The 60,948-nt window shown below is 42.8% G+C and overlaps 3 protein-coding genes across 3 annotated transcripts; all 3 read right to left on the reverse strand.

Annotated features, from left to right (window-relative positions):
- Positions 1 to 22,086: 22,086 nt before the first annotated feature.
- On the reverse strand, positions 22,087 to 36,363 carry zgc:112332 (retinol dehydrogenase 12). The gene is made up of 7 exons (XM_029696725.1): positions 35,689 to 36,363; positions 28,396 to 28,511; positions 26,040 to 26,195; positions 25,838 to 25,942; positions 23,431 to 23,640; positions 22,724 to 22,916; positions 22,087 to 22,608 (listed from the first exon to the last, which is right to left on the reverse strand). The coding sequence occupies exons 1-7, from the start codon at positions 35,700 to 35,702 to the stop codon at positions 22,506 to 22,508; spliced, it is 897 nt and encodes a 298-aa protein (XP_029552585.1). The 5' UTR covers positions 35,703 to 36,363; the 3' UTR covers positions 22,087 to 22,505.
- Positions 36,364 to 36,694: 331 nt separating this feature from the next.
- si:dkey-73n8.3 (retinol dehydrogenase 11) lies at positions 36,695 to 39,958 on the reverse strand. The gene is made up of 7 exons (XM_029696738.1): positions 39,828 to 39,958; positions 39,137 to 39,252; positions 38,196 to 38,351; positions 37,984 to 38,088; positions 37,627 to 37,836; positions 37,254 to 37,446; positions 36,695 to 37,151 (listed from the first exon to the last, which is right to left on the reverse strand). Exons 1-7 carry the CDS (start codon positions 39,839 to 39,841, stop codon positions 37,049 to 37,051), a joined length of 897 nt encoding a protein of 298 aa, XP_029552598.1. The 5' UTR covers positions 39,842 to 39,958; the 3' UTR covers positions 36,695 to 37,048.
- A 1,129-nt stretch (positions 39,959 to 41,087) lies between these two features.
- tnfrsf11a (tumor necrosis factor receptor superfamily, member 11a, NFKB activator) lies at positions 41,088 to 59,552 on the reverse strand. The gene is made up of 9 exons (XM_029696749.1): positions 59,191 to 59,552; positions 49,426 to 49,501; positions 48,978 to 49,103; positions 48,669 to 48,818; positions 48,440 to 48,524; positions 47,978 to 48,165; positions 47,431 to 47,480; positions 46,402 to 47,326; positions 41,088 to 43,125 (listed from the first exon to the last, which is right to left on the reverse strand). The coding sequence occupies exons 1-9, from the start codon at positions 59,263 to 59,265 to the stop codon at positions 42,818 to 42,820; spliced, it is 1,983 nt and encodes a 660-aa protein (XP_029552609.1). The 5' UTR covers positions 59,266 to 59,552; the 3' UTR covers positions 41,088 to 42,817.
- Between the last annotated feature and the right edge of the window lie 1,396 nt (positions 59,553 to 60,948).

Below are 60,948 nucleotides of genomic sequence, written 5' to 3' on the forward strand. Positions count from 1 at the left end.
CCATTGGAACACACGAGTGACGGTTGCTGATCATGGGTCTATGTACGCCTATGTAGATATCCCATTCAAAATCAGCCGTTTCCAGCTACAATAGTAATTTACAACATTAACAATGTCGACACTGTATTTCAGATCAATTGGGGTTTTTAATGGACCAAAAATGTGCTTTTCTTTCAAAAACAAGGACATTTCTAAGTGACCCCAAACCTTTGAACGGTAGCTTCTTTGCAAAATAATTGCCTAGTATTCATGGCATATTATAAATGTCTGACTGCTACTAGGATAGTATTCTGTAGAAGACACAATACCAAACATAAATAAAACATAAGACATATATTAGTTAAATAAAATATGGAACAGTAAATTAAAATTTTCAATATTTATTTTGGATCAACGTAGCTAATAGCTAGCTAGCTGGCAGCAAAGGTGTTAGCTAGAGATGACATGCAGGAGCTTGCAAGGATTTGTAGTAGTCCCATGTACAGTTGAAGTCGGAAGTTTACATACACCTTAGCCAAATGCATTTAAACTAATTTTTTTCACAATTCCTGACATTTAATCCTAGTAAAAATTCCCTGTCTTAGGTCAGTTAGGATCACCACTTTATTTTAAGAATGTGAAATGTCAGAATAATAGTAGAGAGAATGATTTATTTCAGCTTTTATTTCTTTCATCACATTCCCAGTGGGTCAGAAGTTTATACACTCAATTAGTATTTGGTAGCATTGCCTTTAAATTGTTTAACTTGGGTCAAACGTTTCAGATAGCCTCCCACAATAAGTTGGGTGCATCTTGGCCTGTTCCTCCTGACAGAGCTGGTGTAACTGAGTCGGGTATGTATGCCTCCTTGTTCGCACACGCTTTTTCACTACTGCCCACAGATTTTCTATAGGATTGAGGTCAGGGCTTTGTAATGGCCACTCCAATACCTTGACTTTGTTGTCCTTAAGGCATTTTGCCACAGCTTTGGAAGTATGCTTGGGGTCATTGTCCATTTGGAAGACCCATTTGTGACCAAGCTTTAACTTCCTGACTGATGTCTTGAGATGTTGCTTCAATAGATCCACATAATTTTCCTTCATGATTCCATCTATTTTGTGAAGTGCACTAGTCCCTCCTGCAGCAAAGCACCCCCACAACATGATGCTGCCACCCCTGTTTTTTTCCTCCAAACATAACGATTGTCATTATGGCCAAAGAGTTCTATTTTTGTTTCATCAGACCAGAGGACATTTCTTCAAAAAGTATGATCTTTGTCCCCATGTCCAGTTGCAAACCGTAGTCTGGCTTTTTTTATGGCAGTTTTGGAGCAGTGGCTTCTTCCTTGCTGAGCGGCCTTTCAGGTTATGTCGATATAGGGACTCATTTTACTGTGGATATAGATACTTTTGTACCTGTTTCCTCCAGCATCTTCACAAGGTCTTCACCAAAGTACATTCATCTCTTGAAGACAGAACGCGTCTTCTTCCTGAGCGGTATGACGGCTGCGTGGTCCCATGGTGTTTATACTTGCGTACTGTCGTTTGTACAGATGAACGTGGTACCTTCAGGCATGTGGAAATTGCTCCCAAGGAGGAACCAGGCTTGTGGAGCTCTACAATTGTTTTCTGAGGTCTTGGCTGATTTCTTTTGATTTTCCCATGATGTCAAGCAAAGAGGCACTGAGTTTGAAGGTAGGCCTTGAAATACATCCACAGGTACACCTCCAATTGACTCAAATTATGTCAATTAGCCTATCAGAAGTTTCTAAAGCCATAACATCATTTTCTGGAATTTTCCAAGCTGTTTAAAGGCACAGTCAACTTAGTGTACGTAAACTTCTGACCCACTGGAATTGTGATACAGTGAATTATAAGTGAAATAATCTGTCTGTAAACAATTGTTGGAAAAATTACTTGTGTCATGCACAACGTAGATGTCCTAACCGACTTGCCAAAACTATAGTTTGTTAACAAGAAATTTGTGGAGTGGTTGAAAAATCTTCTGACTTCAACTGTATCTCAGTTGGTGGAGCATGGTGCTTGCAATGCCAGGGTTGTGGGTTTGATTCCCATGGGAGACCAGTATGAGAGAAAAAAAGTATGAAAATGCATGCACTCACTACTGTGAGTCGCTCTGGATAACAGCATCTCCTAAAATGTACAAATGTAGTCTTACATGATGTCTATTTTGATGCTAATTAGCATTTTCGAAACTGAGAGTAAATGGAGCCGAATATATTAATAAAAGTCACCTTTTCCGAGAGAAATGTACACGGTTATCAAAACGTCACCCCAGGATAAGCCTACACGAAACACAACCCACATTTTGAAGTGTTTCTAAAATCCACAATGGATCAAATGAATATTGAAAAAACTATTGGAACCATTTCTGTGTTTGACCGCTAGGTTTTATGGGTATTATGATGCATCTACTGTGGAGCTCAGTAGACGACCACATAGAGAAGTCGGATTATTAGTTTTATGTATTATTTTTTATATTGTTAGCCCAGAAAATCTACGTTGTCGTCAGACGGAGCGGCCTCCTGGTCAGACTAAGAAGGCGAGCACACCATCCACCGCTTCAGAGCATATTACTCACCAATGTCCAGTCTCTAGACAACAAGGTGTACGAAATTAGGGCATGAGTTGCCTTCCAGAGAGATTGTAACATTCTCTGTTTCACAGAAACGTGGTTCACTTGGGATATGTTGTCAGAGTCGGAACAGCCACCGGGTTTCTTCATGCGTCAAGCCGACAGAAACAAACATCTTTCTGGTAAGAAGAAGGGTGGGGGTTTATGCCTCATGATTAATGACTCGTGGTGTAATCATAACAACATACAGGAACTCAAGTCCTTTTGTTCACCTGACCTACAATTCCTTACAATAAAATGCTGACCTCTTTATCTCCCAAGAGAATTCTCTTCAAGTAGCAGTGGTCCAGTGTTTTGTTCCGCGACGCATACAAGGCCCTCCCCCGTTCTCCTTCGGCAAATCTGACCATGACTCCATCTTGTTACTCCCCTGCTACAGGCAGAAACTAAAACAGGAAGCGTCCGTGCTTAGGTCTATCCAATGCTGGTCTGACCAATCGGATTCCACGCTTCAAGACTGATTCGATCACGTGGACTTGTAATGAACATGATGGGAGACAGAGAGCTGGTTTCAAGTGCAGCAGGTGTTTATTATTAAAGGACCAGAGGAGGAGGCAGGTAGCTGGGTCCAGGGCCAGGCAGAAGGTCATACACAAGGATCCCAAAAAGGCAACAGCACAGGCAGGGAAATGGCTAGTAACGTTATCTGGGAGATCAGGAAATGGGTTGAAAACAGGAAATCCGATAGGCTAAAGTACAGGAAGAGAATAGGTAAAAGGCGTCGTTAGTGAGGTAGGCAAAAACTATCATAAACAGGAGGATTAAATTACGGGAAAAACAGAGCTCCGAATAGAAGTGTGTCACAAAACAAACAATACCTCACAATGATGGGGTGCAAAGAACTGAACTAAATAGTGTGAAAATGACATACAGGTGACCAGAATTCAGGCGATTGGGATCTGGAGAGTGAGCTGCGTTCAGGGGATCTACTTGTTTGAGAGTGTGAGTTGGAAGCAGACGTTACAGGACTGGGATATGTTCCGGGTTGCCTCAGACAATAACATTGACGTATACGCTGACTCGGTGAGTGAGTTTATTAGGAAGTGCATTGGATATGTTGTACCCACTGTGACTTAAAACCTCCCCTAACCAGAAACCGTGGATTGATGGCAGCATTCCCGCAAAACTGAAAGCGCGAACCACCGCATTTAATCATGGCAAGGAGACTGGAAACATGACCGAATACAAACAGTGTAGTTATTCCCTCCAAGGCAATCAAACAAGCAAAGTGTCGGTATAGAGACAAAGTTGAGTCGCAATTCAACGACTCAGACATGAGACGTATGTGGCAGGGTCTACAGACAATCACGGATTACAAAGGGAAAACCAGCCATGTCGCAAACACCGACGTCTCGCTTCCAGACAAATTAAACAACTTCTTTGTGCGCTTTGAGGACAATACAGTGCCACCGACACTGCCCGCTACCAAAGACTGTGGGCTCTCCTTCTTCGTGGCCGATGTGAGTAAAACATTTAAATGTGTTCATCCTCGCAAGACTGCCGGCCCAGACGGCATCCCATCAGAGCATGCACAGACCAGCTGGCTGGTGTGTTTACGGACATATTCAATCAATCCCGATCCCAGTCTGCTGTCCCCACATGCTTCAAGATGGCCACTATTGTTCCTGTTCCCAAGAAAGCCAAGGTGACTGAACTAAATTTCTTTCGCCCCGTAGCACTTCTGTCATCATGAAGTGTTTTGAGAGACTAGTCAAGGATCATATCACCTCCATCCTACCTGATATCTTAGACCCACTCCAATTTTCTTACAGCCCCAATAGGTCTACAGACAATGCAAACGCCATCACACTGCACAATGCCCTATCCCATCTGGACAAGAGGAATACCTATGTAAGAATGCTGTTCATTGACTACAGCTCAGCATTCAACACCATAGTACCCTCCAAACTCATCATTAAGCTTGAGACCCTGGGTCTCGACCCTGCCCTGTGCAACTGGGTCCTGGACTTTCTGACGGGCCGTCCCGAGGTGGTGAAGGTAGGAAACATCTCCACCCCTCTGATCCTCAACAGGGTGCGTTCTCAGCCCTCTCCTGTACTCCCTGTTCACCCATGACTGCGTGGCCATGCACGCCTCCAACTCAATCGTCAAGTTTGCAGACAACACTACAGTGGTAGGCTTGATTACCAACAACGACGAGACAGTCTACAGGTAGGATGTGAGGGCCCTCAGAGTGTGGTGTCAGGAAAACAACCTCTCACTCAACGACAACAAAACAAAGGAGATGCTCATGGACTTCAAGAAACAGCAGAGGGAGCACCCCCCTATCTATATCGACGGGACAGTAGTGGAGAAGGTGGAAAGTTTTAAGTTCCTCGGCGTACACATCACGGACAAACTGAAATGGTCCACCCACACAGACAGCCTCAGGAGGCTGAAGAAATTTAGCTTGTCACCCAAAACCCTCACAAACTTTTACAGATGCACAATCGAGAGCATCCTGTCGGGCTGTATCACCGCCTGGTACGGCAACTGCACTGGACCTCAACCGCAAGGCTCTCCAGAGGGTAGTGCGGTCTGTACAACGCATCACCGGGGGCAAACTACCTTTCCTCCAGGACACCTACAGCACCCAATGTCACAGGAAGGCCAAAAGATAATCAAGGACTACCCGAGCCACTGCCTGTTCACTCCACTATCATCACGCTATCATGCGTGTGTGCATGCGTGCGTGTGAGAGAGTAAAAACTTTCTAAGTGAGAGAAAGTAAAGTCAGTTGTTTTGAACGAATACATAAAAGGCTGCAATCATCAATTCATCAGTCATCTGTGACAGTGAGTGCTCCTTTGCCTGTCATATAATTGTTAAATAGTTGTAGTAAAGACTCCATCAGATATCATGGCACCATATGTACTTGACTTTCTACCCATAAAACAACAGCTGACCCATAATATACCCATTACACAACAGAAATAACAGCTGACCCATAACATACCCATTACACAACAGAAATAACAGCTGACCCATAATATACCCATTACACAACAGAAATAACAGCTGACCCATAATATACCCATTACACAACAGAAATAACAGCTGACCCATAATATACCCATTACACAACAGAAATAACAGCTGACCCATAATATACCCATTACACAACAGAAATAACAGCTGACCCATAATATACCCATTACACAACAGAAATAACAGCTGACCCATAATATACCCATTACACAACAGAAATAACAGCTGACCCATAATATACCCATTACACAACAGAAATAACAGCTGACCCATAATATACCCATTACACATCAAAAATAACAGCTGACCCATAATATACCCATTACACAACAGAAATAACAGCTGACCCATAATATACCCATTACACAACAGAAATAACAGCTGACCCATAATATACCCATTACACAACAGAAATAACAGCTGACCCATAATATACCCATTACACAACAGAAATAACAGCTGACACATGGGCGTAGTAATGAGTTTTTGTGTGTGAGATGCATAATACAACAGAACTAACAGCTGGCATATTGGAGTAGTGGCTCACTAATGACTGGTTTATTCCTATTCAATGTGTGTCTTGGTTGAGTTCCAGTCACTTCAAAGGAAATGTTACACATTGTATTATAGGTAGATAAAGAGACACTGAATGGAAGGTTCAGTTCTGTCACAGCCTTTTACAGTGTCAGATTTTAAGGACCTGCTGTCTTGTTAGCTCACAGCAATGTTTCACTTGATCAGAATCCTTGACTCTATTTTCAGATTTGACATCAGACAACAGAGTAGACTACATTATTTGTGAGAACGTGACGTTTGAGAATGAGAGGTGCAGTAGCTCTGCTGGTGTTGCTGTTCTGTCTGTCTGGGGCATGGGCTCAGGGAGAGAGTGGAGGGGTCAGAACTGAGCTGAAAGTGCTGAGAGACACAGTGGTGTGACAGAGTGTCACTAAGCCTGAACTGCAGCAAAGGTGCAAGATGAATGAACTGAAGAAAGAGAATAAAGGTAATGTAATTATTATGGGTGACTTTGTCACCCAGAAATGATTTGATTTGGAATTCAAGACCGATGTAGAGCACCTTTTAAAGTTGACAGATTTTTATCTTGGACCACAGCCATGGAGGCCAAAGTGAGTGCCATTGAGGGGAAGACTGAGAAGCTGAATAACCTCACAAAAACCATTCATTGTATGATGATAGGCTTATTTCCTATTTTAATAGACATTTTAGTTTTTAATAGATCACAATACATAGTGAGATTACATAGGGCTCCTGAGGGGCGCAGCAGTCTAAGGCAATGCATCTCAGCGCTAGAGGCATCACTATAGACATCCTGGTTCGAATCCAGGCTGTATTACAACCAGCTGTGATTGGGAGTCCTATAGGGTGGCGCACAATTGGCCCAGCGTTGTCCGGGTTTGGCCGGTGAATTTGTTCTTAACTGATTTGCCTAGTTCAATTATTTAAAAAAATGCTAATAATAATTGATCGTCGTCAATACAGTTATGTATGCTAACAATAATAACTTGATATTGTCCTGAATAGATAGTACACTCTTAGCACTTTTCTTTCTATTCTTTGGCTATCCCCATAGGATTTGGTTCCAGGTAGGACCCTTTGGGGTTCCATGTAGAACCCTTTCCAAAGAGAGAGCAAGAGTTCTGTGCAATTATGTAAACAATGTTGTTGGAGTTTCGGTGTCTGTGTCTAATGGAGTGGTTCTAGAGCTGACGGATGTGGATCAGATCTACATGATTCTCCCCTCAAAGCATGAACTCTCTGATCATACTGATAATAAACTTAACATCTTCAGTGGCTTCATGCTCTTTTAAGATTACATATCATAATGTTCTGATTAACACTTTCTGATGTACACAGTTCTAGGGTTAACCCCCCCCCCCCCCAAATGTTCCTCTCTGATCAATAAATAAGCATTATAAAAAACAGACAGATTTTCTTTTGTGTTATTGATCTTTTGCCATGAGTGACGATAACATTATGAACTACAACCACTCAGAACAAGTAATAATGATTACTCCTTCTACAAGCGTATACATTTTTTTACCACATCTTTCAGTCATTAGGATGCTACAGTCGGCTTGTTACACCCACATGAGGAGGGGAACTATACATCATATTTGGTGCTCATGAGTTAGGCCTAGATTCAATCAGATAAAGCGTTAACCCGGCGATAGCCGACACCCCCAGCTCTGATGTTTCGGTGCTGTCAGAGCCATCAAATCTGTGAGCAGCTGCTTCATTGTCACGAAGCCACATCGTCCCACTCTCGTTAGAAGTTCAGAATGAGAAAATGTATGTTATATAGAAATAATGTTTTAAATTGACAATCCTTAAACAAAATAATTAGGATTTTTATCAGCCTAATCAAGATGTAGGTTACATCTCACATTCCAGTGTTCAAACTTTTTAAACAAGGCTGCATGGGATTTTAAATGCGACTCTATACAGCCAATGTCCGCTTCAGGTACAATTCTAAGAGCCACTTCAAATACAAAAAAAATATGTACTTTTTATTTGTCACATGCACAGAATACAACGTGTAACTCTGAAATGCTTACTTACAAGCCCTTTCCAACAATGCAAAGTTCAAAAGTAAGGCAATTTGAAAATGAAATATAAAAGAGTAACACAATAAATAACAATAACGGGACTATATACAAGGACTACCAGTACCGAGTCAATGTTCTGGGGTATGAGGTAGTTGACAGCTCTATGTGGCTGTTGGCTATAGCGGCTCTGATTCAATAGAGCCCTCACACTAACTTCATTCTTAAGAGTGTAAGCCGTTGGGTATTTGGTAAAATATTGAATTTGGCCTTACTACTATAGTCCGTAGAAACACATTGAATAACACGTTCATGAATGGCAAAAAAATGTATCATAAGGAAGAAAGTTTTGAAGTGTCTGTCCTATATCTAGGCATAAGAAAGTGACCAATATCCTCTTCAGAATTCATTCAAGAATTCATAACAAGGCTCTTAGTTTCTAGAACTGGAAGACCATTGTGTCTGTTAAAACGGCCAGCTTCAGTCAGCTGATTCTAGCCATCCCTTCTGGTTAGTTCTAGTCGGGCAGCTTAGTCTCTCATTCAGAGGACCCCCACTTTTGTTAGTGTCTTATTGGTCAAGGTCACGCCAAATACTTATCACCACATCTTGTTCCACCTTGATTCCCGGGACTTCAGTTTCAGTTGGTCTATGACACCAGCATGCTGTGTGGTCAGAAATGTGCTTTCCCCACCTGATGAGCACTTCCACAGTTTGCCCTCCTGCTGAACGTTCCCCTCCTGTGGACTGAATCCCTCTATGTCTGATGTTTAATTGTGCTTGCATTTAAACGTAAGTGCCTTGCGATCTGTGTCATTATGTGGAGCTGTTTAGTCTTTTGCCATGTGACTAGGCCTTATGCCTGCTGTAGTGTATAGCCCTTGCTCTTCTATACTTACCTGTGCTAGTTTATACAGCCTTGTCATTCATATAATAGCAGTGCTATAGCCTACGTTTTCTTTCTCCTCTTTCCTTTCAGAAGCACATAGTTAATGTCAGTTCTCACTGGACATGATTCTCAGTTATCTGAACCATGAGTGGTCAGATGTGTGTAAATGTGGGCATCCGCCTCATCCTTGTTTTGACCGGACATTCTGTAATGGTTGCTACCAGCCTTAAGCCAACACTTAAGTTTTCTTATTGTATTCATGGTCCTTCGATTCTCTACAACCCTACCTCTATTTTTCAGTGTCCATTGGAGGTCAAAAATGCTTTTTAGTGGATTGAATTTAAATGTATAATGCCGGGTCATGACGGACCCCCTGTCAGACAGGCCGACAGACAGGCAGACAGAAAGGAAGACAGACAGGCAGTTAGACAGACAGGCAGGCAGACACAGACAGACAGGGAGGTCAAAAATGCTTTTGGGTCGATTGACTTCAAATGTTATAGGCCGGGTCCCCCAGTCACAAATATCTCATATTTGGGAAGATTAAACCCTTCGAAACCGTCGCTACGACCCCCAATTAAGTCACTTCCTTTAATTGCAGGAAGCTTAATATCACTGTACGGCCTCCTGGGGACACTATTTAACGATGCCCTGAGTTTCAAGTCTTTATGTTAAGAATTGACCGTCCTACAGAGGATGGAAGACAGTTGCCACAGAAAGCTGAACCTCAGCACAGGGAATCCCTATAAATTCACGATTCGTTGTGTACATGGTTATGTGAGGGCTGTAGGTAATGCTTTTCTATGGAAGAAAACCCTAACTCTAGCTTCATGTCCACATCTCAGCCTAACCCTAAACCCAGCTTCTACCCTAACCCTAACTTCATGTCCACATCCCAGCCTAGCCCTAAACCCATCTTCATTTTAGTCATTTAGCAGACGCTCTTATCCAGAGCAACTTACAGTAGTGAATACACACATTTCATACATTTTTTTCTCCGTACTGGTCCCCTGTGGGAATCGAACCCACAACCCTGGCGTTGCAAACACCATGCTCTACCAACTGAGCCACACGGGACTACCCTAAACCTAGCTTCATGTCCACATCCCAGCCTAACACTAAACCCAGCTTCTACCCTAACCCTAGCTTCATCTCCACATCTTGGCTCAATCCTAACCCTAACCATAACCCTAATACTAACTTCATTTCCACATCCCTTTCTGCCTGTCTGCCTGTCTGAGTCTTTCACCAATTTACACATTGCAGTTCTACCACCAACTTCTTTGCCTTGAATGCGGTATATTGACTTATGTGCCAATACCCTTGAGGCGTATCTATGCATCAATATCCTGTCTGCGGAGGTGGGAAAATGGAGAGAGATGTGGAGGTGGGAGAGAGAGGAGAGAGAGAATTAATTAGGAGGGGGAAAGAAGGAGGGCGGAAAGAAAGAGGGAGGGAGAGGTGGGAAGAAGAGAGAAAGGGAGGGAGAGCGAGTGTCATGTCTGTGATGCCATTCTCTATGCGTCCATATTGTGATGTTAGTCTTCCCCCATTGAATGCAATGTATTCACTTAGGTATCAACCCTGTGACACTCATCTTTTCCCATTGACTGCAATATATTGACATAAGATTCAGTTGCTTATCTCTTCACATTGACTGCAATGTATTGAGATAAATGTCAACCCTGTGACACTTATCTTTTCCTATTGACTGTAATGTATTATTATTGTATTATTACTATTATTATTATTTTCCTAACCCTACCACCCCTCCCATAATTGGAGTAAACTAATGGACAACCACACTTAGGCTTCTACTTCCAGCTTATACATACTATATACATTTTACAGACACAATGTATTTTACAATAGTTATCTTTTGTTTGTTTTTAATCCCTTCCTTCAGCTACCATCAACCCCTCCCATCTACCTCTGAAGTTCTATTTGCCATATATTTTTAACTGTGCTGTTTCATAAAAGTTCTGAACCTACATACATTTTACATACACAGTATATTTTACATGAGTTATCTTGCTGTTTTTAGTCCCACCCTTCAGCTCCACTAAACCCCTCCCATCTATCAACACCATCCAGTTTTGATTTCTATTTGCCATATATTTTTTAACTGTGCTGTGATGTTACACAAAAGTTCTGAACCTTTTTATTCTCATAGTTTCTACAGATTGCCAATTAAAGATAAACATTTTTGCTAAAAGCGTTATTATATTATTGATCGATTGATTATGACTTTTCAAATCACCCTGCAGTGCTGGGTTTGCAGAGCTGGGTGCAGAGCTGCAGTGCTGGGTTTGCAGAGCTGGGTGCAGAGCTGCAGTGCTGGGTTTGCAGAGCTGGGTGCAGAGCTGGGTGCAGAGCTGCAGTGCTGGGTTTGCAGAGCTGGGTGCAGAGCTGCAGTGCTGGGTTTGCAGAGTTAGCTCCAGGTAAATGTTGCAATTCTTCAGCCTTTCCTGAACCTGCGACCAAAAACAAGCTATATATGGACAGTAACAAAACAAATGATCTTGAGATTGTCTCTTCACAGTAAAATCTGCAGCGACGTGATGGTTGTGCAATGTATTTACATAAACATCAACCCAGCGACACTGAGATAAACGTCAACCCTGTGACACTCATCTTTCCCATTGATTGCTATGTATTGAGAAAAAAAGTCAACTACTGTGACGTTTTACCGTTTGCTTTTTTTTTTACGTGCAAGTATGACGTTTTTTTAGGCTGATAATGGACTAAGGGTAAAAAAATATGTTTTGAGCAAAATAGTGGTTTTTAGACACAAGTGCAAACTTAATTGAGTAGGCCATTCAAAGATTTGGTCTGATGGTGCCCTCTGATGTCATCGGCCTCCCCCCTTGCTTGAGGAACAATGGAGGCGCAATAGAGAACAAGAGGAAAGGCCCACCCCACCCCCACTTTTGCCATGTCATGAGGATACCTGGACCACCTAATGAGATGTGCCTTTTGTTCAGTAAATCAGGTGATAAATTAGCTGAAAAGGAGACTGGAGTAGGATTTTAATCCGTCAAATATAACACAGCAAAAATGACAGCTGACATAATGTTCTACTTTAAAAAAACATGGCACAAATACACACACACACACACACACACACACACACACACACACACACACACACACACACACACACACACACACACACACACACACACACACACACACACACACACACGGAGGACACCCACGCATGAACACAGTGTGTGTCCTAATTAAGCCATTATACAAAGAAATACATATTGGAGTAGTGGCTCACTAATGACTGGTTTATTCCTATTCAATGTGTGTCTTGGTTGAGTTCCAGTCACTTCAAAGGAAACATGAAACATTATTTTATAGGTAGATAAATAGATTCTTCAACTGAATGGAAGGTTCAGTTCTGTCACAGCCTTTTACAGTGTCAGATTTAAATGACATGCTGTCTTGTTAGCTCACAGCAATGTTTCACTTGATCAGAATCCTTGACTTTATTCTTTACATAATTTTTGCAGCATTATTTGTGAAGACTTGTCATTTGAAAATGAGGGGTTTTGTAGGTCTGCTGGTGTTGCTGTTCTGTTTGTCTGGGCCATGGGCTCAGAGAGAGAGTGGAGGGGTCAGGACTGAGCTGAAGGTAGTGGAACAGAGAGTGGAGGGGTCAGGACTGAGCTGAAGGTAGTGGAACAGAGAGTGGAGGGGTCAGGACTGAGCTGAAGGTAGTGGAACAGAGAGTGGAGGGGTCAGGACTGAGCTGAAGGTAGTGGAACAGAGAGTGGCGCAGAGCATCACTAAGTCTAAACTCCAGCAGAGGATAAAGATGAAGAAAGAGAATGCAGGTATTTAATGAAGGTGGATTTTATTGTTAACTGACCGGTTTATTGGTGCGTATTATGGCTATAGACCAACTATTGTCCCAGTAGTACGCTGTGCGTTATGAAAATAAGAAATGCACAAATCATTATAGAAACGGAATTTTACTTCCATTGCATTGTTTATCGGACAATCAGGCATCCCAAAAATCTAACTTGTCTCAAATGTTTGTACAGTTTGGTCTAGAAACTAATATGTTCACTCTATGGACAGACTCTCACGAACACGGTGACGTTCTCTGATTTGCTCTACAAACCCCACAGGTGTCACTGGACTCGTCTGAAGGTAACTGGTACCTTTTAAACAATTAATGGAAACGTGTGCCTGCTAAAATAAAGGGATTAAATATATGTTTAAAAAATTATATATATATATATATATATATATATATATATATATATATATATATATATATATATATATATATATATACAGTTGAAGTCAGAAGTTTACAAACACTTATGTTGGATTCATTAAAACTCGTTTTTCAACCACTCCACAAATTTCTTGTTAACAAACTATTGTTTTGGCAAGTCGGTTAGGACATCTACTTTGTGCATGACACAAGTAATTTTTCCAACTATTTTTTACAGACAGATTATTTCACTTATAATTCACTGTATCACAATTCCAGTGGGTCAAAAGTTTACATACACTAAGTTGACTATGCCTTTAAACAGCTTGGAAAATTCCAGAAAATGATGTCATGGCTTTACAAGCTTCTGATAGGCTTGTTGACGTCATTTGAGTCAATTGGAGGTGTACCTGTGGATTTATTTCAAGGCCTATCATGGGAAAAATCAAAAGAAGTCAGCCAAGTATAAACACCATGAAATCACGCAGCCGTCATACCGCTCAGGAAGGAGACGCGTTCTGTCTCCTACAAATGAAAGTACTTTGGTTCGAAAAGTGCAAATCAATCCCAGAACAACAGCAAAGGACCATGTGAAGATGCTGGAGGAAACAGTTACAAAAGTATCTATATCCACAGTAAAACGAGTCCTATATCGACATAACCTGAAAGGCCGCTCAGCAAGGAAGAAGCCACTGCTCCAAAACCGCCTTAAAAAAAGCCAGACTACAGTTTGCAACTGCACATGGGGACAAAGATCGTACTTTTTGGAGAAATGTCCTATGGTATGATGAATCAAAAATGGAACTGTTTGACCATAATGACCATCGTTATGTTTGGAGGAAAAAGGGGGACGCTTGCAAGCCGAAGAACACCATCCCAACCGTGAAGCACAGGGGTGGCAGCATCATGTTCTGGGAGTGCTTTGCTGCAGGAGGGACTGGTACACTTCACAAAATAGATGGCATCATGAGGAGGAAAATTTTGTGGATATATTGAAGCAACATCTCAAGACATCAGTCAGGAAGTTAAAGCTTGGTCGCAATGGGTCTTCCAAATGGACAATGACCCCAAGCATACTTCCAAAGTTGTGGCAAAATGCCTTAAGGACAACAAAGTCAAGGTATTGGAGTGGCCATCACAAAGCCCTGACCTCAATCCCATAGAAAATTTGTGGGCAGAACTGAAAAAGTGTGTGCGAGCAAGGAGGCATATAAACCTGACTCAGTTACACCAGCTCTGTCAGGAGGAATGGGCCAAAATTCACCCAACTTATTGTGGGAAGCTTGTGGAAGGCTACCCAAAACGTTTGACCCAAGTTAAACAATTTAAAGGCAATGCTACCAATTACGAATTGAGTGTATGTAAACTTCTGACCCACTGGGAATGTGATGAAAGAAATTAAAGCAGAAATAAATAATTCTCTCTACTATTATTCTGACATTTCACATTCTTACAATAAAGTGGTGATCCTAACTGACCTAAGACAGGGAACTTTTACTAGGATTAAATGTGAGGAATTGTGAAAAACTGAGTTTAAATGTAATTGGCTAAGGTGTATGTAAACTTTCAACTTCAACTGTATATACAGTACCTTTGGAAAGTATTCAGACCGCTTGACTTTTTCCACATTTTGTTACGTTACAGCCTTTATTCTAACATTATTAACCCTAGGATCCATATGCTGGTCAAAACGACCTGGCCTAATGTTGTTTTTGCTGTACTGACACCCCCAATGTCATCATCTAATATCCCAGGAAATCATTAAACAATGTGTCTGTAATGTTCTAACATCCTATTTTTTTTTTGTAATTTCTTTTTTTTTAAGTAAAAAAAAAAAAAATTGCATCACTACCCCAAGTTTTCAAGTGTGAGTCAAATATGACCCTTATGTATTTCCTATGGAATTCACCACTTTGCACTCGTCAAACTGACCTTTCTTTTTGCTACAACAATAAAATCAAAGTAATTAATAAAATATTTACTAAATATCTTGTTTTAATGTTCATTAATCACCTTTTTCATTTCTCCTTTTTAACTCATTGAGTAAAAGGAGTTTCATAAGGAGGCTCATAAGAATGCTGCCAGATATACAAACAAAATGGTTTTACAGATGCTGGATAAGGAAGCCATTGGTGCCTCTGACTCAGAATCTGAGGTATCCAATTCAGATGACACAGACTGTGCCTCTAGGTCAAGTTGGAGTTGTGGATGCATTTGGTAGTCCAGCTGTCCAAGATGATTCTACAGATGAGAAGGACAACTCCTCTGAGGAGAGTTTAAACCAGTAAAAAGGGGTCTTATTGGAGTGCCCCTTTTGCGACAGTGTGGAGAGAGGTCAACAAAGAGGAACTAAAGGCCTTTATTGGCATGGTGAAAAGGTGGACTGTTTCCACACGGGAGCTATTTTTGGATCCACTGCAGAATCCAATGTATAAGGCCACCATGTCGGTCGGAAGATGTGAGGATATCCGTCGCTACCTGAGGCTTGATGAAAAGAGGACCAAAGTGTTCAGAGAGGCAACGGACCACCTGGCAGCCTTCCGGTATGTGTGGGACCTTTTCCTAGCGAACTGTAGAGGAAGGTTCATCCCCAGCTACTGCGTCACAGTGGATGAGCAGCTTTCCTCCAGACGGGACGCTTGGCATTCCGTCTAAAGAGTTTAATCTTGGGTTCATTAGACCACAGACTCTTGTTTCTCATGGTCTGAGAGTCCTTTAGGTGCCTTTTGGCAAACTCCAAGTGGGCTGTCATGTGCCTTTTACTGAGGAGTGGGTTCCGTCTGGCCACTCTAACATAAAGGCCTGATTGTTGGAGCGCTGCAGGGTTGTCCTTCTGGAAGGTTCTCCCATCTCCACAGAAGAACTGAGGCAATGGAAAGATGTGGGGTGATGAAAGAGAGCCATGTCACCAGCACTCAGAGCAACCAGGGCCAGAAGAGGAAGAGGTGCCAGCTCTTCCCAAGCGCAAAGGATAGAAAAGTCAGCTGCTGGTGTTCTCAGTGCAACACACCCGTCTGCAAAGAGCACAGTCACATGCTTGTGGTTTGTAACAAATGCATTGAGTAGCATAAGTCAGCATCACACACACGCACACTTTGTTCCTTTTAGTGTTCATGTTTTCTAAATTCACAAATGTTAGTGTTGTCGTTTATATTGATGACGAACTTTGTATTTTCAAATAAATATTTTGACATATTATAAAACATGCTTATTAAGGTGGTTTATTTTGTTTATTTTGTTCTTCACACTAAAAGGTTGAACGTGAAACCTTGATTGTAAGATTGATTGTAATAAAAATATGCTAATACTTTCAATAGCTGTTACGAATTTTCATAATATGTTATCATGGAAATGTGCTGGACTACTAAAAATCCTCAGCAATCAACACACAATACCCCATAACAACAAAGTGGAAAATGTTTTTTTAGACATTTTTGCAAATTTATAACAAAAAAAAACAGAAATACCTTATTTACATAAGTATTCAGAACATTTGCTATGAGACTTGAAATTGAGCTGAGGTGCATCCTGTTTCCATTGATCATCCTTGAGATGTTTCTACAACTTGATTAGAGTCCACCTGTGGTAAATTCAATTGATTGGACATGATCTGGAAAGGCACACACCTGTCTATATTAGGTCCCACAGTTGACAGTGCACATCAGAGCAAAAACCAAACCATGAAGTCAAAGGAATTATCCGTAGAGCTCCGAGACAGGATTGTGTCGAGGCACAGATCTGGGGAAGGGTACCAAAACATGTCTGAAGCATTGAAGGTCCCCAAGAACACAGTGGCCTCTATCATTCTTAAATGGAAGAAGTTTGGAACCACCAAGACTCTCCCTAGAGCTGGCCGCCCATCCAAACTGAGCAATCAGGGGAGAAGGGCCTTGGTCAGGGTGGTGACCAAGTACACGATGATCACTCTGACAGAGCTTTAGAGTTCCTATGTGGAGATGGGAGAACCTTCCAGTAGTACAACCATCTCTGCAGCACTCCACCAATCAGGCCTTTATAGTAGAGTGGCCAGATGGAAGCCATTCCTCAGTAAAAGGCCATGACAGCCCGTTTTGAGTTTGCCAAAAGGCATCTAAAGACTCTCAGATCATGAGAAACAAGATTCTCTGGTCTCATGAAACCAAGATTGAATTATTTGGCCTGAATGCCAAGCATCACGTCTGGAGGATCTTGGCACCATCCCTAAGCTGAAGCATGGTGGTGGCAGTATCATGCTGTAGGGATGTTTTTCAGCGGTAGGGACTGAGAGACAAGTGAGGATCGAGAGAAAGATGAACAGAGCAAAGTACAGAGAGATCCTGCTCCCGAGCGCTCAGGGCAAATAGCCACCCTTTGCCTTAATGACAGCTTTGCACACTCTTGGCAACCTCTCAACCAGCTTCACCTGGATTGCTTTTCCAACAGGAGTTCCCACATGCTGAGCACTTGTTGGCTGCTTTTCCTTCACTCTGCGGTCACGCTCAGTCAGGAATCACAGACAGTGTCAGCAGCAAAGCCCCCTGACACCACCTCCTCAATGCTTTACGGTGGGAAATACACATGCGGAGATAATCCATTTATCCACACTGCGTCTCACAAAGACACAGCGGTTGGAACCAACAAACTCCAATTTGGACTCCAGACCAAAGGACAAATTTCCACCGGTCTAATGTCCATTGCTTGTGTTGCTTGGCCCAAGCAAATCTCTTCTTCTTATTGGTCTCCTCTGAACAGTTGTTGTTGAGATGTGTTTTATTTGGGCTGCATTTATTTGGGCTGCAATTTCTGAGGCTGGTAACTCTAATGAACTTATCCTCTGCAGCAGAGGTAACTCTGGGTCTTCCTTTCCTGTGACAGCCAGTTTCATCATGGCTCTTGATGGTTTTTGCAAGTGCACTTGAAGAAACTTTCAAAGTTCTTACATTTTCCTCATTGACTGACATTCATGTCTTAAAGTAATGGTGGACTTTTGTTTCTCTTTACTTATTTGAGCTGTTCTTGCCGTAGTATGGATTTGGTCTTTTACCAAATAGGGATATTTTCTGTATGCCCCCCTTACCGTGTCACAACACAGCTGATTGGCTCAAACACATTAAGGAAAGAAATTCCACAAATATACTTTGAAGAAGGCACACCTGTTAATTGAAATGCATTCCAGGTGACTATCTCATGAAGCTGGTTGATAAAATGCCAAGAGTCTGCAAATCTGTCATTAAGGCAAAGGGTGGCTATTTGAAGAATCTTAAATATAAAATATATTTTGTTTTGTTTAACACTTTTTTGGTTACTACGTGATTCCATATGTGTTATTTCATAGTTTTGACGTCTTTGCTATTGTTCTATAATGTAGAAAATTGTAAATAATAAAGAAAAACCCTTGAATGAGTAGGTGTTCTAAAACTTTTGACCGGTAGTGTACGTACGTTTCAATATCAGTGTCTGTACAGTATGTCTGTGTGTATACGTTCTCACTACAGCATGAACCATCAGAATCATCCTGTTCGATTCCCTCTGACTGCTCTATCTTCATCTTAATGTTGTTCTGAGTGCAGCTCATCAGTTTGACCGGGACGTTGAGCTCTTGTTGTATTACGCCCATCAGCCTACTACTATAGTAAAGGCAGCACAGGCTTTTGCCAAGCCAGGTGAGAGGTGGGTGAACTCTGTTGTAGATTTCTGTAAGTGAGATCAATGAGTAGTCTAGTACCTTCAGGGGTGTTTCTAAGATTTGAGGACATTGGGGCCTTAGCCCAAAGCTAGAGGGGGACCCTAGTTGGGTGGGTCTGTAGGGATTCTCGCCGGAAGAACATTTTAATTTGAACAGCGAAATGCATCGATCTGGTGCACTTTGAGATGAACATTGAGAGATAAGATCAAATAAATATGTGTGTGTGTGTGTGTGAGCAGTCCACAAACTCACTCATTAATATCCCGGGCTAAGGTTAAACACTCAAGCCCGGGTGTACAAAGGCAAATTCCACCATACGTATAGCCAGGCCTAATCCTGCCTGATATGTGGTAGGCCTACAATTCAACTGTCACTCTCTATAAACAACTTTTTTTCTAAGTGGTTGAATATGGTTTGTCATTCCAGTTGCTTCGTAGAACAAATATTATCCTGTCACATGCCATTCATAGAAATAAGTGTGTACAACTTGGACAGTGTTCAGCATGCAGATCTCAAGCAAGAACACCACCCTCTGAAATAGGCTGCGTTCACACAGGCAGCCCAATTCGGATATCTTTTCCACTAATTGGTCTTTTGACCAGTCACATCAGATCTTTTTCCGAGCTGATTTGATTGGGCAAAAGACCAATTAGTTAAAAAAAATATCAGAATTGAACTGCCTGTCTAAAAGCAGCCATAGAAGATAGGAAAATAATTATTTCCAAAATGCAAGAGTGCATTCAGCTATTACAAAAATGTACATCACATTGTTACAAATAATTCTAACAGATTATTATACTTTTACTGTAATAATACAATGCCCTCTAATAAAATGCCATAGGCTACAACATATTTATACAATACCTTTAATAATATGTACTACAAAATTAAATCCAATACCATATAACATAGGCTGCATATACACAGGCAGGCCAATTCTGATCTTTTACTCACTAATTGGTCTTTTGACCAATCAGATCAGCTCTTTTGCCACTAACTGGGCAAAATAAAAGAATTGGGCTGCCTGTGTAAACACAGCCTAAGGGCTCAATTCAATCCGTAGCGCAGAAGATCTGCATTGTAGCGCAGTTGAAATTTAAAGGTAATTTCTGATTGAGCCGACATGCTTATGCAGCGTTTACTGTGAATGCGCTTTCTGTGAATGCGGAAAAATTGCCTTTAAAGGTGATTCGCGCTGTAACGCTGATCTTGAACCCTTAGGCTGCATTGACACAGACAGCTCAATTCTGATCATTTTTTTCCACTAAATGGTATTTTGTCAAATCAGATCAGCTCTTTTGCTAGTAATTGTAAATGCAGCCTTAATGTCTGAAAAGGGAGAAACAGAAAGGATGTATTTTCAGAGTTTTGAAACAGGACAAATCCGTCTACACCGGGCTCGGGCCAAAACGTGGAGTAACGCCCGTCGTTAGAAGGAGAAGTGGACCAAGGTGCAGCGTGGTAAGTGTTCATGATACTTTACTTAACAGAAAACAACCTCCCACAAACACAGGTGGAAAACAGGCTGCCTAAGTATGATTCCCAATCAGAGACCACAATAGACAGCTGCCTCTGATTGGGAACCACACTGGCCCCAAAACAGAAAACATAGACTTTCCCACCCGAGTCACACCCTGACCTAAACAAACATAGAGAATAATAAGGATCTCTATGGCGTGACACGTGGCCACTATATGGGAACAGAATTTGAGACATGAGTCACAACCATTGTCTTTATTCAGTCCTCAACAAATCAATTTTTTCCGTCTGTTTACTCATATACAACTACAGTAACACACACAGTCGGATGTTTACATACACCTTAGCCAAAAACATTTAAACTCCATTTTTCACAATTCCTGACATTTAATCCTAGTAAAAATTCCCTGTCTTAGGTCAGTTAGGATCACCACTTTATTTTAAGAATGTGACATGTCAGAATAATAGAAGATAATTATTTCTCTCAGCTTTTATTTCTTTCATCACATTCCCAGTGGGTCAGAAGTTTACATACACTCAATTAGTATTTGGTAGCATTGCCTTTAGATTGTTTAACTTGGGTCAAACATTTCAGATAGCCTTCCACAAGCTTCCCACAGTAAATTGGGTGAATTCTGGCCCATTCCTCTTGACAGAGCTGGTGTCACTCAGTCAGGTTTGTAGGCCTCCTTGCTCGCACACACTTTTTCAGTTCTGCCCACAAATTTTCTATAGGATCGAGGTCAGGGCTTTGTGATAGCCACTCCAATACCTTGACTGTTGTCCTTAAGGCATTTTGCCACAACTTTGGAAGAATGCTTGGGGTCATTGTCCATTTGGAAGACCCATTTGCGACCAAGCTTTAACTTCCTGACTGATGTCTTGAAATGTTGCTTCAATATATCCACATAATTTTTGCAGTCCCTCCTGCAGCAAAGCACCCCCACAACATGATGCTGCCACCACCACCATGCTTCATGGTTGGAATGGTGTTCTTCAGCTTGCAAGCCTCCCCCTTTTTCCTCCAAGCATAACGATGGTCATTATGGTCAAACAGTTCCATTTTTGTTTCATCAGACCAGAGGACATTTCTCCAAAATCTACGATCTTTGTCCCCTTGTGCAGTTGCAAACCGTAGTCTGGCTTTCTTATGACGGTTTTGGAGCAGTGGCTTCTTCCTTGCTGAGAGGCCTTTCAGGTTATGTCGATATAGGACTCGTTTTGCTGTGGATATAGATACTTTTGTACCCGTTTCCTCAAGCATCTTCACAAGGTCCTTTGCTGTTGTTCTGGGATTGATTTGCACCTTTCGCACCAAAGTACATTCATCTCTAGGAGATAGAATGCGTCTCCTTCCTGAGCGGTATGATGGTTGCGTGGTCCCATTGTGTTTATACTTGCGTAATATTGTTTGTACAGATGAATGTGGTACCTTCAGGCGTTTGGAAATTGCTCCCAAGGATGAACCAGACTTGTGGAGGTCTACACATTTTTTCTGAGGTCTTGGCTGACTTCTTTTGATTTTCCTATGATGTCAAGCAAAGAGGCACTGAGTTTGAAGGTAGGCCTTGAAATACATTCACAGGTACACCTCCAATTGACTCAAATGATGTCAATTAGCCTATCAGAAGCTTGTAAAGCCATGACACTTTCTGGAATTTTCCAAGCTGTTTAAAGGCACAGTCAACTTAGTGAATGTAAACTTCTGACCCACTGGAATTGTAAACAACTGCTGTAAACAACTGCTGGAAAAATTACTTGTGTCATGCACAAAGTAGATGTCCTAACCGACTTGCCAAAACTATAGTTTGTTAACAAGACATTTTTGGATTGGTTTAAAAATGAGTTTTAATGACTCCAACCTAAGTGTATGTAAACTTCTGACTTCAACTGTAGTAGTAATGCTCTTTACATATTGCAATCTACATAGTGAGAATATAATAACTGTAAAAAAAATCTGGCCAAAGCCACGTCGTGCACTATATCCACAATGTATTCAGTGCACTACATGAGGACTAGGGGGCCTTTGAAATGCAACCTAGTATCTTGTGTTCACTCCCAGGTGATGGCCAGCATCTTGCAGCTCAGTTCCCACAGTTTCTGGGCCAAGTCGTCATCAGAAGCTGTTCTGGAGCACCTTGCAGGCGCACAGTCGCTGTTCACACATAAACACAATGAGTGTCAATGAGCGGACATACAATAACTTACCTGATTAACGCTGTGTACCACTGTAAGTTACCCTTTCACAAAATCAAACAGTATGCGTGTACCTGTAGTATCCTCCACTCTCCTTCTCCAGTCCTGGCTCCACAGCACAGTATATGGAGGTCTGAGCTCCCTCGACAGAGGACTTAGTGAACGGCCGGAACACCTTGACCGCTACCTGGACACGACTGTTCAGGTGTCTCCATAGTTCTGACTGGACCACGCCCGGGTGGAGGGAGAACACACTCACACCGGTGCCTGCACACAACACACACGAGCTGGACGCTCAGTCATGTCATGATGACTAGTAGGAACAAGTTGCTTCTAGCCAGTTACAGGGTCAGATATTTCATCAATCTTAGGTTTGTAGGTAGACAGGATTATCCATAGATCATCTAATTCTGAATAGCTAACAGAAGGTTTGAGAGAGTCTTAAAAGTTGGAGAAACTAACATGCAGTGGCCCAAATGAACAAAGTCCTTTTCAGAGTTCCCGGAGGGTGCTTTGGAGCGGAAACATGACATGGTCTATTTGAGGATCTTATCAGGACGATGTATATGTTTGAGACAGTACAGTATCCTGTTATTAATACACACACACACACACACACACACACACACACACACACACACACACACACACAGAGGTGTCTACATAAAACATCTTGTGGAGATTGTGAAGAAGAGGAAATATTTTGAGTCAACTCCCATTCTCTGAAAGAAACATTCAGTTCTAGACCAGTTCGGCCATAGCTGTCGAGGGCAGCTCTTACCCTGCAGTCGTTTGGCCAGTGAACGTGTGCAGAGGACATTGGCCAGTTTGCTCTGTCCATAGGCCTTGACCTGGTCGTAGCTCTTCTCACTGTTGATGTCATCCAGTCTCATGCTGGTCCAGGTGTGAGCCACTGACGACACGTTAACGATGCGGGCTGGGGCCGAGCGCTTGATCAGGTCCACCAACAGGTAGGTCAACAGGAAGTGACCTACAGGAAGTCAGGGGTTAGGGACAGGTCAGGGAAGGGTCAATGAGCTGTGTGTGTGTGTTATTTCTGGCAAATGTGCCTGTTGTCAGAGTGTGTGTGTGTGTGTGTGTGTGTGTGTGTGTGTGTGCGCATTAGAATGTTTATGTTATCTGTAAAACTGGTAATGAACTGTCCTTAAATTATGTTCTCTTCAGTATGAATAGTTCAACAGTGTGTGTATCTTTACGGACCCAGGAAGTATGGCGAGAAATCTAACCGTTTTAAAAGAAACTATACTTCAGCAAAAGTCAGACTCACTTCTTTCTAAATCAGATTGAATTTCCGCCCTAATCCGTGACTGGCTAATAGCCTTACTGCCGGAGCTAAGGTTAAGACAGAGAGCAATTACTACATCCACGTAAGCCAGCCGCTAATTAGTTCTACATTTAGGAAGGAAATAGGGGCTAATATGCTGATTGACCATCTTAGCCTGCTTAAGAACATGCCTGCACTGATTTAATCTAGCTAATCTGATAACGCAGACGCACCGAGTTGGCCTAGTATACACAGTTGAAGTCGGAAGTTTAAATACACCTTAGCCAAATACATTTAAACTGTTTTTCACAATTCCAGACATTTAATCCTAGTAAAAGTTCCCTGTCTTAGGTCAGTTAGGATCACCACTTTATTTAAAGAGTGTGAAATGTCAGAATAATAGTAGAGAGAATTATTTATTTCTGCTTTAATTTCTTTCATCACATTCCCAGTGGGTCAGAAGTTTACATACACTCAATTAGTATTTGGTAGCATTGCCTTTAAATTGCTTAACTTGGGCAAATGTTTTGGGTAGCCTTCCACAAGCTTCCCACAATAAATTGGGTGAATTTTGGCCCATTCCTCCTGACAGAGCTGGTGTAACTGAGTCAGGTTTATATGCCTCCTTGCTCGCACACACTTTTTCAGTTCTGCCCACAAATGTTCTATAGGATTGAGGTCAGGGCTTTGTGATGGACACTCCAATACCTTGACTTTGTTGTCCTTAAGGCATTTTGCCACAACTTTGGAAGTATGCTTGGGGTCATTGTCCATTTGGAAGACCCATTTGCGACCAAGCTTTAACTTCCTGACTGATGTCTTGAAATGTTGTTTCAATATATCCACATAATTTTTGTTCCTCATGATGCCATATATTTTGTGAAGTGTACCAGTCCCTCCTGCAGCAAAGCACCCTCACAACTTGTCCCCATGTGCAGTTGCAAACCGTAGTCTGGCTTTTTTTATGGCGGTTTTGGAGCAGTGGCTTCTTCCTTGCTAAGCGGCCTTTCAGGTTATGTCGATATAGGACTCGTTTTACTGTGGATATAGATACATTTGTAACTGTTTCCTCCAGCATCTTCACAAGGTCCTTTGCTGTTGTTCTGGGTTTGATTTGCCCTTTTCGCACCAAAGTACGTTAATCTCTAGTTGACAGAACGCGTCTCCTTCCTGAGCGGTATGACGGCTGCGTGGTCCAATGGTGTTTATACTTGCATACTTTTGTTTGTACAGATGAACGTGGTACCTTCAGGCGTTTGGAAATTGCTCCCAAGGATGAACCAGACTTGTGGAGGTCTACAATTTTTTTTCTGTGGTCTTGGCTGATTTCTTTAGATTTTCGCATGATGTCAAGGCACTGAGTTTGAAGGTAGGCCTTGAAATACATTCACAGGTACACCTCCAATTGACTCAATTTATGTCAATTAGCCTATCAGAAGCTTGTAAAACCATGACATCATTTTCTGGAATTTTCTAAGTTGTTTAAAGGCACAGTCAACTTAGTGTATGTAAACTTCTGACACTCTCGAATTGTGATACAGTGAATTATAAGTGAAATAATCTGTCTGTAAACAATTGTTGGAAAAATTACTTGTGTCATGCACACAGTAGATGTCCTAACCGACTTGCCAAAACTATAGTTCTTTAACAAAAAATTGTGGAGTGGTTTAAAAATGAGTTTTAATGACTCCAACCTAAGTGTATGTAAACTTCCAACTTCAGCTGTATATATCTTAATAACAAGTGGAACCTTGAATCGTCTATGGCCCAGGGAATTGTCCCGTTCCACTATCGGCTTGACTTACTTTGGGGAAGGGTTTAAGCTTTGGTTACACCTCAGCATTTTATGGCAAATGCATTATGAAAGGGGCTACATGAATACAAGTTGATTTATTTATCTTACCCAGGTGGTTGACTCCGAACTGCATCTCGAAGCCGTCCTTGGTCTTAGAGTAGGGACACATCATGATGCCAGCGTTGTTGATCAGGATATTCACTTGCTTCTCCTCTGCAAACACCAGAAAAACTGTCACTGCAAAAGCTTTCCCTCCCTCCACCTATCGATCTATCCAGCCATCCATTCCTATACCCTGAAGGTTATCTACCCTTGTTAACCAGCTCAGCGAACTCTCTGATAGACTTGATGTCAGACAGATCCAGTTTGTGAACGACAATGTTTTCATTTCCACAATCTTCTGAGATCTCTTTCCTGGCACCCTCCGCCTTCTCCATGTCTCTACACGCCATGATGATGCGAGCACCTGAGAGGGGGTTCAAAGAGGTCAGAGGTTACACAGAGGTAGGTCATAAGGTTACTAGCACACGGGAGGACAAATGTGAAAGATGTTCATTTGTGTTTAAAATCCCTGAACATCATAGGATGGATCGTTCTCAACAGTTTAACTAAATATCATAGAAATCTCTAAAAACACAAGCTTAATATCTCAGTTTACAGAATATTCAACTGTTCATTTCACAGTGTTTGTCAGTAAAGAAACAGGCAACAGTATAAACTGTGTTTCTCATCTTCACTTGGCAAACAATGGACTGCTCATCCTATTTTAATGAGCCCGGCCCTGCTGAGAGGGCCTATGAGGGCCTATGAGGACACACACACACACACACACACACACACACACACACACACACACACACACACACACACACACACACAATAGCTGTGGTGGCCCAGTAATTATGGAATAGAAGACCGTCATTATTCCATGGGAGCGCTCCGTCTGGAAGCTATCAAAGTGCCTTTGTTCCCCTCTCTCCGCTCCGATGTGGGAATCAAAATTGTTTCCCAAATTTCCTGGCAGAGCAACCAATCATAATTAAAACACAAACGATAAACAAACAATTAAGAGGGAAGTTAGAGTTTGAGTTGAGCCAATCGCACACATAGTGATGATCCAGGGTGATTTCATGCTGACGGCGTTTATTTGACGCCGTTTATTTGTTCCACATGGATAAGTAGTGTGTGTGTGTGTGTGTGAGAGTGTGTTCTGCATTGGACATTGCAAACTTTTTTTTATTATCTAGCTGTTGTTTATAGTACATAATTAACACATTTAGTTATTCTATTTTATTTTACCATCACAGCAATTTTATTGAGTTAAATTAAAATATACATTTTAAACTACATGAAAGTGAGTTGACGGACAGAGGAAGGTAAGGATTCTAGTTTCAGATCTTTAAGTTAAAGACTGTTTTCCAGTAAGGCAAGAAATAGAATGTGATGCACGCAAGGCTTTGTCTTGGCCCAGCCTGTCTAGAAAAATAAAAACTAATTGTATTAGTAATATAATTATATTGATATTTCAATATAACCACTCTCTTTCATCTATTTCCTCTAGCCTACTTGACATCGTAAAGTATGATCAATATTTCCTCATATAACAAACTACTTTAGGAAATAAAATGACAGACAGTTATGAATCTTCCATTCCCAGCTCTAACCTCAGTTGTGAATGAGTGAAACGTCGTTCTGATAACGTCTTCTAACAAACCCCCGATGCTTGCAAAACACACACACATTCGCACTCACACACAAACACACTGTTGTGTTTTGTAAGAGGAAGTTGGTGCCACACAGAGCTTTTCAAGTGCAGCCAACGGAACAAATCAGACCACGTACGTAGAACCAGCTTTCATCTCACTCTGTGTGTGTGCATGCATGTGTGTGTGTGTGTGTGTGCATGCGTGTGTGTGTGTGTGTGTGTGTGCGTTCCATCGCATGCATAGGACGGATGTTTAGCGGTCTATTCTGACAATGCCCTCTCTGTCTCCACCTCTCCTGGAACTTTAATGACTGCTACTGAGAATATCATTAGACTAAAAGGCGCCTACACACTCGGTTTAGAAAAAAAAATGTTTTGTCCCTCGAGACAGCATAGTAACAACATAGCCTTCCTCAAAATAGTCAGAATTAATCTAAGATAAATCAAGAAATCTGTCATTAATTTGGAAGTTTTTGCCAAGGAGGTCTTAGTCGCACAATTTTACATATAACTAAACTGTTTGGTGCAGAATTTCTCAAGTGAAAGCATTTGAATGAAAACTAGTTGTCTCTCGTTGAAGGACAACAAATACTTAATTGAAGAATCCTGTCCATAGTTCCCACTCCTACTAGGAGTAGTACCAATCCCTGGCGAAGGGTGTAGACTTCGACTTGTGTGTGTTTTTGTTTAACTATCCTTGGGTACCAGAAGTCCTCACAAGGATAGTAAAACAAGGACAATTCGTGCAAGGCGGGACATTTTGCCGGTCCTCACAAAAACAAAAATGCTATTTTAGGCTATGGGTTAGGTTTAGGGTTAGGGTTACATATAGGGTTTGGGGTTAAGTTTAGGCTCAAGGTTAGGGTTAGGGATTAGGAAAAATAGGATTTTGGATGGGAATCAATTCTTTGGTTCCCACAAGGACAGCAACACAAACTGTGCGTGTGTATGTGTGCTCTACCTCTCTTGGCCAGGTCCCTGGCTGTCTCTTTGCCGATTCCAGTGTTAGCTCCTGTGATGATGACAGTCTGACCGTCCAGACGCACGTCACATGACCAGCGGCCACAGAAGAAGTTCCTGACAGAGTCAGAAACACACAGCAAGAGAGAGTCAAATACACAAACAACACAGTCATTCAACATAGTCAATCAACACAGTTGAACACAGTTGAACAAACACAGTTGAAATCGTTTTGAGGATGTGGTAAGACAGCTTATTACAGAGACAGGAAATGTAGTAATATTACAACATAACACAACAACATACAATACACATATTACACACACACCAGTGGAGGCTGTTGAGGGGAGGGCGGCTCATAATAATGTCCGGAACGGAACAAAAGGAAGACATGTGTTTGATACCATTCCACAGATTCCGCTCCAGTCCTTACCACAAGCCCGTCCTCCCCAATTAAGGTTCCACCAACCTCCTGTGACACACACACACACACACACACACACACACAGAGCAGATAATCAGAATGTCAACTTAACTTAGATGTCAGCAAGACAGTTAAATAACTAGCTACTAGTAAGAATACTAGCTAATGAGCTGAACCAAATTATGAAATGTTAATCATTTGGCTTATGATTAACTGTAGATAAGTGAAAAAGGTTATGATCTTCTATGGAGCATACGACTAGATTAAATATGAATTCAGTAAATTGGCTACCAAACCTGGATAAATAATAGATTGTTTTAGTAAAAACCAATAATAAAATGTGTTATGAAGTAGAAATATGTTTTTGTTTTAATTTACTTTACAGTTTTTCTCAATCGCTTTGGCTCAATTCTCGAATGAGAATTCTTTATTTCAAAACAATAAATTCAAATCTCTGAACAATTAGTTTCTTGTTCACACCAGATTTGAATTTCTTATTAATTTAAGCAAATTGCACGTGTTTTGGCACTTGTGTGCAAAAAAGTAAACATAATTGTCTACAATTTGCACAATAACTACGTGCACATGGCTGATCAAAACTGATGAGTTGATTCTCAGTGAAATTGTTCACTCTTCACAACATTCTTTCATCATGTGAGCCATTACATGCAAAATGATCCATTCAATGATCAAAATCAGTCAGACACATCTATATGCCATAAATATCTATGACATGGAATGTTTGTGATGTCTGCTAAATTGGCAAATGACCTGCCAGGTGACAATCTTACCAATCAACCAATCAAGTTTGGAAGCATATATATGGAGCTTGTCCACAGCACAATCACTACCATTTAAGAACATGGAGGAACATCACTACCCTGAACAGCAGCTACAAGCTGGTGGAAGAGAGATAAGAAGGTGTGTAAGAATGTGTGGTGGTGGTGTTAGGGGGAAGACATAATAGAGGAAGAGGTAGAAGGCAAAGAATAAGAGTCCCTGATCAAATCAGAGCCACAATTGTGGGCCATGTCATAAACCATGGTCTTACAATGGAAGAGGCTGGTCGGAGAGTACAGCCTAATGTAAACAGGTCCACAGTGTCATAAACCATGGTCTTACAATGGAAGAGGCTGGTTGGAGAGTACAGCCTAATGTAAACAGGTCCACAGTGTCATAAACCATGGTCTTACAATGGAAGAGGCTGGTCGGAGAGTACAGCCTAATGTAAACAGGTCCACAGTGTCATAAACCATGGTCTTACAATGGAAGAGGCTGGTCGGAGAGTACAGCCTAATGTAAACAGGTCCACAGTGTCATAAACCATGGTCTTACAATGGAAGAGGCTGGTCGGAGAGTACAGCCTAATGTAAACAGGTCCACAGTGTCATAAACCATGGTCTTACAATGGAAGAGGCTGGTCGGAGAGTACAGCCTAATGTAAACAGGTCCACAGTGTCATAAACCATGGTCTTACAATGGAAGAGGCTGGTTGGAGAGTACAGCCTAATGTAAACATGTCCACAGTGTCATCAATTGTGCAAACATTCCGTAGGGAAAACAGGTAAATATGTACTTGTTCTTTACTTTTGCTACAGCATTTAATTCACAACACAGCAACTATTGTAAAAGTAAATGCAAGTCTGAAAATCACAATGTACTGTAAGATATGAGGAATATACAGTAGTACAGCCCGAATTGGATACAATATACTATCTGTAACATGATCTATTTGTGAATTCTGCATGTCATATATTGGACTGCACAACAACCTCATGCTGGTGGCAGAGTAGCAGTATTCAGCCATCAGCAAGAACAAAAAATTTGCAAAATGGTCATAGCCAACAATTCCATCAGGCTAAGAGATCCAAAGTGCAATCATAAATGATGACTATCTTTGCAAATATCAATTGTCAGCATTTCCACTATAGACAGATTTTTTTTTAAAACAACAACAAATGACTATGAAACAACTGTACAAGGTGCCATTTGAGAGGAATAGTGCCAGAGTGAAGGAGCTGAGGTACCAGTATGTCCTGGTAGGAGCTGTGGTACCAGGTTGTCCAGGTAGGAGCTGTGGTACCAGTATGTCCAGGTAGCAGCTGTGGTACCAGTATGTCCAGGTAGGAGCTGTGGTACCAGGTTGTCCAGGTAGGAGCTGAGGTACCAGTATGTCCAGGTAGGAGCTGTGGTACCAGTATGTCCAGGTAGAAGCTGCGGTACCAGTATGTCCAGGTAGGAGCTGTGGTACCAGGTTGTCCAGGTAGGAGCTGTGGTACCAGTATGTCCAGGTAGGAGCTGAGGTACCAGTATGTCCTGGTAGGAGCTGTGGTACCAGGTTGTCCAGGTAGGAGCTGTGGTACCAGTATGTCCAGGTAGGAGCTGTGGTACAAGTATGTCCAGGTAGGAGCTGTGGTACCAGTATGTCCTGGTAGGAGCTGTGGTACCAGTATGTCCTGGTAGGAGCTGTGGTACCAGTATGTCCAGGTAGGAGCTGTGGTACCAGTATGTCCAGGTAGGAGCTGTGGTACCAGTATGTCCAGGTAGGAGCTGAGGTACCAGTATGTCCTGGTAGGAGCTGTGGTACCAGGTTGTCCAGGTAGGAGCTGTGGTACCAGTATGTCCAGGTAGGAGCTGTGGTACCAGTATGGCCAGGTAGGAGCTGTGGTACCAGTATGGCCAGGTAGGAGCTGTGGTACCAGTATGGCCAGGTAGGAGCTGTGGTACCAGTATGGCCAGGTAGGAGCTGTGGTACCAGTATGTCCAGGTAGGAGCTGTGGTACCAGTATGTCCAGGTAGGAGCTGTGGTACCAGTATGTCCAGGTAGGAGCTGAGGTACCAGTATGTCCAGGTAGGAGCTGAGGTACCAGGTTGTCCAGGTAGGAGCTGTGGTACCAGTATGTCCAGGTAGGAGCTGTGGTACCAGTATGTCCAGGTAGGAGCTGTGGTACCAGTATGTCCAGGTAGGAGCTGTGGTACCAGTATGTCCAGGTAGGAGCTGTGGTACCAGTATGTCCAGGTAGGAGCTGTGGTACCAGTATGTCCAGGTAGGAGCTGTGGTACCAGTATGTCCAGGTAGGAGCTGTGGTACCAGTATGTCCAGGTAGGAGCTGTGGTACCAGTATGTCCAGGTAGGAGCTGAGGTACCAGTATGTCCAGGTAGGAGCTGCGGTACCAGTATGTCCAGGTAGGAGCTGCGGTACCAGTATGTCCAGGTAGGAGCTGCGGTACCAGTATGTCCAGGTAGGAGCTGCGGTACCAGTATGTCCAGGTAGGATCTGCGGTACCAGTGTGTCCAGGTAGAAGCTGCGGTACCAGTGTGTCCAGGTAGGAGCTGCGGTACCAGTATGTCCAGGTAGGAGCTGCGGTACCAGTATGTCCAGGTAGGAGCTGCGGTACCAGTATGTCCAGGTAGGAGCTGCGGTACCAGTATGTCCAGGTAGGAGCTGTGGTACCAGTATGGCCAGGTAGGAGCTGTGGTACCAGTATGTCCAGGTAGGAACTGTGGTACCAGTATGTCCTGGTAGGAGCTGTGGTACCAGTGGTCCAGGTAGGAGCTGTGGTACCAGTATGTCCAGGTAGGAGTGGTGGTACCAGTATGTCCAGGTAGGAGCTGTGGTACCAGTATGTCCAGGTAGGAGCTGTGGTACCAGTATGTCCAGGTAGGAGCTGTGGTACCAGTATGTCCAGGTAGGAGCTGTGGTACCAGTATGTCCAGGTAGGAGCTGTGGTACCAGTATGTCCAGGTAGGAGCTGTGGTACCAGTATGTCCAGGTAGGAGCTGAGGTACCAGTATGTCCAGGTAGGAGCTGTGGTACCAGTATGTCCAGGTAGGAGCTGTGGTACCAGTATGTCCAGGTAGGAGCTGTGGTACCAGTATGTCCAGGTAGGAGCTGTGGTACCAGTATGTCCAGGTAGGAGCTGAGGTACCAGTATGTCCAGGTAGGAGCTGCGGTACCAGTATGTCCAGGTAGGAGCTGCGGTACCAGTATGTCCAGGTAGGAGCTGCGGTACCAGTATGTCCAGGTAGGAGCTGCGGTACCAGTATGTCCAGGTAGGAGCTGCGGTACCAGTATGTCCAGGTAGGATCTGCGGTACCAGTGTGTCCAGGTAGAAGCTGCGGTACCAGTATGTCCAGGTAGGAGCTGTGGTACCAGTATGTCCAGGTAGGAGCTGCGGTACCAGTATGTCCAGGTAGGAGCTGTGGTACCAGTATGTCCAGGTAGGAGCTGCGGTACCAGTATGTCCAGGTAGGAGCTGCGGTACCAGTATGTCCAGGTAGGAGCTGTGGTACCAGTATGGCCAGGTAGGAGCTGTGGTACCAGTATGTCCAGGTAGGAACTGTGGTACCAGTATGTCCTGGTAGGAGCTGTGGTACCAGTGGTCCAGGTAGGAGCTGTGGTACCAGTATGTCCAGGTAGGAGTGGTGGTACCAGTATGTCCAGGTAGGAGCTGTGGTACCAGTATGTCCAGGTAGGAGCTGTGGTACCAGTATGTCCAGGTAGGAGCTGTGGTACCAGTATGTCCAGGTAGGAGCTGTGGTACCAGTATGTCCAGGTAGGAGCTGTGGTACCAGTATGTCCAGGTAGGAGCTGTGGTACCAGTATGTCCAGGTAGGAGTGGTGATACCAGTATGTCCAGGTAGGAGCTGTGGTACCAGTATGTCCAGGTAGGAGCTGTGGTACCAGTATGTCCAGGTAAACCATTGGTGTGCACGTGGTACTTTGTACTTCAATGATGCCTGTACATACTTCTTGAAGTGGTAGATGCCCATAAGAAAACATTTCCACTTTACTAAACTGTCTGATTCTAGAGTAGGCTATGTAAAACGAACTTTATATTTTGTTTCTGTGTTACTATACAGAGAATAACGGAGCTGGAAGGACACGAAATGACCCACATTCTTGTTTTTATGGAGAGGCTGGGTTCAATCTGGCCAAAGGCAGGAGATGTGGCCACAATCTCATTGGATGCAGAGCCACATTTGGCACACCAGGCCAATGTGGGGGAAATATTCCAATGTGTGCTGCCATTTCTGAGAATGGTGTGAGCACACATATTCCACACATTGGGCCCTATAACACCCAACTTCTCCTGTCCTTCCTAAATACACTCTACAGAGACCTAATACCAGAACATCAAAGAGGTTTAGTTAGACCAGATTTGCCAAATGATGTAATTGTGTGGGATAATGTCAGCTTCCCCCGAACCAACAGTGTTAGGGAATGGTTTACTGCACATGAAAGGATATCAATGGCTTTTCTTCCACCATACTCCCCATTCCTGAATCCGATCGTTTTTTTCAGCATGAAGGTGGAAAGTATATGACTATCGGGTACAATATCAGATGTCTCTGTTAGATGCCATGAATGCTGCTTGTGAGGACATCACACGTGATCATTGCAGGGGATTGTTGCGCCACGCAAGACGATTCCCCCGGTGCATCGCAAGGAAAACCATCAGATGTGATGTTGAAGAAAATCTCTGGCCAGACCAACAAGAGCGACAGGATGTCCACCAAGAAGAGGGGGCCTTTTGTAGTGTTACGTACTGTGAGGATGTACTTTTTTTTTACAGAACTACCGCAAGTTTTCATTGTCGCGGGGGGTTTGGCATGGATGTCATTTTGTGGCAAATTCTGTTCAAATTCTGTTCACTATATATGTAAGAAATATGTTAAAATGGACATGCAAATGTCAATTTTCTGTTTACATGTAACATATTGCTACAAAAATAAATGTGCATATCCTTTCTGTGTACTACAGTATTGACATTTACCTACTGTTGAAATTGGACGGTAGCGCTCCATTAACAGGGTTGGAGTGAGAACCTACAGGACGGTAGCGCTCCATTAACAGGGTTGGAGTGAGAACCTACAGGACGGTAGCGCTCCATTAACAGGGTTGGAGTGAGGACCTACAGGACGGTAGCGCTCCATTAACAGGGTTGGAGTGAGAACCTACAGGACGGTAGCGCTCCATTAACAGGGTTGGAGTGAGGACCTACAGGACGGTAGCGCTCCATTAACAGGGTTGGAGTGAGGACCTACAGGACGGTAGCGCTCCATTAACAGGGTTGGAGTGAGGACCTACAGGACGGTAGCGCTCCATTAACAGGGTTGGAGTGAGGACCTACAGGACGGTAGCGCTCCATTAACAGGGTTGGAGTGAGAACCTACAGGACGGTAGCGCTCCATTAACAGGGTTGGAGTGAGAACCTACAGGACGGTAGCGCTCCATTAACAGGGTTGGAGTGAGAACCTACAGGACGGTAGCGCTCCATTAACAGGGTTGGAGTGAGGACCTACAGGACGGTAGCGCTCCATTAACAGGGTTGGAGTGAGGACCTACAGGACGGTAGCGCTCCATTAACAGGGTTGGAGTGAGAACCTACAGGACGGTAGCGCTCCATTAACAGGGTTGGAGTGAGAACCTACAGGACGGTAGCGCTCCATTAACAGGGTTGGAGTGAGGACCTACAGGACGGTAGCGCTCCATTAACAGGGTTGGAGTGAGAACCTACAGGACGGTAGCGCTCCATTAACAGGGTTGGAGTGAGGACCTACAGGACGGTAGCGCTCCATTAACAGGGTTGGAGTGAGAACCTACAGGACGGTAGCGCTCCATTAACAGGGTTGGAGTGAGAACCTACAGGACGGTAGCGCTCCATTAACAGGGTTGGAGAGCCCTGGACTAGTCTAATAGCAATTTAATGTCAATATCCTAAAGTGGTAACAATTTGTTCAATGTTTCATAATTACAACAGTAATAACAGTTCTTATTTGAAGAAAAATAGTCTGTACACTGAAAGAGAAAATGACTGCCACCATAGCATCTTTGTGTTCCCCAATATAAATAGTCATTGACCTACCTGATTGAATGCATTCCTTTCCCAGTGACCAATCTTTCTCCTCAACACCCCAAGTTCGTCTATACAAGTTTCCTCTCAACTCTAGGATGTATCAATGAATACATTCCTCAGCGTTGCAGCCCGCCCACCCGGCATCTGTCACACTATGGGTGCGTTCCAGCCCGTCTTTGTGCTGCGAAAATATTTATTTTATTACCATAATATAGTAGTGGTTAATCGAGAACTGGTTATGGTTGTTTGTTTGAACAGTGGTTAAATTAATGAATTAATAAAATAGCTTTTGACATTTTAACTTATTCTCCAGATGTTGTGAGATCTTACAATATGCTCAGCACGACTATATTGCATTACTGTCTCGAACTAATGACTGCTCAGGGGTCCTCTTTTGACCAATTTCCCCAGGAGTGGAGTGAGATGTAGGTCAGTGCGCACCGGACGATTTGGAAAATGTGGCGCTCGACATCGATTCAGTGAAGTTATTGCCTTTTATGTGATTAGTTCATTGATCGGATACGTTCAGTTTAACAATTCTGATAACCTACCGGTAGCCAATTCGGTTTTTGTAAAGGCCTAGCCCACAATGTTTGTTCCTTTTCCCTAGAATATAAAAGGACACCAAACGAATTGGCTGATTATGGCAGTTGACATTACTACACGTTTCGCCCTGAACAAGGTATGGCACACCTTGCCAGTCAGAGAACAAACATTTACAAATATTTCCTAGTTAGAATAATATAAATTGAATTTCCTGGAAGAGAAAAAAATTTGGCTTCATCGTCGTCATCGTCTACTGCTGTTACGCGACGTCAATGTGCAGATCGAGCGCTCATTTTAAGAGGTCGTCTTGTGGTTTGAAGCTTTGACCACTAGATGTCCCCACAGGCCAATTATAGTGATGCTTGTCAGACCTTTTTAGTCGTGTTCTAATAAATCAAAAAGAGAAAGCTATTGCTGGTCTAAATAATAGTCAAAAGGCCTAAATTACTCCCAACAAGAAAAGGCAGAATGTTGGTACAGTATTTGATAGCATTTTACTTTCTCCAGAAAGCACAGGAATCAAAGGTGTAAAAACAGAAGAGAATTACATGATTTAGTTAAACTGAATATTTGACATATAGCTTTCCTTGACCAGTCAGTCTCAGATAGTTTACTGACTGCAACACTAACTGTAAACATTCTATAACCTATCTGTACCACTTCCACCTACCCTCACCATCAGCCACATCATGCATCACCTGTCTGTCTGCCTCTTCACATTTATCATTTGACATAGGACTTATGATAGCAACATTTTCTCAGTATTTGATGTGACAGAAAGAAGCAATTTGGTGTAAAGATAGCATTAATATTGGGTGTCTGTTCATCTCCAGCAGATGCCCAGTAGATGACAGCTAACAGCCCAGAGTTTGAGAGCGGTGCCTTCATCACTACCAGCCCTGGCACACACTGCCTGTGCACACCCACTGAGAGAGAGAAAGAATCATTTTATTTTACACCCTTATTTCATGGGTAATCAAGTACAGTACACATTAGTGTTCAGGGATGAGAGGTGAAAGGTCACTGACCTATAGTAACCCCCAGAGGTGAGTTCAGAATCAGGGGTCAGGATGCAGTACAGAGTGGTGTAGGCTCCTTCTGCTGGCGTCTTGAGGAAGTAGCTGAACTTCTTAAATATGAGCTGTAGGGGGCGCTTTATGTGACGCATCAGATCAGTGTTCACTACCCCCGGGTGCACTGCATAGGCTGTCACACCTAGAACTGTTAATACACACACACACACACACACACACACACATTGTCCAAGTAGTCAGGGCCTCTTTGCTCTGTTTCAACCACAGAGTGATGGTGGTTAAGACACGAGACACTCACACTGGTGTACGCTTAGATCCATTCTCTACAGGATGCTACATGCATGGAAACACACACACCCATACCCACCCGCGGTCCTCTTGGCCAGCTCTCTAGTGAACAGTATATTAGCCAGTTTGCTCTGGACGTAGGCCTTGACAGGGTGGTATTGCTTCTCACTGTTCAGGTCCTCAAAGTGGATCCTGCCCATGGCGTGGGCCGATGACGACACAGTGATGACACGGGAGGGGGCGGAGTGCTTCAGCAGATCCAATAGGAGGAAAGTCAGAAAGAAGTGACCTGGAAAAAGGAAACAGGAAATAGTTAATAAGGATAGGTTTCAATCAATGGCAATCAATCAATGATAATGGAGAGAAAGAGAATTCTTTGTGTGGAAAAAAGTGTTGCTTGCAGTCTTGTTAATAAACCAGCCGTTCTGTCTCGTACCCAGGTGGTTGACTCCAAGCTGCATCTCGTATCCATCTACAGTGGTGCTGTAAGGACAGGTGGCCACACCTGCATTGTTGATCAGGAAGTGAAGCACCTTCTCCGCTGGGGGACAAAAAGAGTCAGAACACCTCTGCATCGGAGCCCTGACAGTATGGTGTTTTATAGGTTTTACAGTATATGGTGTTGTGTGTGTGTGTGTTTTAACCCACTGTTGTAGATGTTTTCAGCAAATTCACAGATGGACTTGGTGTCAGCGAGGTCAAGTTTCCTGGCTTCCACCTTGGCCCCTCCCATTTCCCTGACGATGACACTGACCGCAAGCTCCGCCTTCTCCATGTCCCTGCAGGCCAGGATGACGCGTGCACCTAGAGAAAGAGAACCCTTTTTAATGAATTGTCTTCACACTTTCAAAAAGTATCAAACAACCATACTGTCCATGATGTCTAGCACATTTCTGACACTTCAGTAGCCTGTAAAACTCCCAGGATACACTGCAATGCACCCCCACTGGTTCCTACCTCTCATTAATAATATACCCTGAAAGTCACCTTTCCATAGAGAGGTCATATTAGTGTGTACAAACAGTTGGCAAATCGGTCGGGCCGACTTCAGTCCCGTGACGATTGTGGGGGTCGTAGAGCAAAACGGTGTTCGCCAGTCTCATCTTTCCATTGAAGAGTCATAGAGTTTGGAAGCTACAGACGTTTCCGTGAGAAGACCAATTTTCGGTATGTCTCCTGGTCTGACAAACAGAGCTGTAGCTCTGCCACCTTTCACCGCAGATACGGAAGGCCGACATCGGAGGATGTGGTGTATTGAGATGCAGCCCATGCGTCTAGCTTAAACAGACAGATTTTTATGGGGATGTTTGTATTATGCTAATTCGATTTCCATGGGGGCGCAAATATCAAATCGAATTTTATTAGTCACATGCACCGAATACAACAGACTTTACAGTGAAATGCTTACTTATGAGCTCCTAACCGACAGTGCAGTTTAAAAAATACGGATAAGAATAAGAGATAAAAGTAACAAGTCATTAAAGAGGAGCAGTAAAATAACAATATATGCAGGGGGCTACATTGACTATAAGGGAGACAAGAGAAGCAATAGAATATAGAGGAAGAGAATTTAAGATTGTGTGGTCTACCTCTCTTGGCCAGGTCCATGGCTGTCTCCTTGCCAATGCCAGTGTTAGCTCCCGTCACGATCGCAGTCTTCCCATCCAGACGAACATCAGACGACCAGCGCTTAGTGATCAGGGACCTTGAAAAAGAGAGAGCCAATATGATAAACAAATAAGCTGTTTGACATTTGTTGTTGATATTGACTGGGACAACACAATTCATTGCGTTAATATTAACAGCATAAATGTTGAATCGCAGTTATTTTCCCTTTGATGGTCTTACATCTATTTACAGTAGAATCATAGGGATTGGTCTTGCATCTATTTACAGTAGAATCACAGGGATTGGTCTTACATCAATTTACAGTAGAATCACAGGGATTGGTCTTACATCTATTTACAGTAGAACCATAGGGATTGGTCTTACATCTATTTACAGCAGAATCATAGGGATTGGTCTTGCATCTATTTACAGTAGAATCACAGGGATTGGTCTTACATCTATTTACAGTAGAATCACAGGGATTGGTCTTACATCTATTTACAGTAGAACCATAGGGATTGGTCTTACATCTATTTACAGTAGAACCATAGGGATTGGTCTTACATCTATTTACAGCAGAATCATAGGGATTGGTTTTACATCTATTTACAGTAAACTCATAGGGATTGGTTTTACATCTATTTACAGTAGAATCATAGGGATTGGTCTTACCGGATCTTTTCCATCTCTGTGTTTCTGATAGAAAACTGATATCCTCTGGGGAGACTTCAGAAATCCCCTCTTCAACCAGTCTGTCTTTCTGTCCACTCACAGAAACGGATGTGCTAGAGGACGCTGTGTGTCGAGACTCTTGTGTGTGTGTGTGTGCATGCAAGCATATATATGTGTGTGTGTGTGTGTGTGTGTGTGTGTGTCATGTCTCCAAATTGTTAATGGACTATTGATAGGCCCCAGATAAACCATTCTTTCATCAGGGGAGAGTTGTATCTAATTCATTACTGTGTCTTAGAGAAACTCTTTCTTACAAAATGTGTATCTGAATAGTAACAGTATTCTGTGATAAGTAGAGACGTGGAAGGAGTTAGTCAAGAGAGATATCCAGCCGGAGCCTCATCCTATTAGTGGGCCACCATGTGACTGGACTGTGAAAACCTAATGTCACATGTATGGTTAGTAAAATCTCAGGTCCCTACATAAGAATGGAGTCACACACTTCCATACAGGTTCTGTTTCACCTCAGGTGTAATTCAAGCCTGTCTAAACAGCAGGTGAAGATATTCCAGTTTCAGCATTTCTGACTGAGAAGTTTCTGGTAGTTTCCAGGTGAAAACGTGTTTCCCTGTGTCACCAGCAGCAAGCCAGAACACTACAGGAAATGCAGTGTGTGTATTTGTTTGTGTTCAATACATGTAATACATCCTTCACTAGGTGGCATCATAGTTTAGTGCCAATGTTCTCCAATACATTACCCTCTAAATCTACACATTCTCTATTCTTATGTTCTCTAGAAGCAGCTGAGCTGATGGTATTTGATGTAAACCATGTGCAGGCTAGTCATAACTTCCTGTTTTCACAGACAACAGAAAATACCCTCCTCTCCTGGTGGGCCTCTGGTTCTTAAGAGCACACACGCAAACACAAACACCCAAACCAGGCCCTAAATCAGCATCTCCAGCCCTTCTCATGTGGTTTTAGAGAAAATAGCCCTATCCTAGATGCTACGCAAGCTAAACGTGGCCAATGCTACGTTGGCCCTATACTGCCAGCCATCTTGTGTGATAATGAAAGACTGTCAGTCTGTCTGCATTGGGACAGTGACAGAAACTGAAGCCCGGCCACATGTGTAATTAGCTCTGTTTTCACAGTCATTATGGTTCAGAGAGAAGATAAATAACTTCATTGTAATTACCAGATAGCAGACAGTAAACCATGGAATAACGGTACGACTGCTGTCACAAAAAAAACACTCGATTTTAATCAAAACAGTTCTGTAATTTATTGAAATTTGAATCAATATTTATAGTTTATTTACAGACAAGGTAAAAGTTTTCACTTTCAACTTTCGAAAGCTTTATTTGATTGGTTAGCTATTCAATAGCTGGTAGACTATCTGTGTGAACTGGTTTTCATTTCAACACAGCCTGGTCTAATAGACTAGACGTAAAATAGTAAATGTAAATCCGAGACACTAGCATTAGTATATGTTACTTTGGTATGGTTACAAAAGACAGAAGCTTACTTAAGGCAAAAAGTAAAGGACAGGGGGGATGGGTGGGCGTATAATGCAAACATTATCAAATCGCATCACAGACAATTTTAGCTAATTAGCAACTTTAGCTACTTACTACTTTGCAACTACTTAGCATGTTAGCTAACCCTTCTCCTAACCTTACACTTTTTAGCTAACCCTAACACTTTTTAGCTAACCCTAACCCTTTAACCTAACTCCTAACCTTTACCCCTAGCATAACTAACATTTGCCAGCTAGCTAATGTTAGCCTCCTACCCACCTAGCTAACGTTAGCCTCAACAAATTGGAATTCGTAACATACTGTATTACACATCCACAAATGAATATATACCATACGAAACATAACATATGTGTCTCTGATTCAAATATTGAATAATACGAAAGGCTCTGAGACACTATGTTGTTCAACCAGGTAGTCTTAAAGCTGCAATATGTAACTTTTTGGGCGACCCGACCAAATTCACATAGAAACGGGAGTTATCGATCGGTCATTATCATTCAAAGCAAAGAAGCAGTAGATATGTTCTATGTGCACTATTTCTATGCTTTCCGTTCTTAAGTTTCGTTTTTTGCGTCTTTTACTTAAATCTTTTTACACCAGCTTCAAACAGCTGAAAATACAATATTTTTGATCATGGTAAATATAGTATATTTCCCAGCGATTTCGATGCTACAATGATTCTCTACACTAGACATGCTTGTTTTGTCACAAACTGAAATTAGGCGAACTATTCGATTTTAGTAACCAGGAAATGGCGGAGTGATTTCTGCATAGTACAGTCTTTATTCTCTTTGGGTCAACACAATTGATTAAGGTGTATGAATCCCGGGTCTCCTGCTGTCCACAAGACTGTGTTAGCCCTCTGAGTTAAAGCTAACACAAGTCTTTTCAGACAAGGTTACTCATCACACGAGTGTGGATCACTGATCCACTTCCATGGTTTTTGTAGTACGACAATAAGGCTTTCGTTCCAAAGATTTCTTCATTAGTCCAACATCAGACAGCATCAAAAATATTTTTGAAAATAAACACATTTACATGTATAGTATATAGCTCAACAAATGCATAGCATTTTTCTTAACAACAAACCGCACTCGTGGTGCTCTGAGAACAAATCAACACCAAGGATAACAACAAGAAGGCAGTCAAACTCATGGACCCGATTTCAGTTGTCCAGCTCTTTTAGATCAGTAAGAATGAAAGGAGACAATGAAGTAAAGGAGGCTTCATGAGACTATTGAGACAGCCATGAGGTCCAGATGAGGAACACAGTCCTCCAGGTTCCAGTTCTAAGTCTATGGCCCAGTTCCAATTCCGAGCACCTACCCAGGAAGACTATGGACTATTGTTTCGAGTAGGTCGTAGCAATAGGTTTTGGAGTGTCAACAAGTCTGTAGCTTCACTCCTCTCTTTATGGTACACTATCCACCATTTTCTTGTCTCACTTCATCAGTCACTGGGCAACTCATCAGTCACTTCCTGAACTGGCAGGTTGTCATCCTGCTGTGGGGGGTTATGGGTAATGTAGTTCCCTGGAGACGGTGAATGACCGACACTTTTGAAGGAGGCAGAACTTTGGAACAACGGAGCTCGCTCATTGGCCTGTTCCTGGACAGGGATTCCGAATGCATCATCTGGCCCTTCCTCCTCATTGCCAAGCGACGTCTGGCTGACGTAGACGACAATGACATCAGCGCTGAAGTTCATAACCTGACCGCTGGAGATGAAGGTGGTGTTATTGTTCCCTGTCACCTGACCTGGCGGAGAGACAGTAGAGAGAGAGAGAGAGAAAGAGAGAGAATTAAGGGGTCAGTTTAGCCAGTTAGCCTAGTTAAGAGTCTTGGCATTGTGGTCTCTTTCCCAAAACGGTATCAGGTTTAATTTCACTACCAGAGGTTAAGGGACATAACCAACCAACGCAGAGAACCAAACCTCTTTTGAAATGTGTACAGAGGCCAATGTATGTTATGGTTGTGTAATTATGCAGTAACACACACAAACACAGCATTCTCTAAAGCTGTGATATAAAAAAAACTTTTATGTTAGGGGCGACCTCAGATGACTAATAGCGAGTAGGAGTGAGGATGACCGTGCACAGTAACCATAGAAAGACCGTGGTCGACTGCGGTTCCTTTGACCATAGTCCTGGTCAAGGACATCCTAAACATATCATTTAACATCAGGGTTTCAGTGTGACCAGCAGTTTTCATTCTATGTGAAAATGTCAAACTTTATTCAAGCTGCAATTTAGACGTAGAGAAGTATGGTTTGTCATAACATTATTACAGACGACATGTCCGTCTCACTGCTGAAATAGAATTACTGTTTGTTATTCAAGCTGGCATTTAGACGCTTGTATCGTAAGCAACTTACAGCTAATGTAGTATCAAACCCACAACTTGCGAGAAGCACGATGCTCCAACCAACTGAGCCATCGGAACAACTCTGGCGTTTGCATTCAGATCAAGAGGAACAAACTGCCATCTAGTCCCTTATTTCCATGTTCATAGTTCACACCGCTGATGGTATTTATAAACACAACAGACATCCATGTCTGTTTCTGTCTGCTGCCCATTTCAACACCCCCCCCCCCCCCTCCCTCTCTCTCTCATATTCCCATGTTAACTTGTTAACTCTGTAGAGGTGCAATGAGACAGTCACTCCTCACACCTCATTTACACAAATGCATGCGCACGCGCACATGCACACAAACACACACCATAACAGAGTATGTGTCAGTGTCTAGAATCCCATCTGAAATCATTTACTGGCACTGGAATACCAGTCTGGTCAGCCTGGTGTAAAAATGTCATTTCACTTGTTTCTTGTGCTCATAGAAATAGACATGGCGTGTGCGCGCGCAGGGGTGTGTGGGATGTTCCCCAATGCTGGAAGGGGGGCCCTGAGTGAAAAGGTTTGGGAGCCCCCGCCATAATTAACCTCTCTGAGCGGGAAGTCCAGTTAATGACATGTTATTACTGCATTATGAGAAATGTGGTTTATTTACTTACTGCTGCTTTGGGGCATAATTAAAGTATACAGTGATCAACGAGAGTCTGAAAGTGTGTGAGTCTGGGTATTACTCAAGGGATGTGTATTCAGAGCACATCTTGTTTCAATTAGACCTGTGGTCACTTTGCAAAACCCTGTAGAACTCTGGAACTGGGTAAACAGGAGTGTTGTGGTGGGCAGAGTTCACACTCAGAGAGTTAAACACACACACACACACACACGTTACAGCATGGTGTAATCACTGGCTCATCACACACACACACACACAGATTCCCATTCCCCTTCCTACTGTGTGTGGTCTTTAAAACAAGCCAACGGTGTCCGATATTAGTAGGAAACCAATATACTTATTTTGGAGGAGCAACAATGTGAAAAGACATTTCTGAAATCTCAGTTACAGTCCTAGCCAAAACAATGTACAATAACCCAGATCCAATAATCCAGATCCAATAACCCAGGAGAAACACCAGTGGATTTATCTTTCCTCTTTAACAATGGTTGGAATGTATAATGACATGTGTACCGTGCCTTCAGAAAGTATTCACACCCCTTTAGTTCTTCCACATTTTGTTGTGTTACAGCCTGAATTTAAAATGGACTAAATTGAGAATTTGTGTCACTGATCTACACACAGTACCCCAAAATGTAAAAGTGGAATTTTGTTTGCAGAACATTTTAGAAATTAATAAAAAATGAAAAGCTGAAATGTCTTGAGTCAATAAGTATTCAACCCCTTTGCTATGGCAAGACTAAATTAGCTCAGGAGTAGAAATGTGCATAACAAATCGCATGGACTCATTCCGCGTTCAATAATATGGTTAACATTATTTTAGAACGACTTCCCCCTCTCTGTACCCCACACATACAATGATCTCTAAAGTCCCTTAAATCGAGTAGTGAATTTCAAGAACAGATTCAACCACAAAGACCAGGGAGGTTTATTAATTAGGATTTGGATGGTGTATCAATATACCCAGTCACTACAAAGATACAGGCGTCCTTCAAAACTCAGTTGCTGGGGAGGAAGGAAACTGCTCAGGGATTTTCACCATGAGGCCAACGGTGATTTTAAAACTGAGGTTGGATCAACAACATTGTGGTAACTCCACAACACTAACCTAAATGGCAGAGTGAAAAGAAGGAAGCCTATATAAAATACAAATATTCCATAACATGCATCCTGTCTGCAACAAGGCACTTAAGAAATACTGCAAAAAATGTGGCGAAGAAATGTACTTTTGGTCCTGAATACAAAGCGTTATGTTTGGGGCAAATCCTACACAACACATCACTGAGTACCACTCTTCATATTTTTAAGCATGGTGGTGGCTGCATCATGTTATGGGTAATGCTTGTCAATGGCAAGGACTAGGGAGATTCTTAGGATAAAAATAAACGGAATACAGCTATAAGCACAGGCAAAATCCTAGAGGATAACCTGGTTCAGTCTGCTGGCCAATATACACTGGGAGACAAATTCACCTTTCAGCAGGACAATAACCTAAAACAAGGCCAAATCTATACTGGAGTTGCTTACCAAGACGCATCGAATGTTCCTGAGTGGCCTAGTTACAAATTTTACTTAAATCTGCTTTAAAATCTATGGTAAGACTTGAAAATGTCTGTCTAGCAATGATCAACAATCAACTTGACAGAGCTTGAAGAATTTAAAAAAGAATAACTCGCCAAATATTGTACAATCCAGGTGTGCATAGCTCTTAGAGACTTACCCAAAAAGCCTCACAGCTGTACTTACAAAGTATTGACTCAGGGGTGTGAATAATTATGTAAATTTGTTCTTTCTTTATTAGATTTTCAATACATTTGCAAAGTTTCTAAAAACATGTTTTACTTTGTCATTATAGGGTATTGTGTGTAGATGGGTAGAGAATTTTTTTGATATTTAATCCATTTTGAATTCAGGCTGTAACACAATAAAATGTGGACCAAGTCAAAGGATATGAATACTGCATTTTGCCTTTTTCTTGTAAAAAAGTGCAGCACTGCTGTGCAATATCTACCTGAGGTGAGTGCTGGTTCCGCAAGTTGGCTCTGGATACAATCAGGGGCACACTCCAGCTCCGAGCCCCCAGATAAGAGCTTGTTTCCTCCACTGTCCCTCCAGGAAAGTCCCTGGTCTGGCTCACTGCTGGAGGCCTCAAAGCTCAGCTTGGACTGCTGGTCTCCCACGGTTACAGTGGGGTCAGGAGAGGTTGTGGAGGTTGAAGTGGGTGTGGTGTCTGTGGTGGGGGTGGAGCTTATGCTAGAGTTCAGTCTGTATAGCCCATCCACTTTCCTCTGTGAGCTGTCAATCAGCTGAGCTTTGATCTCTGACCTGGCTGGGGTCAGTGGTAGGTAGAGGTCACATGACGGCATGACGGGGGAAAGGGGGCAGGAGGTGGGAGAGAGGGAGGTATTACAGCTCCTCTCAGAGCTCTTCCCTTGCAAGCCCTCAACCATCTTGGCCCTCTCACTCCCTCCATCTTTCCTTTCATCCTTCTTTCCATCCCTGATCTCCCCCTCTCCTCCACAGGAGCAGGTCCCGAGGGTTCCAGGGTTGACGGCCTGACTACAGTCTTCATTCTCTCCTACCTCTAAAGGTTCCCTCACAGACAACACACACACACAGGAGCCAGCCCACAGTGGAGACACACACACACCCTCTGATACACCCTCCTCACACACAGCCTCCTCAGAAACCTCCTCCGCCTCCCCTGACCCCTCACTTCCCATCCCCTCATCCTCCTCCTCCCTCCTCTCCTCCTTCATCTCTTTAATGGGTGGTAGTTTGACCCGGTCACCAGGTATGGCTGTAGGACAGGTGTGTAGAGTTTCTGAGGGGGTGTCAGCAAGGACAATCAGACAGGTTCTCTCACACAGGGTGCAGTTCTGCCCCCCTACCCCACCTCCTTCACCCCCACTGTGGTAGAGAGGGGCCAGAGTCTCCTGGAGAGAAACACAGACAGATAGGTTAGTCAGAGCCGTTGAATGTTTTATTTAGTCTACTGTTTATGCATGCCATCTCTGCCACTAAAAAAAGTCTACCCTACCTGCTGTATCCTGGTCCTTTTCAGATTCTGGACACATAATCGCAAATTCACTGTAAGACATAAGAGGATGACAGTCATTCATTTCAGATACATTTTATGCCAAGGAATATTTCTATAAAAAAATTATTCCCTCAAGAATATTGTCCTCTGCAACAAATCCAACCTGGGTAGACATCACATAGTAAATGTAAATCTGTCTCCCTCCATTTGGTATCATATGTTACGTTTAGTATGGTATGTATTCATTTATGTTACGAATTCCAATTTGTTGTGGCTAACGTTAGCTAGGGGTTAAGATTAGGGTTAAGGTTAGGATTAGGAGTTAGGTTAAAGGGTTAAGGTTAGCTAACATGCTAAGTAGTCGCTAATTAGCTCAAATGCTAAAGTTGTCCGTGATGAGATTCAAACACAAAACCTTTGGGTTGCTAGATGTTCACATTATATGCCCACCTATCCACCCCGACCGTGGGTGTCCAGGATTTACGTTTACTATGTTACGTCTAGTCTATGAGACAAGGCGGACAAATGTAATCTCTCACTCGGGTACCTGAAAGTAGTTTGAGTTTGTCCTTGTAGCAGAAGAGCAGGAGGATGAGGAGACAGAGGACAGTGATGACTGACAGAATACACACTAGGACCCAGGAGGAGGTAGAGGAACCAGAGAGATGGGGTCTACAGACAGCATCAGTCTGGTCGCTCCCAGTCTTTTTGTCACTCTTCCCCAGGCCTTTACAACTGGAAGGAGAAAACACATGGTCATTATTTGTGTTTTATAGCAATTCAGGCATTCTCTCTTTTCCTGCTCTCTTTCTCTCCTTCCCTCTTGGTTGACCGCAGAGTCAGGCAGTGGTAGAAGCTGCTCTGTGTTCCAGTGGAAGTGGTGCAGCATTAGTCAGAACAGCGGTGTGGTGGAGCTTTGAGCGCCTGTAGAACCCTGTTCCTGCCTCACTGAATGGGACACACTGGACAGAAGAGGAGCGCCCAGGGGAAAAGGTGTGTGTTAACTCACTTGGTCCACTGTCTGCATGGTTCTATAGAGGTGTTGGGGGAGAAATATCCTCTCCTGCAAGCAACACAAGTTCTCCTGCCCGCCTCTGAGTTTAAAACACACATGACAGAGAAGAGTGAAAAACTGAACTGCTGACAACAGTAGCAACACAGAAGTGTGTGTGTATATGTATGCCGGCATGTGTGTTTGTGTGTGCATGTTCATGTCTGCGTGTGAATGTCTCTCTCACCAGTGTCAGTCTCCAGTCCATATCCTGGTCCACAGGTAGGAATCTTCTCACAGAACTCACAGTTGATAGGAGAACACTCTAGACCAGGTTGACATTGACAGGGTACCGCAGCCTGGGGGTTACTGGGCCTCTCACGGTTAAAACCTTTACCTGGGGTTCACAAACAGGTCAGGGGTTAGTGGTTAACCAAAGCAAACACCAGACATCAGCATCTCTAAAAGCCTTTGCTAAAATGTATAGAAAACAAAGCTCCAACAATAGACCTAAAGTCATCCATCCAACTAGACTAGACTCCAGTCACCTACTGACCTGTGTCACAGAACTTCTGTGGCAGACACTTGGTCTCGTTGGTCCAGTCAGGCTGGTACTCATCACGACCACACGGACGACACTTGGTGTCAGAGTACCCAGAACACTCTGCAAACACATAGGACCCTGGGGAGTGGGGAAGAGAGAGAGGGTTAGACTGGCCACAGATAATACACCAACGCTGCAGTGATCTACTGAGGTAAGAGAAAGAGGAAGAGAAAGCTAAAATAGATACATTTCCGTCACGCTTAGAGATGGACAGTTATTTGGGGATTAGGGCATGTGTAGGGTGTGTGCAGTTCCTCTTTGACATCCTTCCTCATTTATTTTCAGGAAAAATGAAACATGACAGTTTTCTTCCATGCATGCTCTCTGCTAAAGCCCAGTACTGTAGAGTGGTCATATTGGGTGTTAATGGCCATTCCTGTATTTCTCTGGTTTAGTTTACCTGGTTCACACCTCCTGCAGCATCTCTTGTCTTTGAGGTACTGCTGCTGGGTACAGGTGGGTCTGGAGAGGGCTCTCTGGAAGACAAAAACACAGACCACTATAGCCAATCTGGTTGTGTCAAGGCCTTAAATAATTATTGGCAGGTGACAGTAAATTTAAACAAAATGTCATTCATTCATTTGTTTATTCACCATACAAAAAGAAAACGCATGGGGGAAAAAAAATCTGGTTAAAAAGGGTGGTTTTCGGACATGTGAAAAATGACATGTGTGAACATTTGTCACATGTGAAAGTTCTGAATCTATTTTCACATGTGAAACTGCAAATTTCACACGTGAATATGCAATTGACATGCGAGGTGAAAACGGGTTATTCTCCTCACATGTAAAAAGTGGACTTTAATACATGTGAACAACTGACTTCACGTGTCTCTTTTCATATGTGAACATTTCTGCTCAACATGTGAAATCAGCTATTTCACATGTGAAAATGCTAATTTATCATGTGTGTTTTTGTAAGGGTCATTAATTTATTTGTAGACATGAGATATAAGTCTATCAATAAGACTAAACAGTGGTTGTAAGAGGAAAAGGGAAGAGGATTGCCCAACTCTTTCCTGTCGTCTGAAACAAAGACAGAAAGAAACAGAAAACCCCTCATATTCCACTGCAAACATTCTCACATTCTCACTGTCAACAGAACACATTTTGGAATAAAACATTACTTGAATAAAACTTTGTTCTAATGATTTGATTCCAAACTGTTCTAACGACCAAGCCCTTTTAAACAAAACCATAAAATACACATACACTGCGTGCACAATTATTAGGCAAGTGAGTATTCTGATCTTATCATTGTTTCTATTCACATTTTCGAACTCCAAACCATATAAACTTGAATGCTTATTGGATTTAATCGTTTTCAGGTGATATGTATTTGTGTAATGAGGGAGGGTGTGGGGAAAGTGAATAACACTTTATATCAAGGTGTGCATAATTATTAGGCAGCCTCATTACCTCAGGTAAAATGGGCCAAAAAATAGATTTAACTGACACTGAAAAGCCAAAAATGTAAAATGACTTTCAGGCGGATGCGACACTCTTTAAATAGCTAAACTATTGAGGTGTGACCACCGGACATTCAAACGTTTTGTTGTGAATAGTCAACTGGGGCACAAAAAAACGCATGGGGAAGAAAAGGTGCAAATTAACTGCAAAAGACTTGAGAAGAATTAAACGTCAAACTACCAGGAACCCATTATCCTCCAGTGCCACCGCATTCCAGAACTGCAACCTACCTGGAGTGTTCAAACGTACAAGGTGTCAAGTGCTCAGAGACATGGCCAAGGTCAAGAAGACTGAAACAAGACCACCACTGAATAATATTCACAAGTTGAAGCGTCAAGATTGGGCAAAGAAATACCTGAAGACAGATTTTTCAAAGGTTTTATGGACCAAATGGATGGGCCCGTGGCTGGATCAGTAATGGACACAGGGCACCACTTTGAGTCAGGTGCCAGCAAGGTGAAGGAGGGGTACTGGTATGGGCTGCTATCATTGAGGATGAGGTAGTTGGACTTTTTCGGGTTGAAGATGGACTGAAACTCAACTCCCAAACCTACTGCCAGTTTCTGGAAGATTCTTTCGTCAAACAGTGGTACAGGAAGAAGTCCTCAGCATTCTAGAAGGCCATGATCTTTATGCAGGACAATGCTCCATCACATGCATCCAAGTACTCCACTGCTTGGCTAGCCAGCAAGGGCCTCAAAGATGCCTGAATAATGACCTGGCCCCCTTCCTTACCTGACTTAAATCCTATTGAGAACTTGTGGGCCCTTCTCAAACGTGAGATTTACAGTGATGGAAGACAATACACCTTTTTGAACAGCATTTGGGAGGCTGTGGTTGCTGCTTCAGTGAAAATTGATCGTGAACAGATCAAGAAACTGACAGACTCCATGGATGGAAGGCTCATGGCAGTTATTGAAAATAAGGGTGGCTATATTTGTTACTGAATATTTTTGAAAGGCCAAAAATGTTATATAATTGTCATTGTGTTACTTATCTGTTACACTTACTCTAAAAATTGAGAATAAACGTGAGTTAAGAGAAATTATTTTTGTAATTTAGTTGTTAATAATTCTGCACACTAATAGTTGCCTAATAATTGTGCACACTTATATATTTCCCTGAGAAAGACAAAACTCACTTTTCCTTTGTTAAACATTCAGGTTTGAGGTTCAATAACATTTTGGATTGACTGAGAGCATTGTGTTTGTTCAACAATAAAATCAATCCCGAGGAATACAATTTGCCTAATAAGTGCACCTCAGCAGAGCATACTGGCATTGTAGTAGTCACCAGAGTGGATACTAGGCTGTGGAGGGAGGGTGGTCGCCTCAGTGGCTCGTTGAAGCTTGGTGTACAGATGTAGGATCTTCATTTCATCACCCTGTTGCAGGATAACTTTCCAGTTAAATTTGAAACCTGTAGTATACAGTGCATTTGGAATGTATTCAGACCCCTTCTATTTTGTTACATTACAACCTTATTCTAAAATGGATTAAATAAATAAATGTCCTCAATCTACACACAATACCCAATAATGACAAATATTTATTTTTTTTGCCAATTTTTTTAAATAAACAGAAACACTTTATTTACATTTACAAGTATTCAGACCCTTTGCTATGAGACTCAAAATTGAGCTCAGGTGCATCCTGTTTCCACTGATGTGTTTCTACAACTTGATTGGAGTCCACCTGTGGTAAATTCAATTGATTGGACATGATTTGGAAAGGCACACACGTGTCTATATAAGGTCCCACAGTTGACTGTGCACGTCAGAGCAAAAACCAAGCCATGAGGTCGAAGGAATTGTCTGTAGAACTTCAAGCCAGGATTGTGCTGAGCCACAGATCTGGGGAAGTGAACCAAAACATTTCTGCAGCATTGAAGTTCCCCAAAAGCACAGTGGTCTCCATCATTCTTAAATGGAAGAAGTTTGGAACCACCAAGACTCTTCTTAGAGCTGGCCGCACGGCCAAACTGAACAATCGGGGGGGAAAAGGGCCTTGGTGAGGGGAGGTCACCAATAACCCGATGGTCACTGACAGAGCTCCAGAGTTCCTCTGTTGATATTGGAGAACCTTCCAGAAGGACAACCATCTCTGCAGCACTACACAAAGCAGGCATTTATGGTAGAGTGGCCAGAGGGAAACCACTCCTCAGTAAAAGGTACATGACAGCCTGCTTGGAGTTTGCCAAAAGGCACCTAAAGGACTCTCAGACCATGAGAAACAAGATTCTCTGGTCTGATGAAACCAAGATTGAACTCTGTGCGTCAAGTCTGGAGGAAACCTGGCACCATCCCTATGGTGAAGCATGGTGGTGGCAGCATAATGCTGTGGGGATGTTTTTCAGTGGCAAGGACTGGGAGAGTAGTCAGGATCGAGGGAAAGATGAACAAGCAAAGTACAGAGAGAACCTTGAGGAAAACCTGCTCCAGAGCGCTCAGGAACTCAGACTGGGCTTAAGGTTCACCTTCCAACAGGACAACAACCCTAAGCACACAGCCAAGAAAACGCAAGAGTGGCTTCTGAATGTCCTTGAGTGGCCCAGCCAGAGCTCGGACTTGAACCCAATCGAACATCTTTGAAGAGTGAAGAGACCTGAAAATAGCTGTGCAGCGACGCTCCCCATCCGACCTGACAGAGCTTGAGAGGATCTGCAGAGAAGGGGATAAACTCCCCAAATACAGGTGTGTCAAGCTTGTAGCGTCATACCCAGGAAGAATCAAGAATGTAATCGCAACCTAGCTCAAATTAAGATCCTACATCTGTGTAATAGACACTTAAAACATGAGTCTCTCTCTGCTGTGAACACTGATCGTGCTGTGGTCTACCCACCCACTGCTGTTGGCAGGGGTGCAATGGTAAGCTAATACAATACCCCTTACCACAAACACACATATGCATGTACCCCCCAGCCAGTGTTCTGAATTACAGAATAGTGTTATGAGAGAAAATATGCCAAACCAAAAGTTTTTGTGAAGGAATAGAACTAACAAAAACACCTAATTCTCCATTTATATAAACCTTCAAACACCACAGGCACAGAGTGCTTCTGCCTAGTATTACTAATCCCCATCCTAAAGAATCATACAGTAGCTCTACTTTACTGTCACAACTCTTGCCCCTCTCCATCCCTCCCTCCGCTGTCTGTGCCCCCATGCCAGCTCTGTCCCCCAATCACAGACTACAGAAACTCATCTAAAGCTTTTCTCATTCAGGTTTTTCTTGTTACCCACCAAGTAAACAAAAACAAAGTCTGTAGCCAAGTCTTAAGCTGCAACCCAGAACAAACCAGCTTTCTGCATCCAACCCTTTGAAAAACCCCACTGATACGGTTTTAGTCTGTGTCTGTAGTGTCAGAGATCCCAACCAGTTTAATTACTTCCAGTGTCTCACATCAGTCATTGTTTTGCTTTTAATGATGAACGCCACTCATAGTTGTGACCACAGTCATAATGATCAACATGTGTTAGAGGAGCCAAGCTGACTGAGATCAGAGCAATGCTGCCATGCATCAACTTCCAGCTGTTGGAGAAGGACACATTTCCCATACATCGAAGAAGAAGGTGGGTGAGTAATGGCGCAGAAGTTCCGATGGCTCAGCATGGTGTTGGAAACACTATAGTTGTGGGTTTGATTCCTGGATGGGCCATATATAGATAGGCCTTTAATACTGCAGTGTTTCCCAAACTCGGTCCTCTGGACCCCAAGGGGTGCATGTTTTGGTTTTTGTCCTAACACTACACAGCTTATTCAGATCAACTAATCATCAACCTTTGATCATTTGAATCAGCTGTGTAATGTTAGGGCAAAAACCAAAACGTGCATGCCTTGGGGTCCCGAGGACCGAGTTTTGGAAACGCTGCCTTACCGTATAACTGTCATGGATCAATGTTTCAGAGATGAGGGAAAGATATGCAGGAAGGAGGTGAGGGAAGAAGGCATGTTGAGACTATTGACACCCAACCGTGACAGACAGTATTGCTCAGTGACAGATTTGGGTGAAAGGGGACAGGAAACCAAAATAATGCTGGGAATCGTATTTCAGTTTCCTCTGCCTCCGAACATCAGGCCATAATTGAGACGTTGCTGCAATATGTTTCAATTCACTAAATATATAAGAGCATGGCTGGATGATTACAGGCTAGGCTAGAGAAAGACCAGGATGTTACATAGGCTCCTCTAACCTCCATCCGTTCTAACTTTATCTCAGAGTGCAACTACAGTCAGTTCTGTTATATACAAACATTGGTTCCCAAACTGTTTTTGTGTGTGCTGTGAACCATCAAAAGCTTAAAAAGAAGAGATAGAGATATACAACGTAGAACACCAAATAATGCATGCAGAGCAGAATTAGGCCGATACCCGCTAATTATCAAAATCCAGAAAAGAGACGTTAAATTCTACAACCACCTAAAAAGGTAGTGATTCCCAAATCTTCCATAACAAAGACATCACCTACAGGGAGATGAACCTGGAGAAGAGTCCCCTAAGCAAGCTGGTCCTGGGGCTCTGTTCACAAACACACCCCACAGAGCCCCAGGACAGCAACACAATTAGACCCAACCAAATCACGAGAAAACAAAAAGATAATTACTTGACACATTGGAAAGGATTAACAAAAAAACTGAGCAAACTAGAATGCTATTTGGCCCTAAACAGAGAGTACACAGTGGCAGAAAACCTGACCACTGTGACTGACCCAAGCTTAAGGAAAGCGTTGACTATGTACAGACTTAGTGAGCCTGGCCTTGCTATTGAGAAAGGCCGCCGTAGGCAGACCTAGCTCTCAAGAGAAGACAGGCTATGTGCACACTGCCCACAAAACGAGGTAAAAACTGAGCTGCACTTCCTAACCTCCTGCCAAATGTATGACCATATTAGAGACACATATTTCCCTCAGATTACATACACACACAAAGGATTTGAAAACAAATCCAATTTTGATACATTTGCATATCCATGAGATGAAATACCACACAGGGTGTCATCCCAGCAGCAAGATGTGTGACCTGTTGCCACAAGAAAAGGGCAACCAGTGAAGAACAAACACCATTGTAAATACAACCATATGTTTATTTTTCCCCTTTTGTAGTTTAACTATTTGCACATCGTTACAACACTGTACATAGCCATAATATAACATGTCTCTATTCCTTTGAAACTTTTGAGTTTAATGTTTACTGTTCATTTTTATTGTTTATTAAACTTTTGTTTATCTATTTCACTTGATTTGGCAAATGTAAACATATGTTTCCCATGCCAATAAAGCTATTTGAATTTAAATGAATTCAGAGTGAGAGGAAGAGAGAGAGATGGAGAGAGGGATAGAAAGAGAGATGAGTGAGTGAGCGAGATAGAGGACTAGAGAGTGTAACAGTTCTCACAACCAGTAGCACCTATAAAATACTATCTTCATTTGTTTGTGTATGGGGGGGGCTGCGATCCCTGATCCCATCATCTTCTCTGACATGGGATACATTCCAGTCTTTCTCAGATTTGCATAACCGCCACCCCAAACTCTGACATCGGGCCAAGAACAACCTCCCCCACATTAATGATTTAACACCTGGGTATTTGTAGACTACAGATTCAAATCTAGGTACTCTGAATTAATTATTATTGCATGATAATCTCATGTCCATTCATGTTACTAACAAGGGATATAAATGATGTGCAATGACTTAAACAGTTTACTTATGGTTAACATTTGTAACAATGGATTATAGCCCTTTATAAAAAGATCTCCATCAAAAGTACTGTCTGTCTCTGGACGTGGGCAGCAGTAGACTGTATGTCTGTCTCTGGACGTGGGCAGCAGTAGACTGTATGTCTGTCTGTCTGTCTCTGGACGTGGGCAGTAGTAGACTGTATGTCTGTCTGTCTGTCTGTCTCTGGACGTGGGCAGTAGTAGACTGTATGTCTGTCTGTCTCTGGACGTGGGCAGTAGTAGACTGTATGTCTGTCTGTCTCTGGATGTGGGCAGTAGTAGACTGTATGTATGTCTGTCTGTCTCTGGACGTGGGCAGTAGTAGACTGTATGTCTGTCTCTGGACGTGGGCAGTAGTAGACTGTATGTCTGTCTGTCTCTGGATGTGGGCAGTAGTAGACTGTATGTATGTCTGTCTGTCTCTGGACGTGGGCAGTAGTAGACTGTATGTCTGTCTCTGGACGTGGGCAGTAGTAGACTGTATGTCTGCTGTCGGTCTCTGGACGTGGGCAGTAGTAGACTGTATGTCTGTCTCTGGACGTGGGCAGTAGTAGACTGTATGTCTGTCTCTGGACGTGGGCAGTAGTAGACTGTATGTCTGTCTGTCTGTCTGTCTCTGGACGTGGGCAGCAGTAGACTGTATGTCTGTCTGTCTGTCTCTGGACGTGGGCAGTAGTAGACTGTATGTCTGTCTGTCTGTCTCTGGACGTGGGCAGTAGTAGACTGTATGTATGTCTGTCTGTCTCTGGACGTGGGCAGTAGTAGACTGTATGTATGTATGTATGTATGTATGTCTGTCTGTCTCTGGACGTGGGCAGTAGTAGACTATGTATGTATGTCTGTCTCTGGACGTGGACAGTAGTAGACTGTATGTATGTATGTCTGTCTCTGGACGTGGGCAGTAGTAGACTGTATGTATGTCTGTCTCTGGATGTGGGCAGTAGTAGACTGTATGTCTGTCTGTCTGTCTCTGGACGTGGGCAGTAGTAGACTGTATGTATGTCTGTCTCTGGACGTGGGCAGTAGTAGACTGTGTATGTATGTATGTCTCTGGACGTGGGCAGTAGTAGACTGTGTATGTATGTATGTCTCTGGACGTGGGCAGTAGTAGACTGTATGTATGTCCGTCTCTGGATGTGGGCAGTAGTAGACTGTATGTCTGTCTGTCTGTCTCTGGACATGGGCAGTAGTAGACTGTATGTATGTATGTATGTATGTATGTATGTATGTATGTATGTATGTATGTATGTATGTATGTATGTCTCTGGATGTGGGCAGTAGTAGACTGTATGTCTGTCTGTCTCTGGACGTGGGCAGTAGTAGACTATGTCTGTCTGTCTGTCATCGAAGCACCACCACAACGCCTTATATTTTACCACGAACTCTGCAGCAGAAATGAACTCCTTAGTCCGCTGCTCTTTAGCACACACGAGGTTCCAGTAAATCACATTTTGCGGGGGAAGTTGTGAAGCACCAGGGAAACTGAAGCATGCTGTACCCTATTGCGTGCCTGTGTTTGAGTCGGTTATTAAATAATGTGAAACAATGTGTATGTTTAATGCTTTTCATTAAATCATGTACAGCTATAATTATTGTATATAAATTATTAATGGAATGGAAACATTGTGATTTAGTGTGCGGAACGGCTTGCTGGGGAACTCATTTAAACCTGTCATAAGGCTGATGGCTAAAAACAGCCTGTACTATATCTAGTTTCTACAATATATTTTCATTTTAAAGAATGTATTTTCTCCCCAAATAGAAGCTATATTTATCACGGTCCACAACTTGATTGATTTCTTCATCTGTCAGGTTAAGACTTGTCCTACAGGAGTGAGAATGAGGAAACACCTGGGCTAGTCCGGTTAGTACAGTAGTAGACACTTAGCGTTTACATACTGTAGACACTTAGCGTTTACATACTGTAGACACTTAGCGTTTACATACTGTAGACACTTAGCGTTTACATACTGTAGACACTTAGCGTTTACATACTGTAGACACTTAGCGTTTACATACTGTAGACACTTAGCGTTTACATACTGTAGACACTTAGCGTTTACATACTGTACATTACTGTACACTGTTTTAACACAGTTTCAGCCAACAGTATTTTTCAGTGACAACACTTTTGTGGCATGTCCGACTTCCTCACAGGTGTTTGGAAACGCAGATACTCCGAGCTAATTAGTACAGGTAGTCCACTCTGTCATCCCTCTTTTCAGTAGACAAGCGCTGTAACATGGGAATATGGCCATGTGGGAACCTTAACCCTATACAGGTGTGTAGTAATTTAAGCTTTTTAAAGTAGTATTGTTTCTGGCTGATATAAAAGATATGTTCTTTACGTTTCCAAAACCGTACCGCAGCAATGCGTGTTAACGTTTAGATCAAGTGACGGGGCTCTTAACAAAACCTCCCTGGTCAGAAGATACCTTAAACAATTAGGTGCTGAAGGTAGTTAGCGTATATGAATGGGGTAAGTGCAAAGGTGCCAATGTACATGAAAGCAACTGTAGGTCCTGCATTTCTCAATGGAATATCTGACATGCAGCACATTGCTCAGACAGTTGCAACACCAACCGTAGGATGGGGAGAAAGAGGGAAGAGAACACGTCCTAAATCCCCTAGACAAACCCACATGATGCTGATTTACAGTAACAAGACAACGCCCCCCACAACACATTGGAGCCGAAACGTGAACGTCCGGTAAAAACAACCTTAAGGCCAGCAAGAGTGCATCCAGCTGTCCTTTACAGGGACCGGTAGAGGGGGTGCTTGGTCACGACCCAAACATAAATGTTTCCACTTGATGCTCAAGCATGTCTGTTTTCTACCAACTCTTCCAGAGCAATACCAATGGCTAGATGAAGACCTATTCTAGATCTAGAGAAAACTCTATACATCAACTAAATAAAACCTATCTATATAAAGCACTTTTTTATGTATGCAATTCGTTTTTTGAGTAGCCTATGACTTACCTGTGCGCACAGATTGAGAACCAGATGGGTGACCCAGCCTTGAAATATCCAGCTGGTAGAGAAGTGAACTCTCATCTCTCCTCCTTAGAGACACAAATCAGAGAAGACAAGAAATCCAATTGTCTTGTACAGATTTAGGATGATCGATATTGTCGATAACAAAGGAACCGGTTGGGTTTTTGTCGGTAATTATAGGGATTTTGGGGGATACAGTGTGGAGCCTCCAGACCAGTCTGGCATTCTCGCTTCGCATGCCCGGTAATGCACGCTCTGCTCTCCTCTACTATCACCCACGCGCTCTAAAGTGAGCAACCTCTGGTGAAAACGCAGTAAATTTACTAGCACTAGGGGAGAGACAGCTGAGGAAGATCAGCCCCTCTGACCACCTCCTCCAATGGGTTTTGAGGAGACGAGGAGAGAGGACGCGAGGAGCATGAAATTTAGATTTTCTCATAGTCTAAACTCCTCCCTCGCCATTGAATAAAATAATCTGTGTGTGTGTTGATTGCCTCAGACATACTGTAAGTGTTCAATGGTTTGTCTCACACCTAAAGTAGACTCTAATGTTGTTTCACAATGTAAATGAACCCATATAATCCATTTAAATAAACATAATTGTATAAATCTGGTCTGTCTCTTCCTCTCCACTGAATTAAACTAACATGACATTTTGTGAGGAATGTTGTAATGTAGTTTTCATTACCATGACTGTGAGACTGGCCAATAGCTTCTACCCCCAGACCATCAGGCTGCTGAATAGCCACCACTAGGCAGCTACCTGCTCCCCTTGTCTCCCTCCTGCACCCCAGACTTCCTCTGATATGTCACGTAATGGGTGAGTGGTATTTGGGGATCCTCTGTAACAGCCTCATCTATTCCCCCCCACCCCACCTCTCTTCCCTCTCTCCCTCCCGCATCCATTCTAAGCTGTCAGGTGTAATTTAATATTTGCATAACCGTCACTTTATTTTAGAAGGAAGGCTTTCTTCACCTTTACTCAGCTCTGCGTCACTCTCTCCTCTCCCTCGCCAGGGACAAGCAGAAACTCACATGCAAATTCAGAGGCTTTCCGCTTTTGTTTTTGTTTAGTTTTTTTCTTTTACTAGGTGAGAGAGAGTGGGGGAATATTTCCTGGAGGCGTTCTCTGGAACTTGGTAGAACTTAATGTTCTAATTCCATGTTCCAGGAACACAGAACAGACAGTGATGTTTGGAGTTGTAACTCTGTCATTGCAGGTTTCTGTAACACAATGGAACCTACTGGAGCTAAGTCTAGAGCTCTGCTCACCACGTCAGCTGACAGAGACCACAAACCTTGCTTCTGATAATGATGATGCAAAGATGCAGGGATGTGTTGCGTCGGTGACGTCATATTTTAAATTGTACGGTACATCCAAACACACATTGAATAAACAGATATATAACTACATTGAACAGAAATGTAAACGCAACATGTAAAGTGTTGGGCACTCAGAGTGTGGTGTCAGGAAAACAACCTCTCACTCAACGTCAACAAAACAAAGGAAATGATTGTGGACTTCAGGAAACAGCAGAGGGAGCATCCCCCCCTATCCACATCGAAGGGACAGCAGTGGAGAAGGTGGAAAGTTTTAAGTTCCTGGGCGTACACATCACTGACAAACTGAAATGGTCCACCCACACAGACAGTATGGTGAAGAAGGCTCAACAGCGCCTCTTCAACCTCAGGAGGCTGAAGAAATTTGTCTTGTCACCCAAAACCCTGACAAACCTTTACAGA

This window comes from Salmo trutta, chromosome 2 (genome assembly GCF_901001165.1).
Source record: "Salmo trutta chromosome 2, fSalTru1.1, whole genome shotgun sequence".
NCBI lineage: Eukaryota > Metazoa > Chordata > Actinopteri > Salmoniformes > Salmonidae > Salmo > Salmo trutta.

Coding starts and splice junctions, on each gene's coding strand:
- zgc:112332 (XM_029696725.1), bottom strand. Junction 22,917..23,430: donor ACTGGCCAAACGACTGCAGG/GTAAGAGCTGCC, acceptor TGTTGTGTGCAG/GCACCGGTGTGAGTGTGTTC. Junction 22,609..22,723: donor GAGAGTGGAGGATACTACAG/GTACACGCATAC, acceptor ATGTGTGAACAG/CGACTGTGCGCCTGCAAGGT.
- si:dkey-73n8.3 (XM_029696738.1), bottom strand. Junction 38,352..39,136: donor CATGGACCTGGCCAAGAGAG/GTAGACCACACA, acceptor CTCTTTCTCTAG/GTGCACGCGTCATCCTGGCC. Junction 38,089..38,195: donor TGCTGAAAACATCTACAACA/GTGGGTTAAAAC, acceptor TTTGTCCCCCAG/CGGAGAAGGTGCTTCACTTC.
- tnfrsf11a (XM_029696749.1), bottom strand. CDS start 59,265: ATGAGAGTTCACTTCTCTACCAGCTGGATATTTCAAGGCTGGGTCACC. Junction 49,502..59,190: donor TTCTCAATCTGTGCGCACAG/GTAAGTCATAGG, acceptor TTTGTCTTCCAG/AGAGCCCTCTCCAGACCCAC. Junction 43,126..46,401: donor GGAACCAGCACTCACCTCAG/GTAGATATTGCA, acceptor TCTCTCCGCCAG/GTCAGGTGACAGGGAACAAT.